The 71,886-nt window shown below is 38.5% G+C and overlaps 5 protein-coding genes across 16 annotated transcripts; 3 read left to right on the top strand and 2 right to left on the bottom strand.

Annotated features, from left to right (window-relative positions):
• Nucleotides 1-2,271: 2,271 nt before the first annotated feature.
• Nucleotides 2,272-3,518, bottom strand: LOC130590090 (uncharacterized). The gene is made up of 2 exons (XM_057392012.1): nucleotides 3,142-3,518; nucleotides 2,272-2,920 (listed from the first exon to the last, which is right to left on the bottom strand). Exons 1-2 carry the CDS (start codon nucleotides 3,516-3,518, stop codon nucleotides 2,272-2,274), a joined length of 1,026 nt encoding a protein of 341 aa, XP_057247995.1.
• A 9,878-nt stretch (nucleotides 3,519-13,396) lies between these two features.
• LOC104884920 (petal death protein) lies at nucleotides 13,397-17,381 on the top strand. Its single transcript, XM_010669624.4, has 6 exons — nucleotides 13,397-13,754; nucleotides 15,058-15,131; nucleotides 15,220-15,302; nucleotides 15,658-15,682; nucleotides 15,786-15,952; nucleotides 16,747-17,381. Exons 1-6 carry the CDS (start codon nucleotides 13,561-13,563, stop codon nucleotides 17,098-17,100), a joined length of 897 nt encoding a protein of 298 aa, XP_010667926.2. The 5' UTR covers nucleotides 13,397-13,560; the 3' UTR covers nucleotides 17,101-17,381.
• Nucleotides 17,382-33,798: 16,417 nt separating this feature from the next.
• Nucleotides 33,799-36,663, top strand: LOC125497052 (pentatricopeptide repeat-containing protein At3g26540-like). 12 transcript variants are annotated; one of them, XR_008968613.1, is made up of 4 exons: nucleotides 33,802-34,043; nucleotides 34,823-35,101; nucleotides 35,224-35,364; nucleotides 36,448-36,663. XR_008968613.1 is itself a non-coding variant. In XM_057393473.1 (4 exons), exons 1-4 carry the CDS (start codon nucleotides 33,991-33,993, stop codon nucleotides 35,292-35,294), a joined length of 288 nt encoding a protein of 95 aa, XP_057249456.1. In that variant the 5' UTR covers nucleotides 33,802-33,990; the 3' UTR covers nucleotides 35,295-36,663. The 12 variants fall into 12 exon arrangements, 4 of the variants coding, with proteins under 4 accessions (XP_057249456.1, XP_048499375.1, XP_057249454.1 ...); XM_057393473.1 differs by having other exon boundaries at nucleotides 34,823-34,892; nucleotides 35,008-35,101; nucleotides 35,224-36,663; XR_008968615.1 differs by having other exon boundaries at nucleotides 33,802-34,653; nucleotides 34,755-34,892; nucleotides 35,008-36,663.
• Nucleotides 36,664-51,047: 14,384 nt separating this feature from the next.
• LOC125492565 (probable DNA-directed RNA polymerase) lies at nucleotides 51,048-51,806 on the top strand. The gene has a single exon (XM_048635197.1). The coding sequence runs from the start codon at nucleotides 51,048-51,050 to the stop codon at nucleotides 51,804-51,806; it is 759 nt and encodes a 252-aa protein (XP_048491154.1).
• Nucleotides 51,807-56,097: 4,291 nt separating this feature from the next.
• Nucleotides 56,098-57,378, bottom strand: LOC125492570 (DNA polymerase-like). The gene has a single exon (XM_048635203.1). The coding sequence runs from the start codon at nucleotides 57,376-57,378 to the stop codon at nucleotides 56,098-56,100; it is 1,281 nt and encodes a 426-aa protein (XP_048491160.1).
• Between the last annotated feature and the right edge of the window lie 14,508 nt (nucleotides 57,379-71,886).

Genomic DNA, 71,886 nt, shown 5'->3' with positions numbered 1-71,886 from the left:
CTGTCAAAATCAATAGAATTATATAATCTTGTAATTTTTTTTTTTTTTGACAAGTATATAATCTTGTAATAATTTACTCTTATTTGTCTTATTAAAAAATAGAAAGTAAGAAAAATTAATATTAAATACTTTTTTTTGAGTTCTTTCACAAAAAAGTTAATGGTCTTTCTAAGAGAAATTCTCCTTTTAAACACAAATTTTATTTTGTCAAAAACCACCTTGGGACATGAAATTTGTGAGAAATCACCTTATATAAACTTTAATCGAATTTTTTATTGCGAGAACAAACCTTATGTCAAATTCCGATCATTGACCTAAGGTTTTGACATTAAGCATGTCATGGATCTTGTTGGTTTAAAAAGTCATGTGTCTGCGCATGACATGGTGAATGTGAAAACCTTGGGTCAATGATCTAAATTTGCAAGAACCGGGGGTCAATCATCGGAATTTGACATAAGATTTGTTCTGAATTTTTTTTTGTTAAGATTTGCTTTTGCAGAAAAAATTATATAAGGTGGTTTCTCACAAATTTCATGTTTTATAAGGTGGTTATCGACAAAAAAAAAACCTTGAACACTTTAAAAAAAATTCACCTATTAGCATGAGAAGGAGCTTTTACGAGACTATCTTTTATATATTTTCCAAAATTGTGGAATTGTGAAATTTGAAAACGAATTGTAAATTTATATATTATCAAATAAGAGAAAATCATCCAAGAAGAAAAAAAAGGAAGTAATTAAGGAGAGAAAAAAAAGGAAATAAGACATTTCACGATAGGATTGTCACAATCAAAAGAAATTTCTTTGTACTCTTTTTTAAGGGTAAAACTAAAGCATAGTACATGTAAACAAGTTTCTTTATTGTTTGCAGTCAAAAAGAAAAAAGTTCACTGAGACTTTAAATTCCTTGTTTTAAGGAGGTTTACTTAAATGTTTTCTGGTACGGTCTTCTATCATTATTTTAGGAGTTTTATGTTGGGCGTATGAAGATGTTTGAATGAGTTAAAAGTTGTTAAGGATCGGAGGCTGCATATATACTTGTGTGGGATTTCGCATGCATGCCTTTGTGATTTGTCGCACAACCATGCAACTTGAGAGAACCTAATACAATAGATCTTGTGATTGTTTTTGTGTTGGTATGCATGATCCTGGTGGTACAGTTGGTCTACGTCTCTAAGACAAGTGTTGTGTGCAAAATTTCGAGTGGCGGTAGAGGGTGTTTATATTTGTCAAGTTTGCCTCCGGCAAGGTGCCAATTGCCAAAGGTCCTGATTCATGTTGTTTAGTTAGGATCGTGTAAGGCCTAGACCCGTCCTTGATCGTGAGCACGAGGGGCGTCCTCCCAGGGCCCAAGGAACGATGGGGTCCAATAGAAATAATCCATTTTGGGAGATATATATTAAATGCAATTTACTGCTCTAATAAACATAGAAAGCATTTGTTTGGGCTCTTGGTCTGGCCCAATAAATAGCATAAGGAACTTCTTTCAAGTTTCAAGACCTAGGTCCTGCATATCAAAGGAGATTCATCAGCTTTTAGGGAACAAAGCAATTTTACCTTAAAAAGGGGTGGCTCCCCTAGGTATTGGGATGCTCCCCAAAAGGGTTTCCTGTCTAGGAGATCCCCAGCACTGTAAACCATCTCATCAATGAACATGTATTCAATTCTCACCTAACAAAACCACATCTCTCTCTAGACTTGCTTACTTTCTCTCTCTACCTCAATCTCAACTGACTTGAGCGTCGGAGGGGCTTCCTGGGAACACTCCCGGGGCAGTTTTTCCTTGTTTTGCAGGATTGGCAGTCACGAGACTCGGTATTATTATCCAACTCGGGATTTGACTCTCACCCTAAACACATTACTCTTTTGACTAGTTTGTAGGCAGAAACAGTTTTGCGTCATCTGTGGGGAAACTACATCTCAACGTCACGTACCGAGAGCAACATGGCCAGCCCCGTTCCTGACATTTTATGGGCCCTAGGCGAAGAGTGAAAAATGGCCCCCCTTACCGTTTCTATTGATTTTAATAAAATTTAATAATGGACCAAAAAAAAATTTATTTAGCATCATAACAAGTCTTAATACATAAAACAACATTTAAAAAATATAAAAAAAAACTATCTCTTTCTTGAAAATCATACAAAGCGGCTTCTTCGAGCATTTTGAGATGCAAAGTCATTTATAATTACATCAAGATCAATGTTTTCCAGCATATCCTTCTCAATCGATAATGTTGCCAAACCGTTCAACCTTTCTTGCGCCATTGATGATCTCAAATAGGTTTTATTAACTTGAGTTTTGAAAAGCTTCTTTCGGCCGATGCTACGGTCACAAGCACTGTTAATAAAACTCTGTAAGCAATTGCTACATTCGGATAACAATCTGCTGATTTGACATATTTAAGAATTTTAATAGCAGACATTGATTCATTTGGCAAAGTGAATTGTAAGACTTTTAATTCGGAGAACAAACCATCTTGATCAACATCCGATAAATTGCCATGAGAAAAGGTAGTGTAAAACTTTTGACAACATTCTTTCAGCTCATTTTCATCAAGTGATTTTAACTTTTGTGAATTATATAAAAATCCAAAAATACTTTCAAATATCTTCAACCCCTCAAATCTGTTTTTCAAAGACGTTTTTGCCATATCAACAGCAATAAGAAAATAGTTGACCCTAAATGATTTTTCCGGTGATTGACTTTCTTGATCCTCATTGTTCTCTCCAAAATGTCTTTTTCTAATGACACGACGTTTTATTGGAAAAACAGGTTCAACATTCATTTCAAATGCAATACTTTTCGCAAGATTTATACTTTTTTCAAAGCCTTCATCTCGATACTTTTCAAAATATGAAAACACATCTTCCAATTGCTTTATGGTAGAGTCAATGCACATAGACTTAGACTGCAACCTCTTGCTAACCATATTAATAGCACACAAAATGTCATAACAAATAACAATACCTAGTAAAAATTCAAAACTTTCTAGTGCACTAATCAAACTTTCTGCTTCACTCTTCGTCTTTGCATCATTGTCACAAGATTCATACAATTCTGAAAAAGCTTTTGTTATTTTTGCGATGTGAATAACTTACAACAAAAACAATAAACTTTATCCACATGTTCGGAGTAAACCAACCACTTTCTATCACTAGTCTCTCCATTACTCATCTTTCTTAAATAATGAGCATATGAAGAATGTCGAGAAAGATTATCGAGAGGAAATGTAAGATTCATTTCCCTTATAGGCCCGTTTTCAATTATAATATCTCTCATTTTATTATCGAGAATACCCCAATTACTAGGATCATAACTATCCAAAGGAGGGACCAAGTTTTCATCATTTTCCACATTATCTGTCGACACATTTGGAACATTATCATTGTTATTAAAATTGTTGTCATTCAAGTGCTCGTTAGATTGTTCAAGATTATCACCAATCACACCTTCATTAGGTTGCTCAAAATTATCACCATTCAAATGTTCATTAGATTGCCCAAGATTATCGTCATTCATATTTTCATTGAATTGCTCAAGATTATTATCATCATTAATATTTTCATTAGGTTGCTGAAAATCATCCTCATTGGCACCTAAATCATTAGAAGACCCTTCAACTGTTTTAGAGAAAAATTTGAAGAGAGCTCCCTTTTGTGATTCTAATAACTCTTGTGTTTGTTTTCATTTTTTCCTTTTTTCATAACCAAATAGATGTTTTTTTGGTAACATCGTATGAATAAATAGTAGAGAATATAGAACAATATCACCTGTTTTGGATGTTTATTACGATGTTGATTATCGAGCAACGAAAGGGGCTCGAATTTAATATCCAACATCAGCAAGAATACTGCGCATATATGAAAATCAGAATAAAAAAAAAAATTACAAACAAGTCTCATTTATTTTAGATCAAATTCATAAATATGAAAAAAAGAAAATAACAAGAACATGTTATCTGCCGAAATATAAATGATACAACTATCTTTTGCCAATTTTGTCACACAATGAAAATATAACTATCTTTTGCCGAAATATATGGGATCCTACATTCCTACTGTTTAATTTTTTTCAAATTGTTCATTTGACAAATATGAAAATTATAACAACAACACTACTAAACTACCATTCGGCATCACAAACAAGTGTTATTTTCTCAATTCAAATTACCCATTTGGCATTTTACAGATATCACAAACAAGAACAAAAAAAAAAAATTATAACAAGAACACTACACATTCGACATTTGACGGATATGAAAATCAGGAAAAAAAAATTACAAACAAGTGAACATCTAATTTATTTTAGATCAAATTCATTACAAAATAGAAATATTAGCAAGAACGAAAAAAAAACTATAACAAGAACACTACCCATTCATTTCGGCAGATATGAAAATCTGAAAAAAAAAATTACAAACAAGTGAACAAGTCAAATTTATTTTACAACAAATTCATCTAAAAAAATAAGAATATTAGCAAGAACAAAATATCTTACCCAAATCGTTGAAGATGAACTGATGAAGTAGCCAACCGTCCAGATTTTTCTATTGAACACCCAATTACCCCCTTCGAATCTTCGATTCTTTGTCTACCAAATTAGAACTTGGGCACTTCACGAAGTGACATGCAGTGAAATTCGAACAGATAAACTCCCAAATTTGCCAAATTATCAAAATTTTGAACCCAATAATTGTGAGAAAAATAAGAAGAAAGAATGAAAATTGGTGAGATATAGAGTTCATAGGATTGTTATTTATATGAATTAAATATAAATCCCGTTAGAAATTTTAATACAAAATAGCCGTTTATGGGGGAAATCATCTTCAATTGTGAAGGTCAATTAAGAGAATTGGGAGATTGATTGAGGATGGAAATTGGGAAAGAAAAAATTAAAAATGTTGAGATTTTCAGAATATGGAAAACTGAAAAGAAGGAATTAGTTCAAGAATTTAATTTAATCTTGGAAATTTTTCAAAATTAATTTGGTAATTGGGGGATATGAAACGATTTGGAAAGAAACAAGGAGTAGTAATTGAATGAGAGTAATAAAGGAAGGTTGAAGAAGATGAGGAAAACAGCGTGGTCAGCGTCTCACACGGTTTTTGTTTGAACTGAATTTTTTTTAAAATAAAAACTGCTCATTTAAATTTGGGCTATCTTTTCTTGGGCCCTGGGCAGGCGCGCCTCTCGCCCAGCCCCAAGGACGGGCCTGAACATGACACCTCAAAGGAAAACAACCCAGGGTTCACTATCTTGTCAGCCCACACCCCTCCAATCTCAGCAACCACGCGTCTTGGTCGAATCCCTGGCAATAAACAATGAGGGATCGACCCCCGCAATGATGAACACTCTGCACCCCGGGAAGATCCAGTTCTAGTTACTATGGCAGACATCGAAAGGATAGCTCGACATCTGAACGATAACATGCTGAGGAGTCTGCAGGAACTCATAGTCGGGATTCCCCAACTCAATCAAGGGGGAACCGGAGAGTTGGCCCATGGCGAGCCTCGAGGCAGGAATGATCCCCAAACTCACGTTCCTAACTAGGACGGGCAGCGAGTGGGGGGAGAAAGGTCTCGACAGGCTAACTCTCAAAGGACCCTGAACTCGAATGCCAGGCGCATCATAGAGGAAAATCGCAAACGTAGAGCGGAGCAGGACGCTCGAAACATACTGAATAAGAAAAGAGAGGAGCGGAAAAAGACACTCCACGAAGAGCAAGTTCACTCTCAGTCCCCGCGGAAGGAACGAGAAAGGTCCCCTGTCTGGTCCAAGAAAACGAGGCATGAAGATGAAGAGGACTCGGACCCCCCTCGAAACAAGACTATTGTCTTGAAAATAGAACCATCAAAGGCGGGAGGTCCTGTGATGACGTTCGGGGAGCCTGACCGACACATACACAGCCCCTATGATGACCCATTGGTCATAGAGATGAAAATCGTCAACTCCCGAGTAAAGCGGATCCTTGTCGATAGCGGTTCCTCAGCCGATATCATCACCCTCAACTGTTTACTCAAGTTGAAGTATACCGAGAAGGAGGTGACCCCTACTAGCCTGCCGCTGATAGGTTTCGGAGGCGGGTCTCTCTATCCTCTCGGGTACGTAAAGTTAGTCGTGAGGCTCGGGGAGAGAGGAAAGGGGAGGAGTCTACCAGTGGACTTCCTAGTAGTCGATACCCCGCTGCCTTACAACGCCATCATGGGTAGACCCACCATGAACAAGATCAAGGCGGCAATCTTGGTGCATTAGCTGTCGCTGCAGTATGAAACTGACGAGGGGCAAGTCGGGAAGATATATGGAACCAAGAAACCGCTCCGGAATGCTACACCAACAGCTTCCAAAGAGGTGCGCCCGAGGACAGGAAAGAGAAGAAAAGGAAGAGGGAAGATCCTACAGATGCCCCTGCCGGCCTCGGGGTCTACATTTCGGAAAATTCCAAGCTATACGAACGACCTCGACCAGTGGAGCAAGTTGAAGAAGTTATCTTGGATCAGGAGGCCAGGCATACCTTGAGAATTGGCACAAACCTCAGCCCTGAGATCAAGGAGGAATTACTTCATACCTTGAAAGAATTCAAGGATGTCTTTGCCTATTCAGCCTCAGACATGCAAGGATTGAATCCCGACTTTGCATCTCACGAGTTGAACATTAAGGAAGGATTCCATCCTATCAAGCAAAAACTCAGGCATCAGGGGCCCGAGAGGAATGCCGCGGCTACTGAAGAAGTGAAGAAGCTCCTGGAGGCGGGAATCATTGAGGAATGCCAGTACACTGAGTGGCTTGCCAACGTGGTACTGGTAAAGAAGGCGGGAATCTTAGTTCTTTGCCACGATCTACTTATTCCCTGTTTAAAATGCAACCCTATTTTTGCATCTCAGCTCATTGATGATTCTAATTGTTTTGTTCGCTTCACTAATTTATTTTGTGCTATACAAGACCTATCCTCGGGGAACCTGATTGGAGCCGGTGAATGTAAGGATGGACTCTATTACTTTTATGGGATTCCAAGTATTAGTGTTGTGACTGTACCCGAGATCAGTGATTTTGAGCTGTGGCACCATCGGTTAGTGTATCCCTCAGATAGGGTAGTCAAGCTTCTTCCTGTTTTTAGTTATACTAGTAGTAGAAAGTCAATAAATAAGGCTTGTGTTATGTGTCATCGAGCCAGACAATCTCGTCCTAGTTTTTCTGTTAGCTACTATAAAGTAAGTCGCATTTTTAGTTAATACATTATGACTTATGGGGTCCTTATAAAACTCCATCCTCTTGTGGTGGTCATTTTTTTACTTTAGTGGATGATTTTTCCCGTGCTACTTGGGTTTATTTGTCGACCTCTAAAACTGATGTGCACAAGTATTTTTCCTTCTTTGCTATGACTGAAAGACAATGTGAGGTTCATGTCAAAATGGTCTCAAACCTCATATGTTGGCACTCCACAACAAAATGGTCGTGTGGAACGCAAACACCAACATATATTGAATGTTAGTCATGCTTGGATGTTTCAAGGAAATTTGCTGATCTTTTTTGGGGTGATTGTGTTCTTGGTTTTGTCTACTTAATTAACTGTACTCCTTCCCGTTTACTCCATAATAAAACTCCCTTTGAGGTCCTTTTTGGCATTGTTCCAGATTTTAATGACTTGAAAGATGTTTGGTTGTCTCTATTTTGCTCACAATCAATGTTCTAAAGGTGATAAGTTTGCTTCTCAAATTCGTCGTTATTGTGTGTTTGTTGGTTAGCCCTCTCGTAAAAAGGGTTGGAAATTATTTGATTTGGATACACATGAAATATTTCTTTCACGGGATGTACACTTTGCTGAGAATAAATTTCCATTTGATGATTTGGAAAATGTTTTGCTCCTAACTGATGATGCATCTCATGAATCTACTAATGAGGTCCCTAATGCTCCTCTTTCTCCTCAGTTGGCTCGTAGCAAGCGGGATAAACATTCCTCGGTTCTTCTACATGATTTTGTTACATCCACGAATCCCACTCCGAGTCTATCCCCATGTTTACCGTCCTCTCACGTTCCTCGGGTACTCCTTATCCTTTGGCACATTTTGCGAATGCTGACAAATTCTCTATGTGCCATCGTACTTTTATTGCTACCATAACTGCAGGTCATGAGCCTCGTAGCTTCAAAGAAGCTATGACACATGTTGGTTGGCAAGAAGCTATATAAAAGGAGATTTCTACCTTGGAAGCTAATGACACATGGGTGTTGACTCCTCTCCCTCATGTAAACATGCTTTGGGTTGCAAATAGGTTTATAAGATCAAGTATCATGCTGATAGCCAGGTGGAACGTCTTAAAGCCAATCGTGTTATTTTTTACAACCGGCAAGTTGAGGGTCTTGATTATAATGAGAACTTTGCTCCTGTGGCAAACATGGTTACTGTTCGGGCTATCTTGGCAATTGTTGCTGCCATGAATTGGGAATTGCATCAAATGGATGTCCACACTAGTAGAATAATTGCTTATTGTTGCGGTGGTAATGCTGTGGTTTTACCCATACGCAACAATATATCACGTAAAAAGAAAAGGTAAATATAAAATAAAGATATTACTGCAGTTTCTACCAAAAACCGCGGCAATATAGTATCAATAGGAAAAATTTCGAAATAAATTAACTTTTTAACCAAATCCATTGCTGTGGTTTTTATTAAAAACTGCAGCAATATATTAAAATATTATTATAAAATAATATTTTAATATATTATTGCGGTTCTTGATAAAAACCGCAGCAATACCATTAAAAAATATTAAAAAATGTATAGAACGCATGCTCATCAGTTAGGGTTTGTGTTTCCTCTCTCACAACTCACACGCCGTTTCTCTCCTTCACCCCTCTCTCCTCTTTCCTCTCTCCTTCACCCTCACTCTTCTCTCCTCTCTCCGCCCCTCACTCCTTCGGATATCTCTCAGATCACCACTCCCCTTCACCCTCACTCCTCTCACCTTGACCCTCACCCTTCATCTTCAACGGTGGTGGAGACGAAGACCGCGATAATTCCGACGAAGACCTCGAACTTTTTTGTTGCACAAATTTCCCATGGTATAATCTTTTCGAGGACTCGTTCTTCGAGAAAGGACCATGGTTTATACCTTCGTCGAACAACCTAACCATCCTTGGCTATGCGTCGTCTTGTTGCCTTCGAAGGCCTTAACCGGCTGAGGAACGTAAAGTCTTTTTAAATTTAGAGATCAATAGGTTCAATGCAAGACTAAACTAAATAGTTGCACTAGTGAGATTCTAGTCGAGTTGTGCGAGCAAGAGCCATAGGAGGTCGTTCGACGTCTTCGTCTCCACCACCATCGTTCGCCGTCTCCATCAACGTCGTCTGCACCAACGCCTTCCGCACCAAGCTGTTCGTCCGTCCCATATTCTCGCTGTTTCAAGATCTATTCTCTTTTTTTTCATTTTCTTTTAATTTTTAGTTTTCTTTATTAATTCTATGTACTTCTGTATTTCTATTTTTTTTTTCTTTTTCGTTTATTCAAACTTTTTCCTTATTAGAACTGTTTTCATTTTTTTTATATATATTTTTGTAATTAAGGTTTGTAAAATTTTTTTAAAAAAGATATTGTGGTTTGATTTAGTTACTTTTGTGTTGTTATTGTAGTGTTGCAATAGTCTTCTTGGATGAGAGAATGATACTGGATGGGTTAGCAATTTTAATTGCAAAAAAAAAAAAAAAAAAAAATTCGCCTGTACCAAGACCTATTGCTGCGGTTTTGGGAAACAACCGCAACAATAGACCAAGATATTGTTGCGGTTCCTAGCCAAAATCGCAGTAATACGTTGTACTTTTTAAATAAAAAATAAACCTATTGCTGCGGTTTTGCCCAGAAACCGCAGCTATATGTTCAGATATTGCTGCGGTTTTAATTATCTATTGTTGTCCCCGTAATTGCTGCGCGGCTAAAACCGCCGCAATAGGCCACTTAAGGACCGCAACAATAAGCATTTATTCAACTAGTGCCATAATACTTTCCTCCATGGTGATCTTGATGAGGAAGTGTATATGAAACCTCCTTACGGATTTCATGGTCACAAATCCGGTCTTTTATGTCGTCTTCAGAAGTCTCTTTATGGTCTTCGTCAGGCTCCTCGGTGCTGGTTTGCAAAATTAGCTGCCTCTCTCACTCAGTATGGCTTTTTACAATCTTATGTTGATTATTCCCTCCTTACTTTCACTCAGGGGTCTGTGCAGTTTAGTTTATTCTCGTTTATATGGATAACTTGTTTATTTTTGGGAACAATTTTCTTTCGCTATTGCTCCTTTGAAGATATATTTGAGTGAATGCTTTCATATGAGGGACCTGAGTCTTCTTAAGTATTTCCTTGGTGTTGAAGTTGCTCGTAGTCTCGAGGGGATTTTCTTATGCCAACAGAATAATATCCTTGATATTAATATTCAATCTGGTCTTCTTGGTGCCCGTCGATCTAACATCCCCATGGAACAAAATCATCACCTTACCCTTGTTACCGACCCGTTCCTTGAAGATGCTGAGAAGTACATGTGTCTCGTTGGTCGCCTCATCTATCTTTCCTTTACTCCATCGGATCTCACTTATGTTGTTCACATTCTTTCCCAGTTCATGGAACCTCCTCGTCAGGAGCATTGGGCTGCTACCCTTCGCACGGTTCACTACTTGAAGGGTTACCTTGGGCAAGGCATCCTTCTTCGCACAGATTGTGGTCTTCAGTTGACATGTTGGTGTGACTTGAATTGGGCGAATTACCCCTTCACTCGCCCCTCTCTCACTGGTTGGCCCGTTTTTCAGGGTCATTCTCCTGTGTCTTAGAAAACTAAAAAGCAGCATATTGTTTCTTTCTCTTCCGTTGAGGTTGAGTGTCGTTATATGGCTACAACTACGTGTGAGTTGATTTGGCTTAAAGCTGTGTTGACGAGTTTTGGCATTGTCCATCCTCGGGCCATGAGTCTCGATTGTAATGGCCAATCCGCTTTGTACATCACTCAGAATTCCGTGTTTCATGAGCGCATGAAACACATTGAGGTGGATTGTCATTATGTTCGCGATGAGATTCAAGTTGGCCTCATTTCCGCTCAACATGTTTTTACCACAGAACAACTCGCAGGCATTTTTACTAAAGCGTCGGGAAAATACCAATTTCATTATCTCCTAATTAAGCAATTTGGGCATTTGTGATCCCATGCTCCAACTTGAGTGCGTGTGTGTGTGTGTGTGTGTGTGTTAGGTACATCTTGGGCCTTCCTTGTCTACGTACATGTATTATGTCTATTGTATTGTTTTCGGGTTTGGTTTTGTTAGTTAAGCCCATTTACATTTATTTAGGATGTATATTACTCCTAATCTTGAAAATCAATGAATTAAGGAAACACATTCCTGACAATAAGTTTTTGGTTAATTAGATTTTGGTGATCAACAACACATATATATTGGTGTCGGACTGCTTCATACTTTATTTTGAACATGTTTACATGCAGGGCCGTCTTGAAGATTTTGGGGCCCCGATTCTAACATGAAAATTGGGCCCCTAAATTTATAAAAAAGAAAGATGGAAGGTTAGAGTTCTAAAGATGGAAAGTTTAAAATCTAAAGATAAATTAATCATTGACAAATTTATTAAGCGTGGGGAACAAGGATTATTTCTTCAAATATGAAGTAAAATTTTCAAAATAATATATTTTGGGGACCTTGTATTGTTGGGCTCCTTACACACCCTCATTTACCCCTCTATTTACATGTATTGATATTTGATAGTATGTTAATTATGTTTTCGTCATACTGCAGCAACAACGACAAGAACAAAGAACAACAATAACATTAACAAACTTTTTGAATATCGTAGCCCTTCTACCTTGAAACACTACAAGTCAATGATCTTATTAATTAAGAGGATGAAAATTGAATAGGAAGCCACTTTTACTCAATTACGAAAGTTAACCTTATTTTCGTCCGACAGAGCTTTGAATAGTCGATACACTTAACAGGCCGTCGGGAATGCGTTAATAAATAATGGTAATGAGAATAAATTTTAAGTGTAATTTTATAAGGAAAGGATTCTTAAAATCTCCTTAAAGAGGTGATTTCAACCCCAAGTTTGTGTTTTTTTTTTCTCCATGGCGAATCAATCACCCCTAAACTTGAATTGTTTTTTTTCCTTCAAAGGGAAGCAATTTTCATTACCACTCATTACCAGCTACAAAGTGGTATTGAATGGAAATGAGAATTTAAGAACAAAAATAGACACTTTATGATAGATTAGCATTACAATAAGTAAAAAAACTCAAATGGACCCGGTGCACACTAACTTAGTGTGCACCGGATTGGTAAGATATTAACTTCATATAGTGAATTTTACAGAGATATAGTGAACTTATATACAATATAGTATATTTCATTAACGGAAAACATAATGTGAAATTATATGTAATATAATAGAGGAATTAAATAAAATGTTTTAACATACAGGAAGATCTAAGTTGCGTAGTATATATCATGACACGTGCCTAAATGATTTAGTTTCTTTATGATATAATGAGTGTCTGAATGATATAGTGAGTTTCTGCTTGATATAGTGTGTGTTTGAATGATATAGTGAGTTTCTATATGATATAGTGTATTTCTGAATGATATAGTGAGTTTCTATATGATATAGTGTGTGCCTATATGATATAGTGAGTTTCTATATGATATAGTGAGTGTGTCTGAATAATATAGTAAGTTCTTGCATGATATAGTATGGGTCTGAATGTATAGTGGATTTCTGCATAATATAGTGGGTTTTCGCATAATATAGTGGATTATCAGTAATGATATGTTGTTTTGCCTGATATATACTAATGTTAACGTGAACCGGTTCCACACAAATCAGATTGTATTGTACAATAAGAATGGACAAAGATTTTCTTGACAAATTTACATACAAATTAATTTCTATTACCACCATTTATAACTAATCACCACACGTATCGTAAATTCAAATGAATCATATCGTCTTCAGTAGCAATTTCTTTCCCTTCTACTAAACGGAAACCTTTTACATTTATAATATTTAGGTGGACCTTAGGTTGGACTTTTTGAAGTCCCATTACAATGATCAATCTATGATCTATCACTTATCAGCATTCTAGAATATAATGAAACACACATGTTCCTACGTGCCCACATTATTTCGTAAACTACAATAATGCATAAGATGGAAATGCCAAGTAATCACTCACCTAATATGGGTCCCACAGAGATGTCTGCGTTTTCCACCCTCCTATATTTTAATCAAAGCACAATTACAAAATACATAATACAAAATACAAAACACGAAATTTCCTTTAATTTCCAACCAAAAAAAAACTCCCACGAAATTTCTCACGCAACATTTTTTTTACATTATTTTAACACATCCTACTATACTATTACAAAATCTACCATCATCCTAGGCAATGCAACCTTGTTAGTTTGTTACTATAAATAGAATAGCTAACAGAGCAACAAAACACAACTTACTTTCAAGTGATCATCTCACTAATTAAATTCTCTCTCTATATTTATCTCTAGCTCTCTAAGTAAAAATGGGTTCACTTGAGGTAGTTGGAAAGACAACCATGCACCGCTTGATAGCGGAGGAAGGATCGGTTCTGATGCCGGGTATCCAAGACGCTTTCTCAGCAGCCATTTGTGCCAAAACTGGCTTTAAGGCTTGTTTTGTCTCTGGCTTTGGTGTTTCCGCTGCCCTTCTTGGCTTACCTGACTTTGGTTTGCTCACGTATATTTTCTCATCTTTCTCCATTATCCTTTTCTTTATATATTTTTTTATCTTAATTATTAGTACCCGCCAAAAAAATAGTATTTATTAAATGCTTTTGTTATATGTTGCTCTAATTGCTTCTATTTCGGAAAATAATATTAACTTAAAATTTTGTGTTACTCCCTCCGTTTCCTAAAGATCTTCCCTCTTTCCATTTGGTGTTTCCAAAAGATCTTTCCTCTTTTGCTTTATTCCTTATTTGGCAAAACAAATTTCCCTATTTACCCTCTCATGTCACTATCATATGATCTACCATTACATTATTAATTCAATTTTACTTCCTTTCTCTCTCCTACTTCAACCCCTTTTTATTTGTTTATTTATCTTAACCCCTTTCTCTCTCCTACTTTACTCATATAATGCCCCACACAACACACAACTTGATTTTCCTTGATATCTGTAGGAACAGTAAGTGGGAAGATCTTTAGGAAACGGAGGGAGTAGATATATTATTTTCTTTTATATAAAAAGATGACTGAAGTTATAATCAAGTCAATTTTTTGCCAAAACCCATTACGTAAGCCTCCCACTATATAGACAAATATTTTTTCTTTATCATTAAGTTTGATTGGAATTTATGTATAAATTATAAATTAGAGTATGCGTGGGTGTAACATTTTATACACCATAATTTATTGTGTAATATACGTAATAATATATAAATTATGAAAATAATAACTTCAATTTTATGTCATTTTATCATTTATGTTTCATTAATTGACGTTTTTAAAAAAAAAAATATATAATTTGTAAATTGTTACATTATAAACTATAGTGTGACAATTAAGCTTAACAATATGCGATATACTAATAGTGGTGGGTAAAGGTTCTTCTTATTAGATATTCCTATGACTCGATCAATTCTTATAATAATGTCTTTTAATGTTTTGGTGTAAAATGACTGAGTAACTGACACAATAATATATATAATTGGTTTTTGGAGTAACACATTAACGAGCTTATAATAGTGTATTATTATTAAACCAACAGTACCCGTCAAAAACAAAATAGTAAACTAACAGTATGCCACTTTTTTATTAAAAAAATTAATAAGGTTAGAAATATTACATACTCGTTAGTCGTTGAGCTCTACTCTATAGACATATCCTCTATAGTTTTACGAGTAATATCTACTATTAACTATTTTAAAAGTAATATTTTAGAAAATTATATTTCGGACACTTATACTATATTGTAACATATATGAACTAATATAAAAATTAAAACTAAAATTAATATATTTGATGGTTGTATGATGCAGAACTGCAGAAGTTGTAGATGTTGTTCGTAGAATAACTGCTGCTGCTCCAAGTTTGTGCGTCGTTGTTGATGGAGGTAAAACACAATATGAAATTGCTTTTTTCCATATACTTGAATACAACGAAGCTGTTTATTAACAAAGTAATTTCTTGATTTATGACAGACACCGGAGGTGGTGGCCCTCTTAATGTTCAAAGGTTCATCAAAGACTTGATTGCAGCTGGTGCCAAGGGTGTTTTTCTTGAGGTAAAAAGCTTTTTAATAAGCAAAAATTATTAAAAGAAACCGTCTAATTTTAATATAAAAGTAGATATAGTCACTGAATGGATTAAACTAGTCATTGAAAGAAATTAACCTAGTCATCATTGAACTAATTCTCTTTCTAATATTGGGCTTACCATTGTCTAATTTTAATTTAAAAGTAGACGATCTCTTACCAGACAAACCCATTTATAAGGCACTAAATTCTTAGTAAAGAAAATTCGGCATAAATATATATTGCTTACGAAAATATAAGGATAAGAAGGAAGAGGTTCAATTATAGAAATTACACAATTAACATTTATATATATACTAATAATTGGGATTAACTTCTCTACAGGATCAAGTATGGCCAAAGAAATGTGGTAAGTATTTTAGCAATTTGGATAATAAATTTGCAAATGTAGTAATTTGGCACTCCACATAGATACTAATTCACATCTTGTGTGTCTTAATTATTTATCTTAGGTCATATGCGTGGTAAGATGGTTGTACCAGCAGAGGAACATGCACTTAAAATAGCAGCAGCAAGAGATGCCATTGCCGATTCTGATTTTTTCTTAGTAGCAAGGACTGATGCAAGAGCACCCCATGGCCTTCAAGAAGCTATTAGGCGTGCTAACCTTTACAGAGAGGTATCTTCTCTCAAAAATTAGTATAGATCTCTATTAAAATGGACAAGTACTACTGGCTAACATTATTATTCTACTCTTCTTTTGAAATGTCACCACTATTAATCAATCTGGATAATCTCTTGCTAGTTATCATTATATAATATTCTATAGTCTCAATATATTTGTCACATATTCGCATTCTGGTAATATATTTGTCAGAAAAAACTTTATCTATCCAGTGGGTCAACAACCCACTACTAATAGAAATAAATAAATAGTGGAATCCAACTCATCAACTCTAATAATTTTTTAATGTTGTATTTCTAATGGGTTAACTACCCACCGGATAGATGTAGCATGACCCATATTTGCCACATACTTTTTCTACTTCTTTTTGAGGGGTACTTTTTCTACTTATAGTTTAACTGCACTTTTTCACTTTCCTAAAAGCTTGTACAGTTAGTAACATGTAACAAATAAAAAAAATTCATTTCAGCTTTAAAGTCATCATTGACCCATGAAAAGTATGTAGAATGTCATACTAGATTCATTAATGAGTCCACTAAATCTTGATCTAGATATGAGATTTATGGATCTAGATCCGAGACTCTCACAAGGTAAAGTTGGATTTTACTTTGATCTTAATTAGTCATCAAATACATGATTTGAACAAACAAGTTCTTAACTTGTCACATATGGGAAATTCACTTATAGATATCATGCATCTTTCCATATTAGCGAATAAAAGTTGTTTTACAACATGTAAATCATATGAAGATTTATATATGACGTTATATGTCCAAAATCATCTACAGGCTGGAGCTGATGCTACTTTTGTTGAGGCACCTGCAAACATGGAGGAGCTAAAAGAGGTGGTTAGAGATGTGAAAGGTTTGAGAATTGCAAACATGATTGAAGGTGGAAAGACTCCATTGCACACACCAGCTGAATTTCAAGAAATGGGTTTTCACTTGATTGCTCATTCACTCTCAACACTTTATGCTACAACCAAGGCTTTGATGGGTATCTTGAGGACTCTTAAGGAGAAGGGAACTACTAGGGATGATTTTGACCAAATGGTTACATTCAATGAATTCAATGATATGATCAGTTTGGAATCCTGGTATGAGCTTGAAACTAAGTTCAAGAGTTTCACCCCAAAAGCTTGATTATCTTGATCTGAGTTTGAATCCAATCAATCCATAAAAGTGGGTTTGTCTTAATTATTTATTAGTTTGCCAAATTGTGGCATTAGAAATCATGAGCTCGAATCACTATCACTTTGTTTAATATGGTTTTGAAATAATGCACGAGTCATGCTGTCATATTCAACCTTGGCAATTAGATCAAGGTTCACATGCGTTGTAATCTTTGTTATTTGGCCTTGAGTCAAATATTTATATTGCTTAAATGTTATTTTCCTTATCATGAAATGAATTTCATTTTACTAGATTTTTCTAGTTAAAACTTATGATGGCCGAAATGACATTCTGCTTTCTTCAAATTTGGGATTGTTGGGATCTGAAAGATAAACTAATAAGGCTTATTAACCATAAGTAGTTTGTATACTCGTTTATTGAATCACTATTAATTTCCAAGAAGAAAAATGTAACTCTATCAACATTCTAGAAGATGTCTCTAAATATTTACCAAACATACTTCCTCCGTAACAAAATAGATGTTGCTTTTGACTTTCGTGCTTGTCGATACGCTACTTTAGCCATTATTGTAACTTTAATTGTGTATTTGGTAAAAATAATAAAAATTATATTATGAAAATATACATTGAGATGAATCCAGAAACATATCATATAGTAATAGTTGATTTTATCTAAAATTAAAAAATGAATGGTCAAATATAGTAGGTGAATACTGCAATTTTCAAAGTGTAATATCTATTTTGTTACGGAAGAAATTTAATTTTCGTCTATAAAAATAACATTCAATCTTTAATTTAGAAAAAATTCTTATTTCTGTAGTATGTTTAGACATTTGTCATTTACAATATAGTAAGAAAATTTTCAACCAAAAAGTATATAAAATGATGAAATAAATGTGCAATAAAAATACAAATCTTAGAATTTCATTTGACTACCAAAATTAAACATAAACATACTCCCACCTAAGTAGTACTTGGTCTATTGGTAATGTTTGTATCTCACTTGGTCTCAAACCCTACTAGGTACACTTTGGGAATGAAATTTCCTTAGCATTTCCGTGATTAAAACGTTGTCTTGAGAAGAGAGAACACTAAATTCATGTATAAAAGTAGGAAATAAGTGTTTCTTAAACTACTCCCTTTGCTTTGTGCACATTTTTCAATGCACATCTTAGAGCATCAACATCTTTAATTAAGTAGAAATAAAAAATCTTAAAAAATTAATCTTTGAAAATATATATATTGAGACAAATCCAACAACATCCCACGTAATAATTTTTTAACATATAAATAACATAATAAAATGGTCAAAGTGTATAGATAGTGTGTTAAAGGTCAAAATAGTAAAATTAGAGAATTACATAGGGATTTGATTACGCAATATCAATAATTTTCTTGTGTATTTTATTAGTATTAAAATAATCACTTGCCTACCAAAAGAGAAAAAATATATATATATAAATTTACGTATAGCACATTTGGTTTACTAGAGATTAACTCCGACTACATTATAGTCGATCCATGTCATACACCTAATTAATAGTGGATGAGTATTCCAACCAGAGTTTATGCAGTGAAACTCGAAACAAGCGTGTGGATGTAGTATAAGTTCTGTAACCAACCACAAAAATTGAATATTTATTTTCATTATTTGACATGACCACAGAGATTTAATGTCTCTTCTTTTATCTCAAACAGGGACCGACACTCAAAAATGTACTTGAACCAAATTGGATGCTTTGTTCATAGAATTCATATGGAGTAATGTCATTCAAGATTCCAGCCACAAAGTGCATTATCCATATCACATCTGCCTCAGATTCGTGACCCTACATTGCTGATTATTTAGGGTTGCATTTGTCCTTCCATCACATGGTGTAATTGCAAGCTTGATAAAATTGTCAGTCACCCTTTCACATAAAAACACAATCGTTACTTGGAGTACTTATCACCACATGGCCTAATCATGTTTGAAAGGAGGCTTGAAGGACGTATATATGGTGATGGAAAATTGAACATGGAAGAGAGAAGCAACATTTAATGCAAAATAAATATGATTTGCTAGTGCATTATTTTCAAAATAAGACAAATAATTGGACGGTCCATAACTTCCGAGGCAATAATCGTAGCCTAAGTCAATGTCCTACTTATATAAGGCAATATATAAAGGACACAAGAAATACGAAAAGAAGAAAAGAAAAAAAAAAGAGTAACTAAAAACACAAATTATAAAATCCCTAATTTATCTCTAACTCTAAATACAAATTACACTTCAATATCTTCTTCTTCATCGTTTGCAACCAAAAAACACAACACTAACAACTAGAATTCCCCTTTTTCAATTTTTGTAAACAGTTTTTGACGAAAATTATTACTAGAAAGCATTATGACTTCGCACGCATAGCATATATGTTCCATGTAATACTCTTCTCAATCTTCTAAAACACGGGTTTATGATCTAATCAAAAAATATTAACAATGTGTAACTACTAGGAACCGAACCCATGACCTTTGAAATGAAATTTGAAAGTTTAACCACCACAACACTACAATTTCAATGTTCAATATTTCAAGTCAAAACATAATTTACCTTGTAATATATGCAAAAATAAAGACGTAGACAAATTTTTTTGATCTCTAACACTTATATTAAGGGAATAACAATATCTTACCCCAATTCCATTGACATTGTTATCTTTACCCTTAATTCCTCGAAAGTTTTTTTCTTAAAAAAACAACTTATCACACAATAACATTCATTTTCAATTTTCGCTGAAAATTACGATAAGCTAATAAAACCAATTATGAAACTTATGAATAATAATATATTTGATAATTATAACTACACGGGACATCGTCCGGACAAACCAGACTAATTATCAATTGTCTTCTGTCGTTTAGTTTTGGAAATAGTACTTATATATTAATTTTACCTTCATAATTCATTTACCTAATCACAAGTTCACAATGCTAGTACGTGCATAAAAACACAATGCTATGTCAATTCACGAGCCTATAAATTTAAATCGAATCCTACAAAAGATTAATAATCTACAAATGGGAAAATCAAAATTTGAAATTAATTATGCCTACCCAGTCCCTTCAAATAAAAAAATCCTACCTACTGAGTTCCTCAAACCGTAAGACTTGCAAAAATAACTACAAAGAGTGACAAGCACAACCACATGACCTTAAACTATATAAACACTATATCATTAACTCCAAAAACTAAAGAAAAATTGTCAAGAATAAGCTAACGCTTGGCCAATTTGCTCAAAATAAATCGTTATTGTAGGTAACTAGTACAAGTGTCTCTTTATAATTATTTATATATTTGGTTTGAATTTTACATTATAATGTTTTTTAAAAAGCTTAATTTATTTATTTCTTAATATCAATTGAAAACATAAGATACAAAAACTTCCGTCCTCTCTCCTCTTCTTCATATGTCCTCTTCAACCCCTCCCATGCCACCACCTCGGCCCCTCTGCTTCCACTCCCAAAACGAACCCCAGACACCAACCCTCCCCAAAACTCACCTTGTCGCTGTCTTTCTCTCTCACTCGCACCGACAACTTCTAAACCCTATTTCTCTTTCTCTTTCTTCCTAAAAAAAACCATCACGCTATCGCTCAATAGTCAAATCCTATTTTTGCATGAGAACGTATTGTGTCGGACTCGTCCGACCATAATCTTGGTCGGACGACTTTCAGGTGGTTCCAATTTTTTTTCAGGTAATCTTCATTTTTTTTCAGGTAGTCTTCATTTTTTTCAGATAGTCTTCATTTTGTTTTCAGTTAGTCTTCTTTGTTTTTCAGTTGGTTTTTGTGCTTTACTTGGGTTTCAGTTGGTCTTTATTCTTTTTCGGGTAGTCTTCATTTTTCTTCAGTTAGTCTTCATTTTGTTTCAGTTAGTCCAACTGAAAGAAAACAAAGTCCAACTGAAAGAAAACAAAGTCCAGCTGAAAGAACACAAAGTCCAACTGAAAGAAAACAAAGTCCAACTGAAAGAAACAAAAGTCCAACTGAAAGAAAACAAAGTCCAACTGAAAGAAAACAAAGTCCAACTGAAAAGAAAACTAACCTCTGCTTTGGAGCATTTTCTTGTAGCAATAACTACTTAACATGATGGTTGCACAGCGATCAGGACTTGACCAACTAAATAATTAGTCCATAGTACAAAGGTATCATCTCAGGTCAGTAAAACCTTGTCCAGCACTTGGTAGAACATACACTTTCATGCCTCAGAATCTGGCCTCAGAATATTCTCTTAGTTTGAGTAACATGTTGGTGCTGAGTTCTTCTGGATAATGGTTTCATGACAACATTGGAACTTGAAAAGAACTACCATCAATTATTTGGTAGCATACCTTTTCCTTTATTTTCAAGTAAAACTTATCTTTGATCCCAAACCCGATTCTTATCAATTTCCTCGAGTGACAGACAAATATGGGGTTGAGTTCTTTGTTAAGTCGCCGGACTTTGATCGCAGTTATCCTATAGGAAGTGCAGGTCGAGAAAATATCGAGGAACATGTTATTCAGGACTATAAAAACTTGTTTGGACGCTACTGCCACATTAAACTCCAACGCCGTCAGTGGAGTCGTAATCTCCCAACTCCGCACTGTGATAAGCTCCAGAGTTTCTGAGTGGCTTCGTAATGTGGTGGTGGTGGTGGGTTTTATGTGGGAATGGTGGAGAATCCTTCGACCGCCGTCGTTGTTGTATATTATAGTATTGGGCTCAACCCGTCTGACGAGAATATTGGGTCAGACGGTCTGACCCAATATTTTCACTTTTTGCATAGACTCAAAATGGAAAAACTTTAATCTTTATGCCCTTTTAATTACCCTATCCATTGCTACCTTATTCAAATTCTTTCTTTTTCTCTATTTCAACTACCCCCAGTTACATATTGCCTTCCTTCAAATTGAGGCACTCATTTTTCTTTTCTGGGTACTTTTAATTACCATTACATGAGAGAAAATCATGATCGTTTTGCTATTAATGAGAGTTTTTTGTTTGTTTTATCTAAGATTTTCTTTATTGTTGAGTATTTCATAATTGAAAATGACAGTTTTATTGGTGTTAGTAGTAATATGTATCAAGTAGTGGCGGATTATAGGTGGGGCGAGCGGGACCTGTCCCCCCTTAGGTTACTAAATAAACTCAACCAACTGCGATATTATAAATGAAATTAATCTTAGCACAATGATAGGAGACATGGAGCATTTCACTTCAAGGTTCTAAGTTTGAACCTCACGGCCAACAAACAATGCAATAATGATGACAAACAATGCGCATCAATCATCTTCTTGCTTTTTAAATGTCTTTACTGATCTTTGCGCATCATCTATCTTGTACCAAGTTGTCTTTTATGTTATGAGTCCTTGTTTTTGTTTAAAAACAACTTATGCTCTATTAGTGTTGCTATGGAGCACTAATTATATAATATATTTTTAGTTAGTATATTAAAATAAATGCCTTTATTTTCCCCAAGTGTTAGGCTTATTATATTATTTGTCTAATTTTCTAAAAAAAAATTCCATCTATTATTACTATCTTCTATTCTGCTTCTTCAAAACAAAAAAATCCTTTTTCATCTGTAATCAGTTATTTTCCCCCTTAAATCATTCCTAACAATCATATAAAACACGCGTACGTCTTTACTTTTGTTGTGACTTAAAAAATAATTTGATAATTGATTGTCCTCCTTTTTGTTTTTGAGAGGATTCCACCTCTTATTTTATATAAAACTATTCTTCCAATTTCTTAGAAATCTATCCATAGACACATAAATTATTCTTCAAATCCTTGAAAATTTGGCTGCCAAAATTGCTTAAAATTAAAAGGTTTGAGATCTAGAACAATTAACTTCTTCGTAGCCATTAATAATAGTATATTTAAACTTTGATAGGCTTCTTTTAGTGTTTTGTGTTCATCGTTAAAATTTTACAGTAAAAATTTTAATTGTTTACTCGGCCTTTGTAAAATAGTTGGTCAATATCCACCACTGTGTATGGTTTACTTGGTAATATAACCCTTCCTCTTTATTCGTTTTCTTGCTTGTGTTTGTCAATTAAGCCTTCTTCATTTTGGCCGATCTCGTCATGTCAAGTGGGACGGTTTTAAAGGTTCTTGGATTCCAAGTTGGGTTGAATTTGTATACTTTTGTATTTGGGTTAAATGGTTGTCAGAAGATTTTGATATCGCCCAATGGAGAGAATGTTGATGTTAAATGTATCTCTTTTTATTGAGGGGAGTTAAATGCGATCTTAATGAGGATAACTTGAGGGGTTTTGTGACGGGGTGAAAGTGAAATGAGTATATGAGGGTTTGGGGTAGGTGGGTGTGTTGGAATTAAAGCTCGAAAAAGAGCTCTCGAGCTAGATTGGGCGGCTCTCGCCTGACCGAGGAGTTGTACCGACGCGAAAATGATCTCGTGCCCGACTAGGCGGAACTCAGCCGTCAAGGGGGAGGACGAAAGTTTCCGGATTTGATTTTCCCTTGGATTCCTTCTTTGTAACCCCCTTTTCATTATTGTTTATGTAAGATCATTATTTGATTTATGTTAGTCCATTACTTCTCTTAATTATGGGGGTTATGAATCCTTCATCATCATGAGTTTAATTGAATTGAGTAAAATAATTAGATTACTTCGATCCCTTCAATTTATTTGGGTGGCTTATCTCTTCCTTTATTGCTATAAATACCATTTTTCTGATTTGTAAAACATACACATCACTCTCTTATCTTCCTCTTCCTTTCCTCTCTTTTGGGCATAAGTTCTAGTAACTCCATCTCACACTCAAGAGTGGTGTTGTGTATTAGAGTTGTGTAAACTTTAGAGAATGAATAAGTGAATGCAATTGTGGACCCTAATTGCACCGAATCTCGTTTTTAAGAGAGTGGTTTGTTTACCATTGGCACAACAAATTTCATATTTTTTGATTGTTCTCTTGTACTCTACATTTAGCCTTGAAAACACTTATTTACAACAATTTGAAAACGAGATTATGCATATTGTTATGGCTAACCCAATGTTGAACAAGACTTTTCCCTACATCTCTAAGTTGGAGCCTCTTGATTGCAAGAACTACAAGGGATGATCACAAAAATTGTTGATCTTCTTTGAACAACTTGAAATTTACTATGTGTTGTTTGAGGATGTGATCGAAGCAAGTAAGGATGTAGCACCCGATCCCTCCCTTTCGGCGGAGGATGTCAAGAAAGCGGTTGATGCATTGACCAAGAAGAAGAAGGACATGAACCTTCAAGAGCTCATCATTGGTCACATCAGGACAGAAGAGGCACACCGCCTGAAAGATAAGTTTAAATCTTTCTCTTTTTGAATTCTTCTAAAGATAACTTGGTTGAATCTAGTACTTCTATGGCTAGGAACAGGTTCAAAGGAAAGGAAAAGAATGATGTGATAGCTGTAGTAGTGGTTGAAGCCAACTTGTTGGAGAATAAGGTGGAATGGATTTTGGATATGGGATCGTCAAGACATTTTTGTGCTAACAAGGCGATCATGATGGGCATTGAGAATGCTACCAAAAGAGATACCATGTTTACATGTAAAATAATAGCACCACAGGAGTTCTTGGCAAATGGAAGATCCACCTTAAACTTACTTTCGGAAAAACTTTGTCTTTGAAGAATGCCTTGTATCCCCCCCCCCAAGGAGGAATCTTGTTTTGGCTACCCTTCTCAATAAAGCTGGCTTAAAGCTTGTCTTTGAGGCAGACAAGATTGGTATCTCAAATAATAGAGACTTTGTTGGGAAATGTTACCTTAGTGAAGGATTGTTTGTGTAGAATGTTTTGAACAATAATAAAAATACTTTTTCTTTTGTTTATATTGTTGAGTATATGGATGTTTGGCACAATTGATTAAGACATTTAAATATTTCTTACATGAAAAGGTTAAAAGATGAACTTAATCTCTTTTGACCAAATTGACAAGCCTCTAAATGTCCCATTTGTGTTGAAGCCAAACATACTAAGAAACCATTTAAGCAAGTGGTAACCAGAAGTACCGAATTGTTAGAGTTGATTCACTCGGATTTAGCGGACTTTGAAAATTGCACTACTAGTACAGGGGGAAAATTTTATTGCATAAATTTTGTTGATGGTTTTTCAAGGTTTACTACTTTTGAAAACTAAGGATGAGGTAAAAGGTGCATTTTTAAAGTATCAACCCGAGGTTGAAAATCAACATGACCTTAAAATTAAAAGGGTTAGAAACGATAGAGATGGTGAATATGGAAAATCGTCTTTACAAGAATTTTGTAAAACCAATGGAATCATCCAAGAGCTAAATTCCCCTTACACCCCCACAACAAAATGGTATTGTCGAAAGGAAAAATAAATCTTTAAAGGAGCCTATGAATGCCATGCTTCTAAGTTCTGTATTACCTAGCAATATGTGGCAAGAGGTGGTTCTATCAGCTTGTTATGTACTCAATAGACTTCCCCATAAGAAGTTGGATAAGACACCCTATGAGCTTTGGAAGGGTTATAGTCCTAACATGAGTATTATAAAATTAAAGTGTGGGGGTGCTTAGCTAAAGTTGTTTTTCTATATTTTAAGAAAACCAATATTGGGTCAAATTTGTTTTGATTGTGTGTTTATTGGTTATGCTCATAATAGTGCCACATATAGAATCATAAATTCATGCTTTTGAGTGATCATTCTATATGTGAATCTACGGATGCAATTTTCTTTGAGCAAACTATCCCATTAAAATCCTCGTTGTCTTCAGATATGCATGAGTCAAATGTTGATGTGCCCTTGGACGTTTCTTTGCCTAGTTCTAGTGTTCATCCTCCTTCTGTTGTAGTGGAAGAAGTCCAACTTAGGAAAAGTAAGAGTCTTAGAGTAGAGACTACATATGGACCAGAATTCTCGATCATTCTTCTTGTTGAAGACTATGATGTGGATTACTTGAATGAAAATGTTATTTCTTTGTTTCTCTTATAGGAAGACCCAAAGACTTAATAGTCAAGCTATGAATCCTATAGATGTTAGTTTTTCGAAAGAGGCAATTAAAAATTAATTAGATTTAATCATGTTTAATCATACTTGGGACTTATGTCATTTTCCTAAAGTGTCTAAACCCATAAGTTGTAAATGTATCTTTACTAAGAAAAAAAATTCGATGGCTCTATTGATAAGTTTAAGGCTAGACTTGTTATAAGAGGTTTCACTCAAAAAGAAGGAAATGACTTTTTTGATACCTACTCACCCGTGACTAATATTGCTACTATTAGGACATTGGTTGCTTTATCGGCAATTCATAACTTAGAGGTCCATCAAACGAATGTTAAAACGACCTTCCCTAATGGTGATCTTGATGAAGAAATTTACATGACTCAAGGATAAGTGCGTTTCTAACGCACTTTATGACTTCCTTTAGGCTTGTTTTGGTCCTCTTTATTCCCTTTCTTCCCTCTTTTTCCTCACTTCTCTCTTATACTTCATTCACTTGATCATAGTGACATTTTGCTAGATTTTCGATCTATTTTGATCGAATTTCTAGCACATATGCTTTCACCATGTTTTCTCGTGTTTTTATTGCAGGTATGACCCTTTTTGGGGCCGAGTAATGTGAGACATGGCTGAAGGAAACAAGTGAGAGGATGTGAGAGACCATGAGGTGCGCCTAGAGTTCCCCGCACACGTAGGTGCGCCCGCACATATAACTGGTGCGCCCGCACCTTCAGCCAAATTGGGAGAAAAATACAGAAGACTCAGGTGCGCCCGCACCTCCTTATGGTGCGCCCGCACATTTTGACGGGAGATTTCAGTCTGAGGCAGAAGACTCAGGTGCGCCGCACCTGACATTTGGTGTGCCCGCACCTGTGCATGGTGCGCCCGCACCTTCCTATGGTGCACCCGCACCTTGTGAGTCCGGAAAAAATCTTCGCTTCATTAAACGAGTTTTGTTTTATTTTGAGACTTACGTTTTCATTCTAGTTTTTTACACAACATTCTAGGGTTTTGTATTAGAGAGAAAACACTTTAGTTTGATTGAGATTTGAGAATTGTGAATCATAGTTTGTGATTTCCAATACATTCAAGGTAATTTTCATTCAATTTAATTCAAAGTTTTAGTGTTTATTTCATTCTTTCCGTCTTTGTTCTTGTTTTTGGTTATTCTAGATCTTCATTCTCTTAGTTTCATAATTGCGATTTCCATTAGTTTAATCATTTATTAATCATGTTTAGCCTTAGATTAGTCATAGATTTTAAGTTTTATTGCTTAAACTCCATGATTAGTGAGTAGTTTCACATCTAGGGTTAGGGTGAAAGTATGAATTAGGGTTTTAAATGTGTTGTTGATGTGATTGTGACGTTTAAAGAAGTTTATGCATTGATCTTGGTGTTTTGAGACCTTAGGATAGATATTGATCACATTTATACTTTGGTATTTTGATTTCAAATGTTCTTAAATCGAATTTTGAACTCTTTTATCGTCCCCAAGAATCAACTTAATTTCTAAGGCAAGATATTGGGTAGAAATCAAGGGGATCCGTCATTAGGGGGTTTCCGAACTTATTGAATTTCTTAATCGATGAACTAAAGACCATTCGAGAGAGGATTTAGTTGATTGATTAACCGAATACTCTTAAGGACCATTCGAGAAGGGACTCGAGTATTTTAGAGGAAAACTAAACCTTGCATAATCGTCTTCGTTGCATCACAATCGCATTAACAATCATTATCCGTTCTTATTCATACTGGTAACCTTAACTCTAGTGTCTTTTATTTGATATTTAAACTCTTGATATTTGCTTGTTCTTGTTATTAGTTAGTCTTAATTGTTACCAAACCTCTTTCAAACCCCCACATACCTTTCAATTAGGTAGTATGGACTTGATAGACTTTAACCAATCCTTTTTTTTCCTGTGGATCGACCCTTGACTTGCCCTTACTATTCTCTTAGTAATTGCTTGTTAGGACGTATAAATGTTGTTTGGAAAGCGGTTTTTGGTGCCTTAACGACACACTAAAAACCTCTTATCAAAATGGCGCCGTTGCCGGGGAAATTGTGCTATATATTGATTGAAGTTTATTTTAGTTTAGTTTGCTTAGTTGATTTTTCTTTTATTTTCTTTTTGACTGTGGTTGTTATTTGCTAATCCTCTGCTTAGCTTTGTTGTGTTAAATGAGAAAAAGAGCTCACGGTTCACCCACATTGCCTTTAGATCCTGAAATCGGTCGTACATTGCAAAAGCTTCGGAAGAATTTGGAAAACTTGACTTTGGGTTCCAAGCCATCTTCACCAATCTCAAGTACATCAAGTGAAGTTGAAGTAGAAATGGGTGAAATAAATCCACAACTGTTTAGGGATTTCGGAAATTCGGGTTCCTATGTTCTTCAAGGTGGAATTCGACTCCCCACCACCACTACAAATTTCAGCATTCACCCCTAGTATACTCGGATGGTGAAAGCAGAACAATTTTGTGGGGGGTTCGGATGAAGATCCTCTTGACCACCTTGACAGGTTTCTTGAGATCTGTGCTATGATAACGACAAATTATATCTCCCCTGATTACATTAAGATACATTTGTTCCGGTCCTCTCTTACCGGAAAGGCAAAGTCATGGCTCAAGAGCTTGCCTGCCAACTCCCTCACTACATGGGAACAACTCACCATGGCTTTCTTGAAGAAATACTTCCCGAAGTGGAAGACTGCAGACATAAGGAGGAAGATTTCCTCATTTGAGCAAGAGAAAGATGAGACACTTGCACAAGCTTGGGAGCGGTTCAGATCCGTTCATGCCCTCACCACGAGTTCAATAAAAACCTCCTCATGCGATTTTTCTATGATGGTCTTGATCCTATATCACGGGCCAACCTTGATGCTGGGGCGGGAGGTCAACTTTCTAAGATCCCGCAAGAAACATTGAGTCCACTATTGAGGAAGTGATCAAGAGACTACTCATGGGGTGGAAGACGAAGAGGTGCTCAACCAAGAAGAGCGGAAAGTTTGAATTAGACCCCATGGATCAAATTCAAGCCAAGATGGACCAACTCGACAAGAAGCTCTCAAGATCAATCTTGCCTCATCTATCCTTCACAGGTAAACTCTTTTTCTTGTGATATTTGTGGTGGTACTAACCATGATACTTCTTATTGTGGAGGTACCCATTCGAGCATGTGGCGGCATAAATTCAAGAGGAGATAGGTATCAAGGAAACCAAGGGTATAGGAAAATCAACAAGGAGGTTGGAGACAACCTCAACAAAACTACACCCAAGGATTCAACCAACCTCAACAAGGATGGAATCAACCTCAACAAGGGTACAACCAAGCTCACAACCAAGGGTTTGCGCAAGGGTATAACCAAAAACTATAACCAAGGTGGTTCCTCCTCACAAGGGTCCAACACTTACCAAGCTCCACATCAAAGGCCAACAACCCAAAACCTCCCTCCAATCCTCTCCATTCCCCAAACAAAATCCCGAACCTAACCATCTCCGATCCAACCTCTCTCCAAATTCTCCAACAACTCCAATCCATGAACCAAATTCTCCAAAACCATGAGCAAAGGTTTCAAGAGCTACAAGCCCACAACAAAATGCTTGAAACCCAAATCTCCCAAGTAGCCGAGAATAATCCCTCAACCCCCAACCTCCATCAAGCCAAAGCCATTCATTTGAGGTCGGGAACAAGCTATGAGGGTCCTAAGATGCCGAATTGGGAGTTAGAGAAAGAAGAAGAAGTAGAGGTAGTTGTTGAGAAGGAGGACGAAGTTGAGGAAACTGAGAAAGAAGAAGTTGTGGAAAAAGATGAGCCACAAGTCCAAGTTGGTGACAAAACTTCATTGCGATCACCCCCACCAACCAAGACATATGTGCCTCCGGTTCCCTACCCTCAAAGGTTGGTGGAGAGAAAGCTGAGTGACAAGTTCACTAAATTTGTCAATGTGATGAAGAGCCTGCAAATTAACATCCCATTCCTTGAGGCTATGTCTCAAATGCCGGCTTATGCTAAGTTCTTGAAAGAGATTCTCTCCAACAAGCGGAAACTTGAAGATAAGCTTATCTCCCTACCTTACCAAGTGAGTGCTCTTGTGCAATGAACTATTCCCAAGAAGCAAAGAGATCCCGGGAGTTTCACCTTGCCGGTGAAGATAGGTGATTTAGAGCCTAAGGTTGCACTGGCCGATCTAGGAGCGAGTGTCAATTTGATGCCCCTTTCTATTGAAAAGTACCTAAAATTTCCTCTTCATCCTACGCGCAAAACGATTCAATTGGCGGACCGCACTTAGAGAGCCCCCTGTGGTGAGTTGGAGGATATACCGATTCAAGTTGGGCATGTGTTTGTACCATGCGACTTTGTGGTAATGGATATGGAGGAAGATCCTGAGACTCCTCTTATTCTGGGAAGAGAAGCTCTAAAGACATTGGGTGCCATGATAAACTGCAAAAACGATACAATCACGGTTGAGGTAGCTAATGAGCGGATGGTGTTTGAGTTCTCTAAGACATTGAAGAGACCTATGATGGAGAGAATTTTCCGGGTAAGCCTAGTGGAAGATGAGATAGAGGATGCCATGAGTTTGGTTAATACTGAGGATGAGTTGTATGCTACTCTTACCGACACCTTAGCTTGGACATGGAAGAGGAGACACAAGATGAGGCGTTTGAGGTTCTAGCTACATCATCCATGACAAAGAGGAGTGTTCTAGCTCCTCTCAAGGTAGAGTTCAACCCCTTCCCTCCTCCTTAAATATGTTTTTCTTGATGATGCATGCACTTATCATGTTATTGTCAATTCGAGTCTTGATGACATCTCTATATCCAAACTGATTGAAATTTTACAAAAATATAAAGATGTCATTGGGTATTCGATTGATGACCTTAAGGGGATAAGCCCTTATCTTGCTATGCATCGTATCCATCTCATCGATAGTAATGCCTCCTCCATCGAGCATCAGAGAAGGCTCAATCCCAACCTCAAAGAGGTTGTGAAAAAGGAGATCATGAAACTGCATGACGCGGGAATCATCTACGCTATCTCAGATAGCAAGTGGGTGATCCCGATTCACGTGGTTCCAAAAAAGGAGGCATGACTATAGTTGAGAATGAGAAAGGAGAAACAATCTCGACTAGGACCGTCACTGGGTGGAGAGTCTGTATTGATTACAGAAAACTGAACAAATCCACTCGCAAAGATCATTTCCCCCTTCCCTTCATTGACCAAATGTTGGAGAGGCTTGCTCGTCATTCACACTTCTGTTTTCTCGATGGTTATTCCGGATTCTTTCAAATCCCCATTCATCCGGATGACCAAGAGAAAACCACCTTTACTTGTCCGTATGGGACATTTGCATATCGAAGGATGTCCTTTGGTTTATGTAATGCCCCCAGCCACTTTTCAAAGGTGTATGACAACAATCTTCTCTGACATGCTAGAAGATTCCATTGAGGTGTTCATGGACGACTTTAGGTTGTGGTTCGTCTTTTGACACATGTCTGGTTAATCTTGAATGTGTGTTAAAAAGGTGTCAAGAGACGAACCTCGATCTGAATTGGGAGAAGTGTCACTTTATGGTCGAGGAAGGCATTGTCTTGGGCATAAAGTGTCGAAAAAGGGTATTGAGGTAGATCCGGCAAAGGTTTGGTTATTGAGAAGCTTCCGCCACCGAACTCGGTGACGGGAGTTCGTGCTTTCCTTGGACATGCTGGTTTTTACCGGCGTTTCATCAAGGATTTCTCTCAAATAGCCAAACCATTGACGAATCTACTTCAAAAAGATGTTGATTTTGAGTTTGATGAGTCTTGTACTAAGGCTTTTGAAACTCTTAAAAACGCTTACTTCTCCCCATTGTGCAAGCTCCGGATTGGAGCTTGCCTTTTGAACTAATGTGCGATGCTAGTGACTTTTCAGTGGAGTTGTTCTTGGGCAACGCAAGGAAGGGAGGCTTCATGTGATAGCCTATGCAAGTAGGACTCTGGATGATGCTCAACGGAACTATGCAACTACGGAGAAGGAAATGTTGGCGTGTCTTTGCATTTGACAAGTTCCGTTCCTACTTGACATGTAATAAGGCGTGGTGTATACGGATCATTCTGCGGTCCGGTATTTGATGAGTAAGAAGGATGCAAGCCTGGCTCATTAGGTGGGTGTTGCTTCTTCAGGAGTTTGATTTTGAGATGAAAGAGAAGAAGGGGACGGAGAATGTGGTAGCTGACCATCTTTCTCGCCTCCCTCTTGATAACTCTAATCTGGAGAGATTCCTATCGAGGAAGATTTGAGAGAAGAAGCATTGTTGCCATTCTGAATAATGAGTTCCATGGTTCGCTGATAGGCAATTATTTGGCTTGTGGGATTGAGCCTCATGGTTTTATTCCCAACAAAGGAAGCGGTTTTTAAAGAAGTTTCGAGGTTCTACTGGGATGACCCGCTCCTTTTTAAGAAGTGTGCTGATGGAGTGTTTAGGAGGTGTGTGCCTAATCATGAGATGACCTCAATTTTGCATCATTGCCATACTTTGGCATGTGGAGGGCACGGTGGAGCAGGCAAAACTGTTGCTAAGGTGCTCCAGTGTGGTATGTTTTGCCGACATTGCAAAAGGATGCTCGGGAATTTGTGTTGGCTTGTGATAGATGTCAAAGGAGTGGTGGCATCACAAAGAGACATGAGATGCCTCAACAAAACATTATTGAGGTTGAGCCGTTTGATGTATGGGGAGTCGACTTCATGGGTCCCTTCGTTCCTTCATGTGGCAATGTGTACATTCTTGTTGCGGTCAACTACGTGACAAAATGGGTTGAAGACATTGCCTCTCCTACCAATGACCATAAGGTAGTGACCAAGCTCTTGAAGAAGATCATATTCCCCCGATTTGGAGTGCCCCGTGTGTTGATCAGTGATGGCGGTTCACACTTCGCCAAAAAGCAATTAGAAGCTCTGTTGAAGATATACGGGGTGAATAACAAAGTCGGTCTTCCTTATCACCCCCAAACCCAAGGCCAAGTTGAGGTCTCGAATCGAGAAGTTAAGAACGTCCTGGAGAGAGTGGTCAATAAGACACGAAAGGATTGGTCTTTAAAGCTTGATGATACTCTTTGGGCTCTTCGCACGGCTTTCAAGACGCCTATAGGCACCACTCCCTATCGCCTTGTGTATGGCAAAGCATGTCATTTTCCGGTTGAACTAGAGCACAAGGCTTGATGGGCAATTAAAGAGCTCAACGTGGACCTTCACTTGGATGGAGAAGCTCGAAAGGAAAGGTTAGTAGAACTTGAAGAACTTCGTTTCGACGCTTATGAGAGTTCTAGACTATACAAAGAGCAAACGAAGAAATGGCATGATCACCGGATTCAACAACGAGAATTCCGGGTTGGGGACAAAGTCTTATTGTTCAACTCAAGACTAAAGCTCTTCCCCAGAAAGTTAATGTCCAAATAGTCGGGTCCATTCTCCGTGCTGAAAACTACCACAACAAGAATCCGCCTTTTTAGCGTCTAACTTTAGCGTCCGATAGTATATGTGGACGGTAAATTCTAAATTAGCGTCTGATATATGACAGACGTATATTAGCGTCTGCTTTCTCTTTTTTAGCGTCCGTTCTTGTAAACAGACGCTAATTAGCGTCCGTTTTTGTAAACGGACGCTAATTAGCGTCCGTTAAGTAAATTAGCGTCCGTTTGGCAGACGCTAATTTATTGGTCTTACCAAAACCAATCGACCAAACCAAACCGTCCAGTACCTTCCTCATTTCTCCCACAAACGCAAAAACCCTTCTTCTTCGCTCTACTCTTTCTCTCTCTTGTTCTTCAAAGAAGGCGTAGACGCCTTCGATTTCTTCTTCATTTCTGCTCTTTTTCTCTCTCCTATTCAACATTCTTTCTTCGTTTCAGATCTAGTCAAATTCTTTAGCCAAAATGAGGATTGAAATGCCTGCTGGGAGCTTTACTGTCTTGAGCACGGTATTCAGGTATCTCTCTTGTTTTTTCGATCTTTCATTTTTAATATTTCTATATTCCGAAAAGTTGATGTTATATTGTTTTGATTTGGTTGAATTCGTTGATTTTGATATCGCATTTTGGTAGAACATGTAAATATATGGTATTTGTATGCAGATCTGGTGTCATATTATTTTTTTAAGCATTCGCAGTTTGGTAGAACATGTATGCAGATCTGGTGTCTATGGTATTTTGATATAATGAATGCCAGATCTAATGATTTACGTTTCAGAATGATGTTTTTCAAAAGTTCTGATTTGTTGTATGTTGAAATTTGTGTGTAGATGTTTTCTATAATCTGTATGATCTAATTGAAGTCCTTAAAATTATAGCATTTTTAGTGAATTTGATGAAATTTACAAGGATTTTAGACTGTCTTTGTGAAAGTCTTGATCCCCCACCCACGTTTTTGCTTAACCGTGCGATCGAGACTTATGGCAAATGCCAGTGTTTGCGTGATGCCCGTGAACTGTTCGATGAAATGCCTCACAGAGATGGAGGCAGCTGGAATGCCATGATCTCTGCGTATGCGCAAGGAGGGTCGTCGAATGAGACTTTATCGCTCTTTTTGAATATGACTAGGTCTGATTTTTCTCCCAGTGATGTTACATTTGGGAGGATTTAGTGGTAATGTGATTTTAGCAAGTGCTCTGGTTGATATATATCGTGGAATGTTTTTTTAGACTATTCAAGCAGGTGTAAAGCCATTGAAATTTACCTTCTCAAATGCTCTTGTTGCTTGTTCTGCTAGGCAGGCTTTATTAGAGGGAATTCAGATACATGGTGTTGTGATTAAGTGTGGTTATGAAGATGACGCGAAAGTTGGTACCTCTCTATTTGATGTGTATGTGAAATTCAATGATGTCACGAATGCCCAGAAGATATTTGATCAGCTTAATGATAAAGATTTACTTTCTTGGACTTCTATTTTATCAGGATATGCTATGGCAGGAAGACTTAAAGAAGCTCAAGAACTTTTTGATAAAATGCCTGAGCGAAGCATCATCTCTTGGAATGCAATGCTGGCAGGGTATGTACGTTTTGGCCAATTGGAGGAGGCCCTAAGTTTTATTTACATGATGCGCCAGGTTGCTAATGATGCTGATGTCGTAACTCTTATGCTAGTCTTAAATGTGTATGCTTCACTCTCAGATATAGACTTAGGCAAAGAAGTTCATGCTTACATCTACCGGCATAGTTATGAGTCTGATAAATATGGGTAGCTGGGATGCCGTTCCAGCCTTACCCCTACTGTACCTGAAGTCTCAGATTATGATTCACAACGGCCATCAGGTATGACCTTCCTCTCATCATCACAGGAATACTAAATTCTGTAGTAAGTCATTTTAGTGGGACTTATGTAAGACTATGCATTTTGAATGTTTACTGTCTATTCTTTGCTTGCGATGAGATAGAAGGGAGAAATATTAAGCTATATGATGTCACTGATGAAATGTAAACTGTAAACACTCACTTTTAAATTGTAATCTGCCGCGAACTTACTACTTACTACACATGTTTGAGGTAATGAAAGAAAGTTTCAAGTTAGCCATCCAATCCACTTAGTTCTTAAGGTACCCTTTTGCTTTTGGTCCATGGACCTCAGTCTGTGTGTTCGTGATAATGATTTTGTTGCGTATTAAGTATGGCCGATGACGTCTTGACATCAAATGAAGGTAGTGATCTAGGATATATCTCAGAACATATAGAAAGCTACTGATTTTGTCATTATCAGGAGTTATCACATGATTAGTATGATATATTAAACTTATGACTTTTCTAGTTATAACATAATCTTCTGCTTTGAGTTTTTCTCAAGTCATATATCTATAAGATCAGCAGTTCTTCATTTTGCAAACTTTTTCTTTATTGGTGTAGACTTTTGGGTCTAGTTGTTCTTTTCCATGGTTTATTTTAGGAATGTAATTAGATATGGAAGTACCTCTGAAACAAGTAATGCTGGGAACTAGAATGAAAACTATATCAGTGGCAAAACTTATGCAAGGGAAGGGAATCTCGTGAATTATATTTAAGCATATCCAACAAAAAACAAGTAATGCTGGGAACTAGAATGAAAATTATATTTTTGCTGTTTTTCGTTTAGTATAGATCATCTGGCTGAATCTGTTGGTGTGTATTGTTGGCTGACTGAATCCCTTCAATTTCTAGTGTTGAACATTTGAGCATGTTTTATCATCTAATTAGGTAGTATCTATATTTTTGTTAATATATATTTCTGTATTTTAGCATCTATATTTCTGTATACAACATAATGAACTATTTCTGTATTTGAGCATGTTGAAATAGTATGTGAGGATATTTATGACTTTAGTATAGTAAATAGTGTACTAATTGTGATTTTTTTTTCTTTTGCAGGTTTGTTTGGGTTTGATAGGATGACTTTGGAAAGGTTGAAGATTGAAAATTTGTATATTGAAGAAGAAATGAATTCTTTCTAATGTATTAGATAGATTTTTTGTTATTATTTATTTAAGTAAGGTTGTAAATTATTCACAGATTTGATTTATCATTTCTATTTATATTGTAATTACTTTTATTACATATAATAATAATTATAATTTTTCCTCTAAATTTGCATTATTATATTATATAGTGACAAGTTTGACCCAACACAATAACCAAGGAAAAGTGGTTACTAAAAAGTCTCAACATTGCACCATACAAATACAAGCTTGAAACATTACATTTGAAAAAAAAAAAAAGAGAATTACCGTCCGAATTTTCAAATTTAGCATCCGACTTTGAGGTCGGACGCTAATTAGCATCCGACTTTAGAGGCGGATGCTAATTAGCGTCCGACCTTAAAGTCGGATGCTAATTAGCGTCCGACCTTAAAGTCGGATGCTAATTAGCGTCCGACCTTAAAGTCGGATGCTAAATTTGAAAATTCGGACGCTAAACTTTTAGCGTCCGTTTAGCGGACGCTAATCGAAGAATTAGCGACTAGGGGTTTTGCATCAGTCTTTTAGCGTCCGTTGACAGACGCTAATAACTTTAGCGTCCGATCCCGCGTTTTTAGCGTCTGATTTTGGCGGACGGAAAAGGGTGACATTCTTGTTGTGTACTCCATATGGGGCTTATGAGGTTATGGGTGAGAACGGTCCATTTTTGGTGAACGGTCAAAGATTGAAGCTCTATCATGATTCTCATGCCGTTGGTTCCATTGGTAGTTTGATTCTTCGCTCACCTGAGCAACTCTTATGATGGACGTATCCTTTTGAGTCTAACTAATGACTGAAAACAAGCGCTACACGGGAGGCAATCCATTTCTTTTCTTCCCTTTCTTTTATTTTTCTTTTGATTGTTAGTTAGACTGTTGATCGATCAGTTGGCCGTGAGAGCTACTTTGGGACTTATGGGTTTTATGAAAAATGGAGTGAAAAAGGAGTGATTGAAGAAGAATGATTTTCGAACACTTTGAATGGTGCGCCCGCACCTCTCTGTGGTGCGCCCGCACCTGCTACAAAAATTTTTCAGAAAAAAACAGAAGAGGTAGGTGCTCCCGCACCTCCTAAAGGTGCGTCCGCACCTTTGGAAAATTTCGAAAAAATAAATTTGGTGCGCCCGCACCTCCACAAGGTGCGCCCGCACCAGATTTTGAAAACGTTTTTGAGAAAAAACAGAAGACGAAGGTGCTCCCGCACCTAGTCAAGGTGCGCCCGCACCTTTTTTTAAAAAAAATTTAGAAACAAAGTTGGTGCGCCCGCACCAGATCCTTCAGAATTTTTCGAGAAAAAACAGAAGGGTCTGGTGCGCCCGCACCTGTTCATGGTGCGCCCGCACCAACGTCTTCTGAAACTTTTTTTTCGTTTGGTGCGCCCGCACATGGACGAGGTGCGCCCGCACCAAACCACGGGCTGGGCAAAATTCGAGTTTTCTCTCTAATTTTTCGGGCCTCACTTCTCCATCCCTCATATTTTCGAAAAATCTCTCACTCTCACTCACTTTCTCTCTCTTCCTTCTCTCTAGATCCGGCCACCACCACTCTTTTCCGGCAACTTTCGACAGTCATTCTCACCGGAAACTTCATCACCTTCCTCTCTACAACATTCAAGAGCACAAAATTTGGGGTTTTGCAAGGTTTTGAATTTCTAGGGTTTCAAATTTGGGAATTTTCATCTCCATGTTGGTAACTCTCTTCTCATCCTTGATTTTTCATCAATAATCTAGTAATTTGGACTTCTAGTGTGTTTTCTTTTAGATTGCATGCTTGTTTTCCATAAATTTTTGATTATTCATGAACTTTGCTCATATTTGTGTTTGATGTTGTGGTGAACAAGTGTAATTTTATGATGTTTGTGATAATTTCATAATATTCTGATTTTTTGTGAAATAAATTGCATGAATTGTTAGGTGTTGTTGATTCTTGTGCACTATTTGTGGTTGGTTTGGTGAATTTGTCTTGAAAGTCCCTTTGTGAGTGGTTACATTTTTGCTTGTTAGCAACTTGGTTGCTATTGATTGTGGATTGGCTAGCTGGTAGATTCTAGGATTAGTTTTTTCTTTCCTTTTGATTTTCTTTTTTGTGTGTTTCTTTGTGTGGTTTGATTTTCCTTTTTGTGTGTTTTTTTGTGTGGTTGATTTTCCCTTTGGTGTGTTTCTTTGTGTGAAGAGTCAGTTTTGTGGTGTGTCGTTGCAGCTGATCGTCACTTAACCTTCCCCGTTTGAAAAACCAAAATTTTTACCACCATGGGAAGAAATAGTGGTGAAGGCTCCTCTCGGTCTAAGAGAGCAAAGACCGGGTCCTCTTCACAAGGACCCTCGTCTAGCTCTAATCCCCCTCCCCTCTATGCTCTGAAACTTCCCAATGCGGCTCAACAACAAATTTTACACAACTTTCTGATATGACTACACTACCTACTTCTACCTTAACATCGAATCGATGATAAGGGAGATGGCACGTAATGTAGGGCTATCGGACTTCCTTGCCGTCAGTGAACCTACTTATGATCAACTTACTCTCGAATTCTAGAGTACGTTGAACATAAGTAGGGAGGCGGACACGGGTGTTCTAACTATTCAGTTTCGTATGTTTAATCAAGTTAGAACACTCTCTTTTGACGAATTCTGTGAGGCATTTGGGATGGATTCTAGTGCCCCTTGAAATGCCGCTTTGGGCACCATCTGGCAGGGGTACAATGAGCAGGAATATGGGCTAAGATCACCAACGACACGACTCCGTTTCGGACGAACTCGTCCAAAGCGTCAGAGATCATCCATCTTGCTCTCCGTTACTTCCATAGGATGTTGGTTTACACCATCTTTCCTAAACAGGAAGTCGGGCAGTTGAGGAAGGACGAGCTGCTGGTTCTTTGGTTGGCCACTAACAGGGCCCACCATAGAGCCCGAATTAACTTTGCTGCTCTCTTCCTTCACCGAGACTACAGGAGATTCGGGGGGGGGGGGGGCACTACGGTATCTGGGGAGATCGTTCACTAGTGGAAAAATGCAGAAGGGCTGCGCTGAAAATGGCATGTAGGGCTGCGCTTTTTGACATCAGCCCTTTCAATAGCAGCCCTTCACTTTTCAAGTAGGGCTGCGCTAGTCAAGCGCAGCCCTTCACAACGAAGGGCTGCGCTTTTAACTAAAAAACGCAGCCCTTCTAAGCTTGAAGGGCTGCGCCTTTTTAACTAGCGCAGCCCTTTAAGCTTTGAAGGGCTGCGCCTTTTCAACAAGCGCAACCCTTCTAAGCTTGAGGGGCTGCTGGCTCCAGGAGCCATGCTAAGAAGAAGGGTTGCGCTAGTTGGAACTAGCGTAGCCCTTCTATGAAAGAAGGGTTGCGCTAGTTCTAACTAGCGCAGCCCTTCAGGGTTGCGCTAGTGGAAACTCGCACAGCGCTTCACTGACTGTTTTTTTTTTCCCCTGCATTATTTGCTCCTACACCAGCATCGCAGCAGCCCACCCCTGCCCACCCCTCCCACCATCACACCCACCCCTGCCCACCCCTCACACCCCCACTGCCCACCCTCCCACCCCCACTGCCTCCCTCCCATCCCCCCCTACTGCCCCCCTCCCCACTGCCCAGCAGCCCCCCACCCCACCCCACCACCACCCCACCCCACCTTCCACTGCCCAGCAGCCCCAGCCCCCAACCCCCACTGCCCAGCAGCCCCCACCCCACACCTCACTGCCCACTCCCAGCCCCAACCCCCCACTGCCCCCTCCCAGCCCCCACTGCCCAGCAGCCCCCACCACACCCCACCCAAAACCTCCCTTGGACAAAAAAAAATTGCAAATTGCAATACGATAATATGTGACAAGTGGAGAAAGGTAATAATTAACATCAAATATATTTAATAATGTAAAAAGTGTACATAGGATTGATAGAAATAGTACATTCGAGCTAAATCTCATCCTATGCAATCATCGGTAATGTGGGACGCCAACTTATCCCGAACTTCATCAATTTCTTCTTTGGTGAAGTTCCTCAAACGTGGTGTGGAATTCGCATAAACCTTGCAAAACAAGTAAGGAATAAACACATATATAAGAATTCAATCTTTTTACCGTAGTTAGTACTTCTAAAAATGACATATACCTTCCCGAAATTCAATCAAAATCAAATGCAACCCTAAAAGTCTACACACTAGTTATATTATATCTCATATAATCATGTTCAAAGAAAATTTGGGGTTAAATGAGTTGATAAGTACATTTTGGGAGCGAAAAGTCCAAAATAGGCCGGAAATGGCCTTTTCGTTCCCGAAATGCAACCAACATATGCAATCCTAAGAATCTACATACTAGTTATATTATGCCTCATATAATTATGTTCAAAGAGAATTTGGGGTTAAATCACTTCATAAATACATTTTGGGAGCGAAAAGGCCAAAATAAGCCAACATAGGCCGGAAATGGCGTTTTCGTTCCCGAAATGCAACCAACAACATATGCAAGCCTAATAATCTACATACTAATTATATTATGCCTCATATAATAATGTTCAAAGAAAATTTTGGGTTAAATCACTTGATAAGTACATTTTGGGAGCGAAGAGGCCAAAATAGGCCAGAAATGGCGTTTTCGTTCCCGAAATGCAACAAACAACATATGCAAGCCTAAGAATCTACATACTAGTTATATTATGCCTCATATAATTATGTTCAAAAGAGAATTTGGGGTTAAATCACTTCAAAAATACATTTTGGGAGCGAAAAGGCCAAAATAGGCCAAAATTGGCCGGAAATGGCGTTTTCGTTCCCGAAATGCAACCAACAACATATGCAAGCCTAATAATCTACGTACTAGTTATATTATGCCTCATATAATCATGTTCAAAGAACATTTTGGGTTAAATCACTTGATAAGTACATTTTGGGAGCGAAAAGGCCAAAATAGGCCGGAAATGGCGTTTTCGTTCCTGAAATGCAACAAACAACATATGCAAGGCTAAGAATCTACATACTAGTTAAATTATGCCTCATATAATCATGTTCAAAGAGAATTTGGGGTTAAATAACTTCATAACTACATTTTGGGAGCGAAAAGGCCAAAATAGGCCGGAAATGCAACAAACAACAATTGGAAACCTAAAAGTTACATACCTTTCGAAGATCACCAACATCTTTGCAATGGTTGACGATATCGAGCATGAACCTCATGACGAAATACCCACACGCACGTCCACCTTCTTGTACCGGACACTAAAATTCACCAATGATGCAATAAGTGACATGTTAGATGTGTATTATGTGTTTCTATAAAAGGATGCAAAAAATTACTCATGTTACCTCGACTAAATGCCAAACAGGATGTTTTTGGTTGTCGAAGTCCAGATGCAGTAATCCCCTTCATCACACTACATCAATACATTGTTATAAGATTAGATGTACATTTAATATTAATAAGTGTGCATATATTGAGTTTCGATTAGGCTACCTATTTAACAATGATCTGACTAGTAAGGACCGTATTGTTTGTTTACGCAAAGAATCAAAGTGGTAGACTTCGTTACGTGACAAACATATGGCAATCAGTGTCCAATGGTTCCTACAACAATAAAAATGTTATTATTATCGTAGAACAACTAATAGGTCAATTTAATTAAAGTAAAAAGTGAGTTTAAGAAGCATACGATTCAATGTAAGGAAAAAGAATGATCTCATATCCAAGACGAGAACATGCTTGCAAAGAATCGTTGAGATATGCTTTCACCTCCTTTTGGTTTGTAGGCAACTGTATCTCGTACAAGCTTGGACATAACCAACCAAACATTGGCTACTAGATGCCTCAAATCATTGTATAATAGCCTGAGAATTCATATTGATAAAATAAAACTTACTTATTATGGAAGTTATTAGTTGGATTGAATACTACTTAATTAAGGCATATATGTATATTTATTAATTTATATACTAATAAAGTATTACCTCATGAATGTTTGTATCATGGAAACATTCAACTCTTCCTCAAGTAAGAATTCTTTAATATCAACCTTAGAAATGAAGGTCGATGTCCTCAAGTAGTGGAATTGGTGGTGCGACAACTTAATCTCAATCATTGCTTCATCATCTACATCGCTAGCACACTCATGTAGCCAAAAGCACGGTTGAGTAAGGCCTTGCACCACCTTCATCTCCATAATGAGTGGAGACTTTGCCGTAGAAACATTTACTTTCTCCACTTGGGCACATCGGCCTCCTGAGGTGAAGCTACCTTCTTTCCCTTCCTGTCGGCCTTCCCCGAACCCTAGTAATTAGTTAAATTAAAATATTACTGACAATCATATATAGGAACTATAAAATAAAACTATGTATATAACTAATGTTAATCATTGTAACTGATCTGATAACCGCACCAATGCGCGCGGCCATAGAAAATAACTGCCAAGGGCATCAGTCAATGATGTACACCAACTTCTGCATTCGGCAGCGGAAGAGGAAACTTCGAAACCGGGACAATGTCTGAAACGCTGACCACATAGTGAATATCAGCGACTGGCTGGTTGTGCAATCGTACCCGGTCCCTAGGGGGTGTGCAGACCATAAGCAACGATAATGAAACTACCATGACCATCTCCTTGATAATAGCTCACATGGTGTCTCTTCCTTTAAAAAAAACTCTATTCATAGTTAGTCTATGAAACAACATATTTAAGAACTATATTGTGATATTAAATGATTATGGTGAACTCCGGATCTGGATGAGGTGCGTAGGAACAGGCTGCGTGGAACACTCGCCTGCGGAAAGCACCAAAAGTCGGTAAGCCCATCTGCGCCAAAATGGCGTTGAAATTCTGAGTCATCTCCGCTCTGAGCTCCTCCCGAATCTGGGCTTTCATAGCCTCCACATCTATGGAAGCTGCTGAATTGACACTAAGGCACTGGATTTGACGTAGAGGTGTATTGATCACCATACACCTTTCCACCCCGAGGCGGACACCTCCTACGCCCCTCACACGTCCATATTGGTCCCGTCCTAGAGTCTCGTGTAAGGCATCAACTTGTCCTCTAGGAGTGAACTCACCAGTTGCCTCCTTTTCCTTCAAGCCAATCTGCATAAGGATAAGAGAGAAATACTCGTGAGCGCACAAGTTATATTATTATGTATACCTTATCAAAAACTTATAATATGTACTTACAATGGCATTAGCTATCTGTTTTGTTCCGGGATCAGTATGACTCTCTGTCCCTTTGCATCAACCCCATGCATGGAACACCACCAATCGAGACTCTATCTGGTTGCCGCTGTGCAACTGTCGTCGTAGAGCTAGTGCCGATGCGTGGTCGACGCAATCGTGGGGTAATGGCTATACATCCACGATTCTCTCGCCTGACCATACGACTGAGACCCAGATGGTGATAGTACTTCCTAGCTTTTGCATTCGCGCTATTTTTCTCACGAGATGCCTGAAACCACAAATATAAACAAAGGTTAGATATGGTGTTATACAATAATATTGGATCTAAAAGTATTAAATCTTAGCTAGTAAAATATTCTTACAACAGCTTCGGGGTTGTTTTTTGTGCAACAAATGCATGCCACTCCTCAGGTGTGATATGCCTCCATATCTGATATGGAACTTGGAGGGCGCCTCAAATGATGTGTCCGGTGAAGCCTCAGAAGAAGAGTGTTGCTCCCCCTAGATTTCTTCTTCTTTGTCCCCCGACTTTTCTCCGCTTCGTGATCCACCCCGACACTAGCTTGGCCTTGAAGTCTCGGAACCTCTGGGCAACCGCGGATAGAAACACATTCTTCTTGCTTCATCATTTGGAATATGGAATTGATTCTACAAAAACGACATTTCACAAATTAGTAAATATTACATAGTATATTTAACTAAAGTGTTAAGATTCTAAAGTATTGTACGCGAACTTACCATAGTATCTTCCCAAATCATCTTTTCAAAGACTCGGGACCTCTTTCCATGAGTGGAGAATGGAGAGCTTATGCATGCAAATCCCAACTTGCATGGCATACTTTTGACGCCATTTTCCACAAGGTTGCCCCAAATGATCGTAATCCAAAGTCATTAGGGTGGTTTCCCTAGTGACTTTGTAGGTCCCCTTCCTTTCCTCTTTTTTGTCTCCAAGTTCTTACTTGGCTTTGTAAACCTTTTTCTTCACGGCGAGCCTAACCAATTGCGCTTCCTTCTCGTAATCGAAACACTCATCCTCGGTAGTGTGTTCCGCACTCGTATCCGTATGCACCTCCGCCATGTCCCTGAAATTGTACAAACATACGATTAATTAAAAAAAAAACAATTTAGGGCGAGAGGGGGTTGTAGGGGAGGCAGCAGCAGTGGGGAGGGGGAGTGGGGGAGGGGGGCAGCAGGGGAGGGGGGCAGCAGAGGGAGGGGGTGTGCAGCAGGGGGGGAAGGGGTGGGCAGCAAGGGGGAGGGGGTGGGGTGCGCAGGGGGAGGAGGGGATGCAGTAGGGGGAGGGGGGTGGGAGCAGGGGGAGGGGGTGCAGCAGTGGGGGAAGGGGGGTGCAGCAGGGGAGGAGGGTGCAGAGGGGGAAGGGGGTGTGCAGCAGTGGAGAAGGGGGGTGCACAGTGGGGGAGGGGGTGGGCAGCAGGGGGGGAAGGGGGGGTGCAGCAGTGGGGAAGGTGGTGTGCAGCAGTGGGGGAGAGGGGTGCAGCAGGGGGGAAGGCAGCAGGGGGTAGGGGGGTGCGGAGCAGTGGGGGAGGGGGGTGTGCAGCAGTGGGAGGCGGGTGGGTAGCAAGGGGGCCAGAAATGGCCTTTTCGTTCCCGAAATGCAACCAACAATATATACTAGTTATATTATTCCTCATATAATCATGTTCAAAGAAAATTTGGGGTTAAATCACTTGATAAGTACATTTTGGGAGCGAAAAGGCCAAAATAAGCCGGAAATAGCCTTTTCGTTCCCAAAATGCAACCAACAACAAATTAAAGCCTGAGAATCTACATACTAGTTATATTATGCCCCATATAATCATGTTTAAAAAGAATTTGGGGTTAAATCACTTCATAAGTACATTTTGGGAGCGAACAGGCCAAAATAGGCCAAAATAGACCGGAAATGGCCTTTTCGTTCCCAAAATACAACCAACAACAAATTAAAGCCTAATAATCTACATACTAGTTATATTATGCCTCATATAATCATGTTCAAAGAGAATTTGGGGTTAAATCACTTCATAAATACATTTTGGGAGCGAAAAAGGCCAAAATAGGCCGGAAATGGCCTTTTCGTTCCCAAATGCAACCAACAACAAATTAAAGCCTAAGAATCTACATACTAGTTATATTATGCCTCAAATAATCATGTTCAAAGAAAATTTGGGGTTAAATCACTTGATAAGTACATTTTGGGAGCGAAAAAGCCAAAATAAGCCGGAAATGGCCTTTTCGTTCCCAAAATGCAACCAACAACAAATTAAAGCCTAAGAATCTACACACTAGTTATATTATGCCTCATATAATCATGTTGAAAGAAAATTTGGGGTTAAATCACTTCATAAGTACATTTTGGGAGCAAAAAGGCCAAAATAAGCCAAAATAGGCCAGAAATGGCTTTTTCGTTCCCAAAATGCAACCAACAACAAATTAAAGCCTAAGAATCTACACACTAGTTATATTATGCCTCATATAATCATGTTCAAAGAAAATTTGGGGTTAAATCACTTGATAAGTACATTTTGGGAGCGAAAAGGCCAAAATAAGCCAAAATAGGCCGGAAATGGCCTTTCGTTCCCAAAATGCAACCAACAACAAATTAAAGCCTAAGAATCTACACACTAGTTATATTATGCCTCATATAATCAGGTTCAAAGAGAATTTGGGGTTAAATCACTTGATAAGTACATTTTGCGAGCGAAAAGGCTAAAATAAGCCAAAATAGGCCGGAAATGGCCTTTTCATTCCCAAAATGCAACCAACAACAAATTAAAGCCTTAGAATCCACACACTAGTTATATTAGGCCTCATATAATCATGTTCAAAGAGAATTTGGGGTTAAATGACTCGATAAGTACGATTTGGGAGCGAAAAGGCCAAAATAGTTACAAATTGGAGAAATTACACACACCTGAGTTTATGTCTCATGATTTATTGACCTTCCGCCGTTTCTTAGGATCCTCAAGTACATGTATCTCTTCCGTGTTATCTACACGCATATAGTTCTCCGACATATTCACATCATCTTCCACACTAATTTGAGGATAGGTAAAAGGGGGGAGGTCCTCAAATGCATCATATTCTTCCTCATTATCAACATCACCAATACCGAGGATACTCCTTTTACCAGGTACAACAATTGACCACTTATGATCAGCAGGATCAGTTACAAAAAATACTTGCTTGACTTGTGATGCAATTACAAATGGCTCCTCAGTTTCACGTAGACGACTAAGGTCAAGAAGAGTGAATCCGCAAGGATCATCGTTTCTTACACAACGTCGATTATCGTCAACCCACTTGCAACACAAGAGGCAAATATTAAAAATACAGTAGTCCAGCTCCCATATTTCTTGTATTCGGCCATAATAGTTGCTTTCAGCATTAACAGGCGACTTATCTTTCGAGCTTGCATATTGTGTAGACGACGCCACAAGTGAAACACCACTATTTTGTTGTAATCTTGACTTCAGATCTTGACGTTCAGTCCAAAACGTATACCCATTAATATCATAACCCTCATAAGAGCGTATAGTTTCACGAGGACCAAATGCTAACCACTTGACTGTTTCGAGAACACTTTCATCCAAATCATTGAGTACTCGTTTATGAAACTAATCAATGAAAGTCTTGTTATGCATTTGCGTCAATGCCCTCACTCCTTTTCCAGGATTGCTAACACGTAATTCCTCCATATGTTCACTTAAATAAGGATGGACATCTGGTACGTGATGCAATACAAATAAGTGAGCTTGCTTACGCTTTTCCATAGAAGGTGTGATCAATTTTGAACCAATTGTACCCTTGCCCTCAAGTCTGCCCTCGTGTCGGGATGTCGGAACTCCAACAGGATCAACACTAGCAAAATACTCAGCCACAAAATTATAGATCTCTTCACCCACAATCCCTTGAATTATACTACCTTCTGGTTGTGTAGGATTCCGAACTTTATTCTTCAAAGTTCCCATATATCTCTCAAAAGGATAACACCACCTCAAAACACTGGACTACATAGCTTAATTTCTCGAACTAGTTGGATAATGAGATGGACCATAATGTCAAAGAATGCGGGGGGGGGGGGGAATACATCTCAAATTTGCATAGAGTTTCAACTACTCTGGCCTGCAAGGAATCGAGGGTCGACGGGTCTAGGACTTTTCTGCAAATTATATGAAAAAATGAACACAGTTCTGTAATGGTGTGCCTCACATGCTTTGGAAGTATCCCACGAATTGCAATCGGTAAGAATACTTGCATCATGACATGACAATCGTGCGATTACATACTCGATAACTTCAACTCACCATTTAAGGTAACAAAGCGCTTCATATTCGATGTGTAGCAAGCTGGTGGCAAATAATTCTTCTCCGAATCCTCCACCTTTTTACTTTTCTGAGTTTCATCATCAACCCTTTCCTCCCCTCTTTTCTTCTTCCTTCCGTCCCTTTTCTGAGCCCACAACTCTGGTCGAATCCCCTCTTTTTCCAAGTAAAGTCGTGCGCCTTAACATCTTTTGTCTTGCCCGGAATATTCATAAGTGTCGCGATAATAGCTTCGCAAACATTCTTCTCTATGTGCATGACATCCAAACAATGTCTGACCTTTAGATCTTTCCAATATGGGAGTTTCCAAAAAATGGATTGTTTCAATGCCCTTCACCTAATTATAAACTTCGGTACCAGTTAATGGTCTATGAGCAACTTCTTCTTAAACCGTCCCATCGAATGCCTTCTTCTTAAACCGATAGGGATGGTCGCGGCTGAGGAGCCTTCGTGTGCGCATATACACATGTTTGCAGCCCTTAAGGTGTGTAGATTTCATGTCATCTAAACAAATCGGGCAAGGTTGTTTTCCTTTAGTCTTATACCCAGATAAGTTCCCATAAACTGGATAATCGTTCATAGTACAAAAAAGCATGGCACACAGAGTGAACATGTCATTAGCATACGCATCAAATACTAACACTCCTTCGTTCCACATCTTCTGTAAATCTTCAACAAGCGGCTGAAGGTATACATCTGTGTCATTTCCAGGTTGTTTGGGCCCGGATATAAGAAGTGACAGCATGATGTACTTGCGTTTCATGCACAACCAAGGCGGCAAGTTGTAAACCACTAAAACTATTGGCCATGTACTATGCTGCGAGCTGAGATTGCCAAAAGGGTTTATGCCATCCGTACATAATCCAAGCCTTAGATTCCTATCCTCATTACTAAATGACTTATGCACCCTGTTGATAGTTTTCCACTCAGGCGAATCAGCCGGATGCTTGAGCAGACCGTCTTTCTTCCTACGATCTGCATGCCACCTCAAATTCTTCGCATCTCCTTTAATTGAGAACATGCGCTTAAATCTAGGTATTATGGGTAGATACCACAACACCTTGGCTGGTGGTCCTTCACTACCTCCAGCTTCTTCATGCTTGTACCTCGACAATCCACAACGTGGACACTCATGTAAATGGTCATACTCATTACGATAAAGCACACAATCGTTAGGACAAGCATGTATCAGCTCGTACTCTAAACCCAAAGGACACATCAGCTTCTTCGCATAATAGTACGACTTTGGCAGTTCATTTCCATCAGGGAGCATCTCAGCTAAAACTTCCAACAACGATGTGAAACTAGAGTCCGTCCAACCAGCGTTCGACTTAATGTTGAACAGTGTTACCACCGCGGAAAGTTTGGTGTACTTTGTACAACTTGGATACAACGGTTTTTCAGCAGCCTGAGACATAGACTCAAAAATACGAGGTCGTCTACACGACTAATCTTCAACCTCGTGTATCATCTCGTCTACCCGATCCCTATCGTCATCTCCAAATTCATCATCCAAATTCTCATCCCCTAACTCATCATCATCCTTCTTTTTTTCTTCACATACATCATTCTTTACTCCAGAGCTTCCCATATACCTCCCCTACTCACCATGCCAAACCCATACATGGTATGGAGGCCTAAACCCACGGCGAAAGACATGCTCCCTAACCACATGTATACTACTAACCTTGCTCACATTTCTACAATCCAAACAAGGACAATAAAAGTCGACTTCTCTAGAGGATGTTTGATATTCTAATGCACTTCTACAGAATTCCGAGACCCCATTCACAAACTCAATCGATTCATGACTACCATACATCTAAGTACGATCCATCTCATTCAAGAAGACCACCTCTAATAATTAAACACAACATTCATTATAATGCATCAAACATTATTAAAGTACACACACTCACATATTCAAATCACACACGTATACAGCAAGCTAAGATAGTGACATGTTCAATTGTATGCATGCAGTCAAAGGTCCTTATCACTCCAACCTAACCCATCCTTGGACGTCTAATCTCACTAGTGAGTATATGCCAACTTTTCAATTCTAAGGAAAATCCGGCAGCATTTCCCTACAGTTCTCCAAGTAGACAATGTAGATAATTGCTTATCTACATATGTACCCAGAGAACAATGTAGAGAAACGATAAGACAAGATTTTCCTCAGAATTGAAAAGAAGACACACAGTCACCACCTAAGTGAGATCAAACGTCCAAGAACAGTCCCAAACCGGGGACTATTCAAGACTTACTCCTAATGAGTAAGTCTTGAATGGGTATCTAGGCATATATGATGATGATTCAAACAACTTGTAGATTCATATATAGCTAAATCACATTGCGTTTTCATACAATCTCATATCAACAAATATATATACATTATAAAAAATACATATACATTCAATAAATTATCAACTCTTAATCAATTTGAAGCACATGACAACTTTGTCTACATGTTAAAGTAGTTACCTCTTATCACCAACGACGAGCAATGAAGAGAGAATAGATAGTTGGACCTTTAATCTGCCTTCCTAAGCCTCTTCTTCCTAGCATTAACAAAACCCACATTGCACATTAATCATTTAATTCAATAATTAAGAAAAAATAAAAGTAACTTAAAAACAAAATTAATTCATACCTAATTAACCACTCAAATGGCGAGAAGAGAAGAGAAGAGAATGGCGGCGGTTGCACGTGGTGGAGCAATGTGGTGCACAAGGAGGTGGGCAGCAGTGGTGCGCAAGGTGGTGGGCGCAGCAGTGGTGGTGGTGGTGGTGCGCAAGGAGCAATGCTGTCGCGCAAACCCAGTGGTGGAGAGTGGTGGTGCGCAAGGTGGTGGGCAATGTCGTCGCGCAGTGGTGGTGCAGCAACGGTGCTGGAGGAGTGGTGGTGGAGCAGCGGTGGTGGGTAGCAGCAGTGGTGGTGGTGGTGGTGGTGTTAGGTCTCAAATTTTTTTTCGCTCGTAATTCTCTGCTTTCAAAGAAAGCTTTTTGTTGGCCTCCCCCTGCTTCAAGTTCTGGAGGGAATATTACACGGAAATGGAGAATTTGATACGTTTGATCCGCCTTGTAGGCTGGTTTGCTTCAACTTGTGAGAGCTCTGTTCACTACGTCACACCGTTCTTTTGCACCTCCCAGAATTATATGGTTAAGGACTCCCATATCATTTGGGTTTATGACAAAGTGAATAGGAAGAAACGTAAGGTGACTCTTAGACTCTCTTCCAGAGATAAGCGAGACCGTAAGAAGACTGAAGTCTCTACTTTTGTCAACTTCATCCATCAAAAGGATGCATTAATAGCCATGGGAGTCATTTCTAAATTGTATGAGGTAAATGAACCTATTTACACCGTACATGAGAATTTCATTAGTAATCCCTTAGTAAGCGTGCACTTACCGTACATCTACCTGGAAGTATTGAGAGAGCTGGGCCCACCCCTTCGATTCATTAATTCTTTTATCTATGAAAATCTAGTTAGACTTGCTAAAGATCGTGGTGATGATAAAGAGATTCTTGGCTTGGAAGAAAAACGGTTCACTGAGATGGTTCTTACAGAAGACTTGATAGACCAGTTATTTGCTTGTATTTTACCAGAAACCATAAAAATGGACAAGGAGAAGCTTAAAGTGTGGAGAGCCAACATCAGTCGTTTTAAAACGTTCTACTTCGGGTATACCCGCTTTGTATGCTGTGAGGATCCTAGCAGTGGCTCAAAGGATATGAAATGGAATGATCATGTGATCAAATGGGAGAAGTTTTCTAGCCGGCTCAACGGCCAGTATTGTTTGCATCATTAAATGAAGTATATTATACCTATGGGCTGCCAACAGAGGCAATTAGCCTCTTTGTTGATGACTAGGATAGAGAAATCTATAGTTATAGATCCTCATCCTGGATTAATTGTCTGTTCACATACCTATCGTGAACCTTTCCCTTCTTTTTCTTCCATTGACTTTCTCATAACTTGTGTTATGGACCTTCTTTTAGAGTATGCTTATCCACGCTTGGGAAAAGATTCATACGCTAAATTCATAATCATTGTGAGTATGAAGGTCTCAGATAAAGATGATATTGGATTTTCTCTTGGAAGTGCAATCGTTTTGACTCTGGAAGATGGGAGTCTCATTCCTAAGGGCAATGTATATTCAAGCATTCAGAGTTTGGTACTCTCCCATGCTGATAAGTATGAAAACTTCAGAGTGACTGCTGTCACCCTCAAAATCTTTATTGAGGGGAAAGTCTAAAATGTGTCCTCTCTCTCATTAGAAGAGAGGGTGAAATAAATGCATTCTGGAAATAAAGAATTCTGCTTCCCTCTTTTCTTTAAAGATGTCGAGCATATAAATCCTCGCCCTGTAGGGCTACGAAATCGATCGTATCCAACACGTATCACTTCTCTAAAAAACAGTGCGAAAGGTATGACTCCGTTCTTGGTTGCTGATACAGAGACAATCCTCTACGATGGGATGGATTTAGATCCTATTTCTCGGGATAAGTTTTTCATGGGATTAGATCCAACTCCCTTTGACAAAGATAAAAAAGTAGAAGTTCATTCACCTTTTGCTATAGGCGTTATGATTGTTCGTCCGTATGTGCCTGTAAATGAGAGTAATATCGATTACTACTACAGTTCTGATTATCCTGATAAGATCTTCCCAACCCATATGGAAAGAAGTACAAAGTTACTGTCGGACTTTATTCGCCGAATAATCTCTATTATTAAGATGAATCCTGAGATTCAGACTGTCTACTTCCACAACTTTTCTCGCTTCGATGGAATTCTCATTCTGAGGCACCTCGTGCTGCATAATGATGAATATGAAATAAGACCTCTTATGAGAAACGGTAGGCTATATGAGGTGGTAGTCTATTTTAAAAAGCGTATGTTATTCAGGTTCCGAGACTCCTTAAATCTACTGCCAGGGATTTCAGACCAATTGCTTGTTGCACTTTGGTGTACAAGCTTGTTTCTAAGATCATTACTGCCAGAATGGCTGTGGTTATTGGTGAGGTTATAAATGAGGCTCAAGCTGGGTTCATTCCTGGAAAACACATAGGGGATAACATCCTATTAGCTACTGAGTTGATTAAAGGTTATTCACAGAAGGCTGTTTCCCCTAGGTGTATGATTAAGGTGGACTTAAGGAAAGCATATGATTCTATTGAATGGTCCTTTTTACAATGCATGCTTTCTGAATTGGGCTTTCCTAGTCAGTTTATTACCTGGATAATGGAGTGTGTGACAACTGTTTCCTATTCCATTTTGTTGAATGGTAAACCTACTACTCCTTTCCCTTCAAAGAAAGGTGTGAGGCAAGGTGACCCCATGTCACCCTTCTTGTTTGCTATTGGGATGGAGTATTTGTCTAGATGCTTACTAGAACTTACTTTAAACCCCAATTTCAATTATCATCCCAGATGTGAGAAATTAGCCATAACTCATATGATGTTTGCATCTGATCTTTTGCTCTTTTCTAGGGCGGATACTCGCTCAGTTATACTGCTATATCAAGCTTTTCAAAGTTCTCTGAAGCCTCTGGAGCGAAGAGCTGAGTATAGTATATGCGAAGGACTAGAAGCTAACCTAGATAAAAGTTCTGTTGGTGGTCTTTGTGAAGCTGAGAAGGCTAGTATGCAGGAGATTTTAGGTATTTGGATGTGCCTCTCACCTATAAGAAGCTTACTATCCAGCAATGTAAGCCCCTAGTGGAAAGGGTAACAAGCAAAATGAGGGGGTGGGCCACAAAGTTTCTCTCCTATGCTGGGAGGTTACAGTTGATAAAAGGGGTGCTTTTTGGTATGCAAACCTACTGGGCTCCAATTTGTGTACTGCCTAAGAAGATCCTTAAAGAAATTGAGATGCATTGCAGGGTGTTTCTATGGACTGGTAAGGCTCAATCTTCTAGGAAAGCTTTAGTGGCTTGGGATCCAGCTTGCCAAAGGTTTGCGGAGGTTGGAATGTGGTTAAATTAGCTGATTGGAACAAAGCTGCCATTGCTAAGCTGCTTTGGGACATAGCTAAGAAAGCTGACAATCTATGGAGCGTTAGAGCTTCAGAACGTCGATAGACTCAGATGAAAAGACTGAAGTGAAAGGTCGATAGACACCGTTATAAGTTAGGGTCGATAGACACAGGAGCGAAGAGCCAAGTAACGTTGATAGACGCAGGGTCAAGTGGGTTCATGTGTACTATTTCAAGAGAAGAACTTGTTGGGATGTTGCTGTCCCTAGGAACTGTACTTGGGCTTTTAAAAAGATTCTCAGCCTGAGGTCTTTAGTTGATCAGGTTGGGGGGTGGGATAAGGTTCAAATGTGTGGCAAATTCCAAATCAAGAAGCTGTATGAACTGATCAGGCCATCTGCTGCCAGGGTGCATTGGAAGAGGATAATATGTAATAATAAGGCTAGCCCTAAAAGCCTTTTTATTACTTGGCTTGGTATTCAGAATAGGCTGTACACAAAAGATAGAATGGCAAATTGGAACTTGGCTTGTGATCCTGTATGTGTGTTATGTGGGCAGGGTGCAGAATCTGCTCAGCACTTGTTCTTTGCTTGTGAGTACTCTCAGCAGGTTTGGGGTCTTTTTTTCACATTGAGAGGCTTCCCGGATGATTGCTTCTATCGACTGTCCTTCTCTATGTTGACTGGGGAAGCCTCCTTCACAGTCGGTGGCCAAAAGACCAAAGTCTTCACTTACTACCTAATTCCGAGTCTCTGCATTTTACAGCTTAAGTGTGCGGTGGTGGACTTGGCTGACTCTCTGATTACCGTCGAGAACAGGAATGATGAGCAGATCATAGCTTTGCAGGAGAATGCGAAAAGTACCTTGATAAAGTGCTATCTTTGCGTAAACCCGGGGATTTTTTTTAGTTTTGGGCTCTTTTTTAGAGTCTTCAGGATTCCTTTGGATCTCTTTTTCGGTTTGCACGAGCTTCCTCTCTTTCTCAACTCCCCTCATCATTTGACAGCCCTCTCAACACAAGCTACTGCAAAACAGGATAGCTATTGACTCTAGACAACACAGTGTTCCATTTTCTGACATGCAGGCCTCTCAGGTGCAAAGCTTGAACAATCTTTTTGTCTCAGACTTCAGAATCTTCTGGAATTTCTTTCAGATATCGTATACAGATGCAGCAAGAAGAAATCCCAACTGCAATAAGGTCGACTTCAACCCGTTAACAGCCCACCTCATGTTCCCATTGCAAAGGAACCCTAGCCTCTTCCAAGCAAGTATGCTGCCCTTTTTTGGAGAAAGAACCAAATGATTCATCTTGCTCCCTGTGCAACCTGCCCATTTTTTTTTAACTGTCTACAGTTGTCAGCCTGCCATTCAATGCAATTCACATGAGCCTAGGAACCAGTCATGAACATTTTCTCAAATTTGGATAAAGAGGGAGCAAGAGTAAGCCTTCTTGATTCCAGCAGTTATGCCCGGTAGAGTTAAGATCAGTCCTGGAAAGACTTCCTGGCACTTAGGATTTTCCTGATGACCCAACTGGGATTGTAGCCTGGTCAATTTCTTGCTGCTTTATCTTCAAGGCCATCATTGCAGGCTGCTGCAATGGCTGCTGTAGCTGCTGCTGAGCTGCTGCCTTTTTCAGAAAAGTAGCTCCGGATCACTTAACTAAAGGAACCATGCTTAACCAAGTGTGTTTAGTCTGGTTCACACTTAATTAGTCATAGTTAGTCTTAGTTAATCCTCATTAGCCACTTAATCAAAGTTGACTTCTTAGCTCACTGATCAGGCCTTAATGCAAGCACTAAGCAAGTCAACTACCTTAAGCTTCTAATAAGCTTTAGCGATTACATTCCTATCAGGTAAGTAAAGAAGTCGCTCCACCGATCTATCGAACTTTCGCATGCAAGAAGGCAGCTGTCACTCAGAGAAGACGGGGAATGGAATGAACAAGTCAATTGGCAGAGAAGGTAATCTTGCTTCCGACAGCTCAAAGACAGAGGAAAGGTGATCGAATCGATCTTGGACCAAGAACTCATCGCTAAACTGCGTTATAGGCCTCTATAGAGGTAACTGGTTCAATGTTATTATCTATCTAATCTAGTAATAAGATCTAACCCTTTCTATCAGTCTTAGGTATCAGGCTTCTTCTCGTCTGTCTTATTATTCTCTTCTAATGTATGGTTAGTTCCCTCTACTTCTTCTTCGCTATCTAGCATCGTTCTTTCTTCAGTTTGCACCAAATCCTGACTTCTTTTATCTTCCATACTAGCTCTTTTCTCTCTAAGATAGAGATTCTCTATCTCTTGGGAAGAGAGTTTCTGTTTCATGCTATAGAAAATCTCTTTAGATGCGTTATCTAGACTTTCTAAGTCAAACACTACCTTAGGAGTACTACCCACCCATTTACCACCAATGTGGAGTAGCATTCTTTTGTTGTTCAATGCTAATGCAACGGTGACCTTTCCTTTGCGTTTATATACTGAAAGTTTTTTAATATTCACCCTGAAATTGGAAACAAATTCCCGCTCTAGTTGGTTTTCAGGATGCTTGTACTGAGTCTCAAACCATTTAGCATCGACATGCTCTTTAGCTGCACCTTTGTATTTAATAACGTCTCCTTTTTCTTTCGAGCTGTAGTAATAGCTCTTAGGAGCCAAAAAGAATCCCTTCTTGATTCTTGCTTCTAACTTAAACTTACCTATTATGGAAGAAGATACGACTTCCTCAGGTAGAGGATTGCCTAGAACGACAGAGTCTGTGTAGTAGCAGTCTTCTCTTGATGTATACTTGTACATATAGATCCTAGCACATGCTGTGATAGCTGCAGCCAGCTGAATAGCAGAGTTCTTCGGTGGATCCCACCGATCAATCGTATTGTCCATATTAGTGTGATAACTTAGCACATATTTGTCATTTCCAAGATAATCACCGTCTAACCATGATTCTTGCCGCATCCTATACTGGTATTCTTTGATACCACCGATATCTGTCTTCGTGCTTTTGGGGTGAATACCAAACCGGCCGTAAAGCGAATTCATAACGAGCTTGTACAATAAGCTCATAGCTTCATTACCATCTTCCTTAGCCTGTAATCGACGCTCAAAGAGCGAGCCAACATAATCCTTGAAAGGGCTTTCCCTCTTCTGGAAAAGGTAACCTTTGATTGGGATCACAGTGTAGCCTAGGCTTTTAGCATACTTTAATTCCTCAGTATAGTAGACACCTATCCATTCCCCGGTTGGGAAGAGAAGAGTAGGGTCTTTAACCTTATGATAGGGAAGGAAGGGTCTGACAATAGATTCAGGACATTCCACGTAAGCCTCAATAAAGCCATAGAGGCTATCTAAGTCCATACCACCCAAATTAGAAGCCCACACTGGCTTACCACTAGGCATTGGATATTCCTTCATGATAAAAGGATAGAGAGAGGAATGGCTCGCCACTGAATAGCAAAGAAAGGAAACTCTTTCTTTGCCTCTGGTTAAGCCCCTTCTTACGTAGGACATCGCAAGCTCCTCGCCTTCCGCCAGAAAGCAAGGGCGGCAAGATATGGAGCAGGCCATGAAATAGGTATAATAAGAATTTAGAAAGCCCTATATAAGATATATAATAAATAGGGCCTTTAACAGAGACCAAGGCCAGAACCTCCACCAGCTGACGTGTCTACTCGAATGACTCTTTCATAAAGTATGCAGAGTGCTTGCTTCAGCTCCAGCTACTAAAGCCAACCAATAGACCTGTTCATACAACAATATTCTAACTCGTCTTCCTGCTCTAGTTCTTTATGCCTTCGTTCGTTCTTTTTCTTTTGTTGTCCCCAAGTTCTAGGCCCCTTTTGCTGCTGTGCTCTCGTCTTTCTTTTTTCTATCCCGTCGTTAAAGTGCTCCTCTCTTTTCTTTCCTTATCAAGGAGAAGCGGTTGAGCAACCGAGAAGAGCTACTCGACTAAAAGACAAGAGGAAGCGAATGAAAAGGAAGGATAGGGAGGTAGGTTTAAAGACGGAAAGGAAGAAAAAAGCTCAACGCGCGCCAGAGACTGATGAGGCATAGGATGGATCCGCTTCAACCGGAATCCTTGCCCGACCAACTGTTCATTCTGTCTTTACTTCATTCGCTGGGGAGTTTCGAGCTCTGTCCCTATCTGAAGCACAGGGAGACCCCGTTCCATCGGTTGATACTTAATAAAAAAAGAGGTTCCTAGACAAAGTGCATCCGCCGAAGCAGCAACAAGAGACAAAGCATCGGGTCCTGGATAAGATGCAGTAGAGAACAAGACTGCAAAGAAGCGCGCAAGCAACTTCGATTCGCTTTCCATCAGATAGGCAAAGATTGATTTCAAGTATACCTCGATGAGAAAGCAATATAGGCCAGCCGGAAACGGAACAAATGCAGCTGCTGCTTCTGAGTTCGCATGACTTCGCTCTCGTTGTGCGTGGACTTCCTAATCGAACTAAGATGGATCGGGCTGTTGGCTCAGAGAAGGTTTGCTCGGGGAAGGAATAACAAGAAGTTTATAAGGTAATGCCAATTCACTGACTTGGAACAAGTAAGGAAAAAACAGGCTCTTTCTAAGGAGGTGGTTATAGAAAGAGATCAGAGTAGAGGTAGTAAAGCTAAGAGCTAGAAAGTAGCAACCCGTAAAAGCTAGCCAAAAGGCATATGAGGGAGGGGGTTTGCTCGGCTCCGCTCGGAGAGGGAATCCATTCCAAAACCAAGGTTGGAGGTTAGGCCTAGAGCAACAAAGCAGATGGTTCGACAACTGATGATGAGACAACGGACGACCGACCACTTATTGTGATGTATCCCTCCCCTTTGGTATGTCCTCTTCTGTAAAGGTCAGCGCATGTTTGGTCGTAATCTGTTCGACCAGACCACGTCTTGCAGCTCTTCTGGCGTCAGGGTTGCGGGAACCTGTGCTTCTTGGTTGAAATTGAAGAACAACTCCTGTACAGCCTTCTGTACAGCCTTCTCCTTATGCTTTGGAGACGTTCTCAGCAACTCCAAGATAGATATGTGGGCTGCTAACTTACTGAGATGACCGAGAAGATCATACTCCGGCTGTGTGGCTACCTTTTCCGCTTGATCGGCAACCCTTTCTTCTGGATTCTTGGGTCAGGTCGTGCATAGATCCTTCCCGTCTTGCTGACAGGATTGATTTCGTGACCAGCTTTTGGCGATTACAGGTGCAATCGTAGCTTCCTTCGGTTCTGGAGGTTGCTTTCTCACGGCAAACCTCTCGACCTTACTCTCTTGAGTAAGCAAGTCAACTACCTTTAGAGATGGGAGACGACTAACTAAGCTAATCATTATGTCCCTTTCTTCTTATTCCTCCCCAACCCTCGGATTGCTTCTCTCACTTTAAAGACGTTAGCAAGAAGAGCTCTGATTCAACATAGAGCCTGGTCTATTGCTTTTCGTCTGGTATGAATGAATTCCTAAGGTTAGTCGATTTCTTCACATTCTTAATAGCTAATGGTTCCTGAGACAAAGGATTTTTCCTCTGCCTTGGATCATAGCTAAAAAAAGCCAGTCGCTATCTGAATAACTAAACATTCTCGTTGGGAAGGTAGCAGCACAGAGTAGGGGGATTTCGAAGAATGAAATTCAAGGGTGCTGGTTGGAACAGAGGCATGTATAAATAGAAATTTTCAAATTGTAAGCCGAGCTCTATACCTTCCATCAACCAATCTAGAGCTTATTGCCTATTCCGAAGAAAGACTTCTACTAGGGGATATCAAAAATTTCTCATCAATACGACTTAATCGGTCTTTCGCCCATTGTTTCACTAACCGATCTTAATCATGATAGATGGCTAGCCCCAGAGCAAGCACCAATAGTCGTTCTAGAACCATGGTTGTGGAAAGGATAGGGTTCAGTACTGTCCCCCGCTTAGAATCTCTTCCAGCTGAGCTTCACTAATAAGAGGCTCTTACGTAAAAGAAAGAGAAAGAGAATTTTGACTGACGAAAGCTTTTCCTTCAGTAAGGAACTTGACAAATCTCTCTTTTCTTTCTGGAATCTTGAAGAGCAACTTTTCTATGAGGTTAAGCTAATCATATGCTACCCTATCTTATTAAACCTCAAATGAAAGATCTTCAGATAAAGGAGACTTTTCTCTTTAAAGGTAGCCGACTGCTACTAAAAAAAAGTCCTTTCAGAGGTTATGAAATAGCTCGACCAGAGAGGTACTTCAAGGGCAAGAGTGAGTCTTACAGTCCTGATCTTATGTAGAAGGAACTCTTCTTCGCTTTCGCCTTAGATCAAGACATTACAAGGTTACGAAGGAGCTGAGTTGCAAGACTCTGGTTACGAAGGAATTTCACTCTTCTAAATAAAAGATGCCGGGTTATCAGTCTAAAACTTTCTTCCATAAGTCAGTCTGTAAATAGCTTTCATCTTTCGAACTGAACGTTCATCCAGCAGGAATCGAACCTACGAATTAGCCCCTTATAGCTTTCGCGCTTTAAGCATTCGGCCATGGATGCAAAAAGACTCCGCGAGTGAATTAGGTTTGAGTCTTCCTTAAACTTGTTCACTACCCTTACTGAGACGGCTAATAACCGTCTTCAAGTGAGATTTGAATTCAGTTTCTCTTTCGGCTGAGCCTTTGGTCGAGTCCCTATTCTATAGGATATATATAGTTTTAAGAGTCCTTGCTATATAGACACTTTGTTGCAAACAATCCCATCCGTCTATTAGTGATAGCTCCATCCTAAACTTCTATTGAATGAAGGCCTTATAACTGGAATGATGAATTGGATTCGAACCAATATCTCCGAGCGACTTTCCCTTTAGTCTATCATGATGGGAAGACCCCGTTGCCCCGGGTCTCGGCACCCTCCCGCCTTTCGGCAAGATATTAGCCTTTATTCTTAATTACATCTAATCTCAATATAAATAGAAAGTTAGAAGAATTAGTAATTCAAAGCGCATTCTTTTAAGAAGGAATCTAGTTCCATCTTTTTTTCGTTAGTTAACCCCCCCTTAAGGGATTGTAATAATTCTGGTTTTACACTATTTGGAATGGTTCGCTCATATTGAGAAATTTTATCTAGTGGCATTCGATCACAGAATCCATTGACAGCTGCGTAAATGACTAGAATTTGTTTTTCAATTGGAAGTGGTGCATATTGTGGTTGTTTCGGTACTTCTGTAAGCCTTGCACCTCTATTGAGTAATGCCTGAGTCGCAGCATCAAGGTCTGACCCAAATTGAGCAAAGGCGGCCACTTCGCGATATTGTGCCAATTCCAGTTTTGGACTACCGCAGACTTGTTTCATAGCTTTCTGCCGCTACATGCGCGCTTCAATTACAAAAAAAAAAATTGAACGAAGGGCTACGCGTTTTTAAAAACGCGCAACCCTTCACTTTGAGAAGGGCCGCGAGAGAAGGGCTGCGCTTTTTCGTGAGAAGGGCTGCGCTTTTTCAGAAAGCGCATCCCTTCTGTTTTGTAGGGCTGCGCTTTTTTAGGAAAGCGCAGCCCTTCTCTAATAGGGCTGCGCTTTTTGAAAAAGCGCAGCCCTTCTTGCGCAGCCCTTTCGTTTTTTTCCCCTAGTGGTTTGTGGTGGAATGATCAGCCGGCTAGCGTCCTACCTCGAGTTGGAAGATGACCTGGCTCGCTTGGAAGCTAGAGTCCCTACTGTTGGTCAGTCCAACAAATTAGATGGTGCGAGTCTGCAGCAGATGAAATTGCTGCTAATTACCAGAAGGAAAACTGCATTTGGCTTGTGGGGGGCGACCTTATTGTCATATAGGGCCCGAGTTCATCTGGGACCTCCCCGCTAACTCTGAAAACCGTTGGCGGGTTCCCCCTTCCCATGTCGCCCCACGGGATGTCCCTGATAGGACTTTCACTCAGTCAATCCCTGCTGAGGACATTCCACGCGCTCCAAGAGGTCCGAGGCCCGACCACCGCATTCCTGAGAATGAGGTGGCCGAAGCTTCCTCCTCTCAATCCTTCGATATGGGCTCCGTCATGGCGGCTATATCCCAGATGCAGGCCTCTTAGGAGGCCAATCACCGTGCAGTTACTGCTACTCTTGCCGGTATCCGCACCGACCTTGACCATGTGTCTAGGCTATCTTGGCGCACTCACCTCGCCAATGTCCACTCCGGACATGAGGATCCCTTCCCTAACCATCCCCACTATCCTCCTTCTTTCGACCCTCGCAAAGGGTCGTTTGAGGAGCCTTCTTTCTGTCCCTATCCCCACTATCCGTCTTACTATCCTGACGGGTCCTCTGCTGGGTATTTCCCTCCTTACCCCCCTCCCGATAGGGGAAATGGTGGGAACTATTAGGAGCTTTTCCTGACCCCCCCCTCCCTCTCCCTCCTTTTGCAACTCCTAGCGCGGAGTTTCGCTTAAGCTTGGGGGACTTGCATGTATGTCTATATCTTTGGGAGTTTTGGGGTCATCGATGGTTAGAATTTAGGGGTCTCATTGGTTTTCGATATCATTTGGTGATTGTTCCTGTCTGTTGGTTTTGACTTTCCCCCATCCTTGCTGACTTCTCTTTCACCTGTACAGCTTTGCTTTGGTAGCTTTATTTTGGTAGATTTGGTTTGCTTTGCATATATATATAAAAAAATATATATATTTTCCTCTTTTATTCTTTTTCTTCTTTTTTCTGCATTTAGGATAGCTTGGTTGCATGCATGATTTGTGGCTAGAAGTGTTCATGACTTGATTGGAAGACCTTCCCTACATTAGACTTAATGATTTTGGAAGCCCTGTTGTGATTTTAAGCGGCTCTTGAAAACGATAACTTTTGGTAGAGTCTCTTTGAAATTAGGCGAGTTGGATGAATGGATTGCCTTGCCCCTTGTGCGACGAATCATTAAGGAGGGCCACGAACCTCGTAAGACTCACACACAACCCTCACCATTGATCGCCTAACTTGTGACTTGCATTTTAGCTCCCCAAGATTACATAAGATCGAGCCTCTAGAAGAATGATTTAGGGCGTTTCTTTTGCTAGTAATAGGAGCTACAAAACCAAAAGCTTGAATACCTGCATAATATCCACTTCTCAACCCATCTGAGCCTTTCTATCCTATTTTTGCTTAACCCACATAATGAGTCATAGCCAAACTTTCCCCAAAGTGGAGTGCATGTCTAGTTTGTGTTGAGTTGAGTTTTTATGATACTAAGTCTTGGTTGAAAATGAGTTAATGTGCTTGTATGATCGCGAAATTTGAAAAAAAAAAATTGTGAAAAAGAAAAACAAAAGAAACAAAAGAAAGAAAGATCTTACTGTTTGATTTGGATTTTTATTGAAAAAGAAAAGAAAGAAAGATCAAATTGATGAGTAAATGAAAAAGTGAAAAAAAGTGAAAAAGAGACAAGTGAAAATCAAGGTTATATGTGAGATGTCTTCATTTGAGATTGGTGTTAGGACTAACTTGGGGGAGTATTTACCCCTAGTTTGTACTCCACTTACCCTATTTGCACCACATTCCTAAAATATAATCCACACCCCTAACCTAGCCCCGTTACAACCTTAACCAAGTCCCTTTTGACTTCTAGATTGGACTTGGTCGATTTAGTAGTGGCGGGCGAGATATTGTGCAAGTCATGATGAGGGTCATCAAAATGTGGTAGAGGCGAGCAATTATGGTTGAGCATCCCAAGGGAGGAGTCAAACTTGGGTCTTGGAAGTGGAGAAGAGTGAGAAATCACTCTTGGAAAGCCTTCTTTCAAAAAGACTCGGTTGATCGGTGGATTTAGCCCTTAGAGTCACTCTTATGCTTCCTAATCATCTTCCCTCTTGTGTTTGGTTCGTCTCCTAAATCTTGCTATGAACTCATTTAGCTTGCATGTCATGTTTGTAACCTTGCATTTAGAGCATATAGGCTAGTTTGTTGCATGTTTTCCTTTTCCTTTTAATCTCTTTTTCTTCTTCTTTCCTTCATTCTCACTCTTGGTTTACTTGAGGACAAGCAAAACGCTAAGCTTGGGGGAGTTTGATAAGTGTGTTTCTAACACACTTTATGACTTCCTTTAGGCTTGTTTTGGTCCTCTTTATTCCCTTTCTTCCCTCTTTTTCCTCACTTTTCCCTTCTACCTCATTCACTTGATCATAGTGACATTTTGCTAGATTTTCGATCTATTTTGATCGAATTTCTAGCACAAATGCTTTCACCATGTTTTCTCGTGTTTTTATTGCAGGTATGACCCTTTTAAGGGCCAAGTAATGCGAGACATGGCTTAAGGAAACAAGTGAGAGGATGTGAGAGACCAGGCCATGAGGTGCGCCTAGAGTTCCCCGCACACGTAGGTGCGCCCGCACCTTCAACCAAATTGGGAGAAATATACAGAAGATTCAGGTGCGCCCGCACCTGATATTTGGTGCGCCCGCAACTCCTTATGGTGCACCCGCGCATTTTGACGGGAGATTTCAGTCTGAGGCAAGAGACTCAAGTGCGCCCGCACCTGACATTTGGTGTGCCCGCACCTGTGCATGGTGCGCCCGCACCTTGCGAGTCCGAAAAAAATCTTCGCTTCATTAAACGAGTTTTGTTTTAGTTTGAGACTTACGTTTTCATTCTAGTTTTTTACACAACATTCTAGGGTTTTGTGTTAGAGAGAAAACACTTTAGTTTGATTGTGATTTGAGAGTTGTGAATCATAGTTTGTGATTTCCAATACATTCAAGGTAATTTTCATTCAATTTAATTCAAAGTTTTAGTTTTTATTTCATTCTTTCCGTCTTTGTTCTTGTTTTTGGTTATTCTAGATCTTCATTCTCTTAGTTTCATAATTGCGATTTCCATTAGTTTAATCATTTATTAATCATGTTTAGCATTAGATTAGTCATAGATTTTACGTTTTATTGCTTAAACTCCATGATTAGTGAGTAGTTTCACATCTAGGGTTAGGGTGAAAGTCTGAATTAGGGTTTTAAATGTGTTGTTGATGTGATTGTGACGTTTAAAGAAGTTTATGCATTGATCTTGGTGTTTTGAGACCTTAGGATAGATATTGATCACATTTATACTTTGGTATTTTGATTTCAAATGTTCTTAAATCGAATTTTGAACTCTTTTATCATCCCCAAGAATCAACTTAATTTCTAGGCTAAGATATTGGGTAGAAATTAAGGGGATCCTTCATTAGGGGCTTTCCGAACTTATTGAATTTCTTAATCGATGAACTAAAGACCATTAGAGAGAGGATTTAGTTGAATGATTAAGCGATTACTCTTAAGGACCATTCGAGAGGGGACTCGAGTATTTTAGAGGAAAAAGAAACCTTGCATAATCGTCTTTGTTGCTTCACAATCGCATTAACAAGCATTATTCGTTCTTATTCATATTAGTAACCTTAACTCTAGTGTCTTTTATTTGATATTTAAACTCTTGATATTTGTTTGTTCTTGTTATTAGTTAGTCTTAATTGTTACCAAATCTCTTTCAAACCCCCAAATATTTTTCAATTAGGTAGTCTAGACTTGATAGACTTTAACCAATCCCTTGTTCCCTGTGGATCGACCCTGGACTTGCTGTAATCCCCCACAATTTTAAAGAATTTTCATAAATATATTAAAGTATTTATGTAGTTATATTTAAATCCAAATGAGTTTGGAAAATGATTTGACTTTTAAAAAGGGTTGACTATTTCAAAAGTCAATTAAAAATATTTTTCATAGCTTAATAAAATTTGTAATATTTTAATTAAGCATGTTTTAATAGGAGTTTTAATTATTAAAAGAATATTTGAAAAGAAAGCTTAATGGAATCGAAAGCCCAAAAGTAATAAAAAAGGGAAAGGATTATTTGATGACTAAAGTCCTAATAAGCCATCTTATTAGTCTTCAAAGTTTTAATTATTGAAATCTCTTTTCCTAAGCCCAAAAGGATTAACCTATTTAAATATCCTAAAAACCCAAATTTTACCCTACACACTTTATTTCTCTCTCCTCTTCCACGTGACTTTTCTTTTTCCTCTCTTCACTCGTTTTTTCTTTCACCCGAATCTGATTGGCCAGATTTCTCATAGTTCTGTTAATTTTTAGCCAACACTTCCTTCTTGAAAGTTGTAGATCTCGAAAAGTTATTGAAGTTAGGCTCAAGAATCACTCAATTCCGATTCTTATTATATTAGTTATGGCCTCTGCAAGTTTTGCAATTCTGCTGCCATATTTCGCTCGCGAATTCGGTATAGAGTTTGTCTTGTAAGAGACCGCCTACTTTTAAATTAAAATTAGGCAATGGTAAATCTAATATTAAAAAGAGAATTAGCCCAATAATAACTAGGTTAATTTCTTTCAGTGACTAGGTCTAATTTATATTAGAATTAAACCGTCTCTTTTAATAATTTTCGTTCGGTATATTACTCTTTTTCTTCCTTTTTCCTTTTGATTCTTTTCCTCCTTATTGTTGTGGTTGTTTTTCTTTTCCTTCTCCTCTAAGATTCCATTAAAGTATTAATTTTTACATTATTTTATTGTTATTAGCATGTTTATGATTTAAATTATGATTTTATATGAACAATATATTTTCGGTTTTCATAGGTGTAAAAATAATAATTTCAGATTTATTATTTTCAGTTTTTATTATGAAAGATATAGTTTTTAGGGTTTTAAATCACTAGAAACTATATATTTAAAGTATAAACATGAGTTTTGATGAGAATATGATTTTTCCATGCATTAAATATATTTTCAGAAGGTTTATAAATTTTTATAAATGCTGGAGTTTTAGAAAGTATGTATTTTAAGGGTTTTAATGATTTTTAATCACTAGAATAGTTGTACTATACTAGAGATTAAAAATAATGAAAGTTTATATAATAAAACGATTTTAAAGACGTTTAAAAGGGTTTGGGACGTTTTTAAAGTTGCTGTAAATTTTTAGTTCAAAGTATTTACTTTGTTATTTTATTTCTAGGCGGAGAATTCATAGTAGGGGATTTTAGAACATAAAAGTGGCCTACCGTTGCGTTTACACAAGGTACGTACATAGTCTACGTGCTATATGGTTAGAAACATGCTTTAGGATGTTTTTATTTATTAGTATCATGTATAGGACCTTGTTGTTCATAATATGATTTACTGAAATTGCTTTACATGTTACTTGCCTGTGTGCTACATGTAAACTAAGAATATGTATGAGTATGACTGTTTGTATGGAAGTTTGATGCAAGCAGATAAGTTCAGTTTTTGGTTTAATTCGTGAGTGAATTAATGTAAGTAAGTTGGATTCATGTGTTACATAGATTCTTGAGATTATTTATTTATCTTATAAGAACCGTGGATCTTATTTGGTAAGTATGAGTTATACCTATATAAAGGTACAGTTTACTGTTGGCTAGGTTCAACAGGCAAGTTAGTAAAGAATAAAAGAAGTTAAAGAGTCTTGAATGATAAGTTGTGAACACTTGTTGATTCTAAGATAAAAAGGAGTTTTGTGATGTTTATGTGATTATTAGTTGTGAGTGTTATGTGCTTGGTTGGTGTCAACACAAGTATTAAAATGAATGCAACGTGAAGTGAAACGAGAGTAGGTTATAGATTTTAGACTGGTGCACGTCTAGAGTTGGACACTAAGGGTTGGGATACATAGTCCGCCGTGGTATGTATTTTCCTAGGATTGGATTGATCACCTTTCTTTTAGCTCAAAGGTTCCTCGATATCGCAGGTCAATTGGAATATGTGGTAGCTCCATATCTCCTACTTCAGTATAGACAACTCGTCCCATAACTATTCCATTTAAAGAAGAAATAAAAGTTTAGAGTCTAGTTCAGTAAGAGTCATCTGCAGTTTGTTATATGCTTATTATTATTTATGTTGTAGTATCATGTTTAGGATTATTTATGTCTGATATGTAGTACTCAGCTTTGCTGATTACGTGCTTTCTGTGTTTGTGATCATGGCTTTGCCTATTGATCCTGTGGTGATCTTCGGGGAGCAGAGTCAAGACAACATTGACATTACAGGTTCGAAGATGCATATCATTGGGGAATCTGGAATGGAGAGGCTCTTGTAGCATTTGTTTATTTAAGTTGTTTCTAGGAGTTTAATTTTCAGACATAGTCTTAAGTTGGTGTGTTTAGTTTGAACATTGTCATTTGTTTCATAAGTTTAATAAAGTTGATTTTATTTTAGTAATTGTTTTCCGCTGCAAAATTCTGAGTAAGCCGAAACGTTTTCACACGGGCGATAATGCCTGGGTAATTCTCTAGATTGTTATAAAAGTATTTTCTAGAAAGAGAGAATTATCGGGGTGTTACAAAGTGGTATCTGGAGCTTTAGGTTAGTTTAAGACTTATAGGCGCCTAACTAACTAGCTTATTAAGTGACTTTAGTTTTAAGTTACCTAGCTTATGGTTATTTGAAGGAAACCTTAGTATGCTCCTACGTTTCATTTCGAAAAGTGAGACAAAAATATTTTGAGGATCAAAATTTTTTTTTAGAACCGATATTTTTCGGAAATTCGAGGTTCGAAATTCTTTTCCGAAAATTTTACGAGTTCGAAATTTTTTTTCCGAAAATTTGTTGAGTCCGAAAAAAAAAAAAAAAAAAAAAAAAATTTTTAGTGAAATTTTTTCGTGTAACCTTGGGTCCGAAATTTGTTTTTCACAAAAGTATGTTATTTATAAAAAGTGTCTGCATTAGTTTTCATGCCTTTAAGGTATAGTATTGCATTGTGAGAATGGGTAGTATAAGAAGGGCATATAGATAGAAATTATATGTCTGCATTAGAAGTTAGTTCAGCATCATCATTATTTTCTTCCCTGCAAATAAGTGCATTATTATTTTTCTTCCCTGCTAACGATGCATGAATGTTTTTCTTCCCTACTAACTGTTATATCTTTCTTGCCTGCTTAGGTGTTATTTTTTTTCATGCCTTTGTTTTTGTTTACCCTTATTATTTTGTGGGAACACGTTAGAGAGAGTGCTAAACCATTATAGGTTTATTTGTTGTAGATCTCTAACCAAGTCTGTCAGGCAAGTTAATAGAGTAGGAAGCTATCATAACCAATTATATTGAGTGATGATGAGAATGTTCGATGTCATGAGCCTGAAGTTATAGTTACATTAGCCTGTAGAATCATTATGCATTATGGTTAAAAGTAGGCATCCTGTTAGCGATATATGAAGTAATTCAAGAGTTTGATTACTAGAGTGCAAACCTGAAAGGACATCTAAATATTATTTGGAGACTTATTTGAGCGATGTGGATGTTTTAGAGATGGATGAAATGGACATCATCCAAAAGATTTGAAGATATACTAGATCTAGGAATTCGAGTTATTATTGTTACTATTATTATTATTGTTATTAATATTATTATAGTGAAGACATTGGAGACTTTGGAGATGAAATGTTTACTCCGTATAAAGGAAATAAGGATGAGAATGATAGTGTAATCCCATAGAGTATCTATTTATGCTTTAAGATTAGTTGTTGGAAAGTAGTCAAGCTACATGGTTTAAATTTCCTTATTAGCATTCTTATATTGTTGAGGAATAAGTTGGTTATTTTGGATTGGGAGAATATTCTTATTATCGATTGAGGAATGAAATCTATTATTTATATGAGTGAGTAAGAATTTATTCTGGGCACGTGTTGGGAATATTTTTTTTTTATTATTCTTTTCATCATGTGATTATATTCTTGCTTGCTTGTTTCTACTTTCATGTTGATGGAATATATTTTACATGAACGATTATGTGATTATTAGAGAACATTTCAGTTGAAACTGTGGAAATTGTTTGTTGATGCGATCTTTAATGATCAAATCAAATATTGCCTTATTAGATGGCATGTAAGTTATGCTGGAACCTAAGGTAGAGTTATGTTTCAGTCGCGAAGTAGAGTGTCAAACAAAATTGCCTTAGCTCTGCTATTCGCCTATTGGCAAAGAATTTGACTCGAAGAAGTTGAGGTCCCGATTCTGCTGGGACATGTTTGGAGAGACTAGCTAAGATTAAACTGTCGTACCTTAAGGGGTAAGCTGACCCTATCCTCTTAGAGAGTCGAATTAGGGCGTTTGAAAAGATTTTTGGGGCTGTGAATTGTCCTGAGAGTGTGAAAGTAGGTCAAGTTATACTGTATCTGAAAGATGAGACTGACTTATAGTAGAAAGAGAATGAGACTAGACTCTAGTATTATGAAAGAGTTTATTTGGGAATCCTTTATTGCTGCTTTAAGAGAAAAGTTTTACCCTCTTTTATGAGGAAACTAAAAGCCCAGAAGTTTACAAACCTTAGGATGAGAAGTATGACTATCTCTGAGTATTATAGAAGTTCATAGCTAGTTTGCATTTGAGGTAATAGCCACTGAGGAGTTAAAGGCTCAATGATTTGAGCAAGCTTTGATTGAGGAAATTCAATTGGGTTTAGTAGATTTTGAAGTGTTGATTTGCCTATTAGCATACCTATTGGAGAAATCATAAGGTAACCGAGTTGTTTAGAAATTGCCTTTAAAGATAGGAGACTTTGTATTTCCGTCTGACTTAATAGAATTCAATTTGGGAGACCTAGATGTGATTCTTGGGATGAACTGGTTGAGTCATTACAAGGCCATGATTGATTGTGAAGTTCAAAAGGTAGTGTTGAGAAACCCTTCGGGAAAATTGACCTCATATAGACGATTTGGGAAACCTAAGAATTTGAGTGATCTCTGCTATGCAAGTGCAGAAGTTGATGAGAAAGGGTGTGAGCTGTTTTTCTGTAGCGTGCAAGATTGAGTAAGAAGCTGAGTTGAAACTTGAGGATGTTCCGATAGTGAATGAGTTTATGGACGTATTTCCGAGTGAAATTTCAGGTATGCCGCCTGCAAGAGCTGTTGAGTTTACCATAGACTTAGTTCCTGGAACTGCACCTATATCTAAGGCACCTTATAGAATGGCACCTCCTGAGATGAGTGAGTTAAAGACACAATTGCAAGAACTTTTGGATAAGGGTTATATCAGACCTAGTGCATCGCCTTGGGGAGCTCCTGTTTTGTTCGTGAAGAAAAAGGATGGGAGTATGAGGTTATGTATAGACTATAGGGAGTTGAATAATGTTACCATAAAAAACAAGTACCCTTTGCCTAGAATAGATGACCTATTCGATCAGTTAAATGGAGCTAGTGTGTTCTCGAAGATTGACTTACGTTCAGGATATCATCAATTGAGGGTAGCGATAAGGATGTACCTAAGACTGCCTTTAGAACGCGTTATGGTCACTACGAGTTCACTGTAATGCCATTTGGGTTAACAAATGCTCCTGCTATATTTATGGACTTGATGAATAGAATCTTTCATGAGTTTTTAGATAAGTTCGTAGTGGTTTTCATTGATGACATTTTGATATATTCGAGGAATGAAACCGAGCATGATGAACATTTGAGGATTATCTTGGAAACCTTGAGGAAGAACCAACTATATGCCAAGTTCTCTAAGTGTGAGTTTCGTTTGGAGAAAGTAGCATTTTTGGGTCATTTTGTGTCTAAGGAAGGAGTCTCTGTAGATCCTGCTAAGATTCAAGCTGTGAGTGAGTGGCCAACTCCAAAGAGTGTGTCTGACATTAGGAGTTTCTTGGGTTTAGCTGGCTATTATAGGAGATTTGTGAGAGATTTCTCAAAGATAGCAGACCTATGACTAATTTATGAAAAAGGAGTCCAAGTTTGAGTGGAATGAGAAGTGTGAGGAAGCTTTCAGATCTTGAAGGATCGTTTAACCACTGCACCTGTCTTAACCCTACCTGATGGGAATGAGGGATTTGAGGTCTATAGTGATGCTTCGAAGAATGGTTTGGGTTGTGTTTGCAACAGAATGGTAAGGTAATAGCTTATGCTCGCGTCAACTGAAACCTTATGAGGCTAATTACCCTACCCTGATCTAGAGTTAGCTGCCATAGTGTTTGCATTGAAATTTGGAGACATTATCTTTATGGGCAACTTGCAAGATATTCACAGACCATAAGAGCTTG

This window comes from Beta vulgaris, chromosome 1, assembly GCF_026745355.1.
Source record: "Beta vulgaris subsp. vulgaris cultivar EL10 chromosome 1, EL10.2, whole genome shotgun sequence".
NCBI classification, from domain to species: domain Eukaryota; kingdom Viridiplantae; phylum Streptophyta; class Magnoliopsida; order Caryophyllales; family Amaranthaceae; genus Beta; species Beta vulgaris.
Note: the sequence above shows the minus strand (reverse complement) of the source record. Positions and strands in the feature narration are given on the sequence as shown.

Excerpts from the sequence above, each read along its gene's own strand:
- LOC130590090 (XM_057392012.1), bottom strand. The coding sequence starts at position 3,518 with ATGAATGACGATAATCTTGGGCAATCTAATGAACATTTGAATGGTGAT. Across the intron at positions 2,921-3,141 it reads GAGACTAGTGATAGAAAGTG|CAAGAGGTTGCAGTCTAAGT; the intron begins GTTGGTTTACTC and ends TAATATGGTTAG.
- LOC104884920 (XM_010669624.4), top strand. The coding sequence starts at position 13,561 with ATGGGTTCACTTGAGGTAGTTGGAAAGACAACCATGCACCGCTTGATA. Across the intron at positions 15,132-15,219 it reads GTGCGTCGTTGTTGATGGAG|ACACCGGAGGTGGTGGCCCT; the intron begins GTAAAACACAAT and ends GATTTATGACAG. Across the intron at positions 15,303-15,657 it reads CCAAGGGTGTTTTTCTTGAG|GATCAAGTATGGCCAAAGAA; the intron begins GTAAAAAGCTTT and ends ACTTCTCTACAG.
- LOC125497052 (XM_048643396.2), top strand. The coding sequence starts at position 33,991 with ATGAGGATTGAAATGCCTGCTGGGAGCTTTACTGTCTTGAGCACGGTA. Across the intron at positions 34,044-34,822 it reads GTCTTGAGCACGGTATTCAG|GCAGGCTTTATTAGAGGGAA; the intron begins GTATCTCTCTTG and ends TTGTTCTGCTAG.
- LOC125492565 (XM_048635197.1), top strand. The coding sequence starts at position 51,048 with ATGGAGAATTTGATACGTTTGATCCGCCTTGTAGGCTGGTTTGCTTCA.
- LOC125492570 (XM_048635203.1), bottom strand. The coding sequence starts at position 57,378 with ATGAAGGAATATCCAATGCCTAGTGGTAAGCCAGTGTGGGCTTCTAAT.